Below are 72,089 nucleotides of genomic sequence, written 5' to 3'. Positions count from 1 at the left end.
TTAGACAAGTCATATGCGATATTCTTTAAAATGAAATAAAAAAAGCATGTTAGACTTAACTGTTTTTGAAGAGTTGTACTCAAGGTGTCCATTGCACGTCTCTGTAACGTATTTGGTATTCGTGTATGAACATTATTTGAATTGGCATAATAAAACATCAAAATGACATTAAACTTGGATTGTTACATGCCTCTTGAAGCATCATGTCTGTTTATATTTCATTCCTAGCAACTGGTGTAGTAACAATGATACAAAAAACTTCATTAAAGGCCCACTACCTTTCTGAAACAAAAATATATCTATAAAAAATCATAATTACACGAAAAACATAACAAAATATATACCGATGGCCGAAGAAAATTAGATTACAACACCAAACAAATGCAAGGAGTAATCATTGTTAACATTGAAGATTTATTTCGCTGTTTTGCCGTCTGGCGCAGTGATAATCAACTAACGCGCTGTAATCAGGACGACAGCAGTAAATATAAGACGACCCGCGTTATGAAAATTCACATTTGGTTTATCATACTTGAATTATAGCGAAGGCCGCGATAAGTGTATTATTAGCGGTAAGGTAATAACTTTTGCGACTCTACGAAAATATCCCATTTTAAAAATTAAAAGCCGTTTCGGAAAGGTAATGATCTTTTAAACGGATTCATTTGACTAATTTTGTATTGTCAGTATCTGACATTTTTGATATATGAAAATCTTTGATGTTATTATCTGATCTTATCTGAGATACACTATAAATACTATCTATGATGACATTGTTTTCATTAGGATAAAGTAATACCAGGTATATCTGTATTTGTAAGATATCATAACTTTACGTCCATCCCACCTGTGTAGTCAGTTACAGATATACCGCAGCTTTAGGTCAAAAAGTTATATGGATGATGTTTAAATAACGCGTATGACGATTCTAACCAATAAACAGCATGACATAGCAAAAACTTAATGTAAATCTACGTCCTCGGAGAAATAGTATATCTGATGAAGCATGGATCATACTGTATACAGCGGTATCACGATACTCGTGGACAAATACACGATTGAAGAGCACCAGATTCAAGGATCGTGAAACAGTCTTAGATATCAGTTTTTGATTAGCCAATCAAATATGACATAACGAATTGCAACGTCACTTGTGGTTAGCTGAGTCTAAACTTAAGACTGGTTTATATCCATCAACTTGGGGCTAGTCTTCAACAGCCCCAAGTCTAAAACAGTTTTAGTCATAGATTGAAAAATAAAAATAACATTACAAATTGATACGTCGTATTTGGCTGGCTGAGTCTAAACTTATGTCTAAGATTGGAACCATGTCCATGGACCATCATACAACTTTTTTTTTGCTTAACCATCATAAATAACTTTTTGTAACGTCATATGTGATTGGTTATGTCTAGAGATGAGAAAGTTTTAGACTTGAGATTCCCATGATCTTTGCGCCAGGATGTACCGAATAACTTTTTACGTCTTCTTTTCTTCTAGCAATACTCAAAAGATACTGTAAACGCAATCATTTTGGCGGAATTTAATTTTTGCGCAAACATTGTCTTCAACATGTTAGACATGCAGATATTCTGAATCACTATCTAAGAAAAAATCATGAATGGTCATCTACATGTACGTGGTTAGTTAAATTCAATTTTGCAAAAACTGAAACTCTAATAATATCTAAAATAAGCCATTTCATCCTCAATTAAGTATGAATAATACCTTAAATACTGCTTTTACCTCACATAAACACCTTGGTTTATTTTTTTTTCTTTCGGAAAATGGTTGGTAGACTGTTCATATCGATTTTCTCAAATCTAAAATTTCACCTAAATTAAAGGTAGGTTTCGCCCAACCAAATAAATATTTTTTTGTGAAATGCGATAAACGGAAGAAAAGATGAAAAAACGTATTAAAATACCTCAATTTAATTTCTTTATGCGTTTGAGATTGAACAAATGTGTCTTGAATGCAAAATTGAAGGAAATCCTTGATTTCTTACGGTGTCCGTCAGACAAAATAGTATGCAAATGAAGCTACGATGGATTGTGTTGTCGAAGTTTCGCGCATGCGCATTGTCACGCACTAAAAGTAAACAAAATGGCTGAACGAAAGCGTGTGAGATAAAGAAAAAATATATCTGAATCGGCAACAATGTGGAGGAAATTATAATGGATTCGGTAGCACCCTAGGATATCTATAGGGAATTGAATTCAGAGATGGCATGTAGCAATAGAAGAAACAGAAGCCACATCTGAAGTGGAACTTGCCCGGATCAGTTGGGACTCGTGTAACGGCATTGCACGTGGCGAGTTAACTTTCAACACATATGCCAGCGCACAAACAGCCGCAGACTAACTACATGCATATTTGGTGTACAAAGCTAGCGAGCGTATGTAAGTAACATGAAGTGTTTTAGATTATATGATATGTATAAACAGTCCATCGCACTTCGATTTGTTGTTGTTGTTTTTTTAACTAAACATGCCGTGTCAAGACTGTCACTTCTATCTGACATTTTGTTGCACGCTTCCGTTTGTTGATGCGGCCTCGTTTTGGAAAAAAAATACGTCATGTTCTATGTAAAGCTTGACTTCACTCTATTTTTAGAGGAGTATTTTCCTGGTCAAGCTAGGCAACTGACCACCCATATTGTTCGCTGTATGCATTGAAAATGATCTGAAGATTATATCTATGTACAGGATAAATTTCAATTTCGTAGTCTTTATATTTCACTGGGCGAAACCTACCTTTAAACATTTTACGTAGATTTAAGATTACTTTAGATCGTGCAACACTTCAAACTCTGTATCTTTCTTTGATTCGGCCAATTTTTGAATATACCGACATAAAATTGGACCACAGCTCAATCAGATAAGTTAGAAGATCTCCAATTAGAAACCACACGAATAGTCACAGGTGGAACTAGACTTACTTGCAGGATAAAACTTTAACTCGAGACAGGCTGGCTTCCCCTAGAACAAAGACGTAAACATCACAAGATAAACCATTTTCATAAAATAGTTCATGGTCTCCTTCCCCAGTATCGCCAAGGGACACTTCGTCAGCGCAACAACAATATTCATGATCATAATACTAGATTAGGTAATAACTTCTGTCCAACTTCTTGTCGCACAAGCCTTTTCAAAAATCCTTTCTGCCATCTGTAATAAATCTTTGGAATGTACTTCCTGATGAAATCAAATTGCTGTTTTAGCGCAGTATTTTCGGTACAAAAAAGGGAAAAAAGAAAAACCGAAAAAAAGAAAGTCTCGAAAATCTAATTCAATTTTTATTGAACCTCAGGCACATTAAGGAGGATTTGATAGTCTCAAATTGGACCGCAGAGAGGATTACATATTTCCTAGCGAATTCATAATGATGAAGTTACGATGTTTCAATAAAACTGCGCTTAAAAATCATTTATTAAAAATTTTGTGCATAAAGCAAAATAATTGAACGCTTCGTCAGATCTCCTGGTGTAATTGATTTGATTACCTAATCACAATTATCTCCGTGTAAACAAAGCGACTAATATATTTGTATTTGACCTGTCAGGACCTAGATGCACTGACTGAGTAAATGTTATCACCGAACACATTAACGTGACGACATAACCTACATCCAAACAGGTGATTCACAGTTCAGATGACATGATTGGTAAGATATACATTAGATAATATATTTTCACAACACTACTCCCACAAAGATCCAAACAAATAGGTAACAGATAGTGCTGTGGTTTACGCGTTTTAAATGGAGATGATAAGCACACGAATCAAAATTACATTTAAAAAGGTAGATTTCAGTAATGGCGAAACATAGTATACCATCTTTTTGTGACGCTTGTTTTCGTTCAAGGGAGGAAACTCAGGTGAAAGGCATTTAAGCCAACAGCTGCTGTTGTATTTAAAAAATAGAACATAATTATAGGAAACCTGACAACTTAGCAGTCGCCAAATACCACCTTGTTACTACTATAAAACATCACAGGGTTCCGGAAGAGTAAGCGTTCACTGAATCATCGACGAGATACGTTGTGCAAGGTCAAATCCATCAGATAATCTTCTATGAGATTATAATATTGACACAAAAAATAAAAGTAAACAAAGGCATTGATAACAAATGTGATCTATTCGCACTGAGACCAGGCGTTTTTCATCTAAATGGTATAAGTGGTCCGATGTAAACAAAGATGTCATAACGCAAAATCTGATACTGTTCAGGGAGTTCTCTGCGTTAGAACCTAGATGTAAATCTGATACTGTACTTGCTGGTCGAAATCATCTATGAGAGATAATTTCCATTCTTTTCACTCAACAGCTTGAAAGCGACAGAGACAATTTCTTTAGCATCCCCCCGATGTGGTCAATCACATTCACGTAACTTTATCTGAAGAACACCTGAACAACGCAACCACGTGCATTACGCTAGTAATCTTCAACATCCCTTCCGTATTTGGAGACAAAAACAGTAAAATTCGTAAGCGTTCATTTCGTTTTGTTTCTACATTAAATAAATTGGTCTTTGGGTCGGTATATGAACTACATACCACTTATGTTTCTGATTTTGTATTTGACAAACAATGACGCATGAAGTGAACTAGGTAACTATGTCTGTGTATTTCTGCTAACATACATATAATCAATGTTTTGTTTTACAACAAGAAAAAAAAAGTTTAATATTACTTCTAATTTTGAAGCAGTTTCTGGTTAAATTATCAGTTAACAAATTCATCTGCTAGCATTATTTACTTATTTGCTGAATCAACAGTACACTGACTAATGAGTGACTAATAAAACATTGATGATACATGCTGATGTTAATTTTTGTTTTCGCCTCAATGTCCCTAGAAAATGTTGTTTTGGCGCATTGTCTGATCAAATGTCCCATCGAAATTTTATTTCAAGGGGACATAGTCGCATAGTAACAAATCTCCTTCCCTATCACTGAAGTGAACTGTGTTTAATTATGTTTATTCAAAAATACTTGAATAAAATAACATAGCATAACATAAAAAACATTATTTTTATTTTACTCTTTAGTGATACATGTCCATCTGAACGTATGCTTTTTGATATGTTTTTACATACCGTAAATCTGTTCAATTGCAAATTTACTTGAAACCTGCAGTCCGCTAATTATGTCATGTTCATCATTAGATGTTTTGCAACACTACGGTCAATTAGACAGAATTGTAACCCTAGATCTGACGACAAAGTTGTCTAGAGCTTTATATATCTGCCATTGCAGCTAGTAAATATATGCCCGGTATTATTTCACTGCTTCTTGATAATCTCAATTCTTCAACATTTTGAGTCTGCTGTGGATGACTAGCAAATATTGGGTCCTGTTATTTTAGAATTTAACAAAATATGCAATAATTTCAATAAAAGTTATAAAGTCCTCTAACATAAACTTAAAGAAATTTGTTAAGTTCAAGTCAGTTGTGGAGTCTTGTTTACAAGTAATTTGAGTTAATATATTAGCATCATTTTTAATCTTTTTATTTTTAATTTTTATCAATATTTTAAGCTCATGTTTCCAGTTTTTAAATCAGAGATAATAATTGTCTTAATAAAATCTAGCCTTATTAGTGATTACACTTGTCTCTTAAACTTCATATACACACATGTATATTATGTACAAATGTATTGTGTATGCATGATTGTGTAACAGGAGAGGAGAAAATGTGGCGGCCAGACCAGGATTCAAACCCAGGACCCTCAGAACACTAGCCGAGTGCTCTACCGACTGAGCTACCTGGTCTCCGATGATTGACCCAGTCCAATCCTGCTACACTCCTCCCTCCTTTCTCGAAGTCTTCACCCTCGAAGACATACGAGAATCTTCCAAATACCACCAACGTGGGTTATTTAGTTGGGCGCCAATTTTGTAACAGGAGAGGAGAAAATGTAGCGGCCAGACCGGGATTCAAATCCGGGACCCTCAGAACACTAGCCGAGTGCTCTACCGACTGAGCTACCTGGTCACCGATGATCGACCCAGTCCAATCCCGCTACAATTGTATCTCTATATTGATTAGCTACTGTTGTAGCAGAGTCAGTCAGAAGGTGATATCTTTTCCTCTACAAAAGTAGCTATATATTAATTGATTACATCAATATGCTAATTCATTGTCATGTATGTTACACACAATACAAAATCCTACATACTGTTATGTTTTGTGATGTGACACTCCATTACCACGGTATCAATATGGACAATTTGGCAAATTAAATCGGTTACACCTACTGAATTAAATGCATTAAATTGTATGTCATAAAATTAGAAAATAATGCTAGCAGTTAATTTTTGTCAACTTCGAATTTGAAAAGGAAACTGCTCCAAAATGTAAAGTAATGTTCTTGTTCTTGTAATAAAATAAAACATCTATATCACATACGTTAGCAGAAATACACAGAGACACGTAAGTTCACTTCATGTGTAATTTATTTACTGTAGACAGGTATAAGCAAAACGAAATGAACACTTACGATTTTTGCTGTTTCTGTGTCCAAATACGAATGGAATGTTGTAGGCCTTGATTATTGCCACACGGGTCGTGTTGGGGAAGTACACGGGTACCCGTCAAAATACACGTAGGAACCATGTGTAGGCTTCCCGGCCGGGCATCCGTCAAAATACTGACGAAACATACTGATACTGAGTGTTAGATGTCTGTGTAAACGTAAAATTCAGTAACAAGAAGTACAAAATAGCACTCTTTTGTTCTATTTTACTCACAAAGGATGACACTTCTTCTGCTAACGACATGTTCACAAGCAACATTGTTGCAATTCTTATTTCCCATGATCGGAGAAGTGATCATGAATGGCGCACATGTTTACTTTCACTATCGGTATGCTGTATATGACAACAGCAGAGGCTATCCGAATGAAGACTACGTCACTCTTTTGTACTTCCTGTTGCGCATGTGCGGTAAACAACATATGTCACGGACATTCTGGGCTCTGTCAGCTTGTTACATTACGATTGTATGATGTTACCGATTGATATTAAATTGATATACCAATGCCATTTGCAGTATTGGAGAATAAATCTCTCACATTTCATTATGATTACATTGAAATTTGCTCCATCTGCAGATCGCCCCAAACAACATCGGTAAATTGTACCACTAAGCTAACTCACGAAGTTGATACGTTCACATTGGAATACGTTCACATACTGTAGGAATACATGTCGAGTATCTAGGTACGGATCGGGTACTTAAATTCGGGTACACGAGGACAAAATTTAGTACCCATACCAACCCTACTTATACATAGTTAAATCCTGTCGATTCCTTTATTTAGTGTTATCTTAACTAGAAGTTCATCCTATATGCAAATGATTGGCGAGAATTTAGGTCATCGATCGCTATCATTCATGCAAATTATTCTCACTATTTTCCATTAATATACAATGATATTATAGCTTTGGACACATTTTTGAAACTATAACACTTAAGGAAATACTACAGATTTTTTTCATGCAATCATAATTACACCATGACAGCATATTTGCTTTAGAAAGCGGATTTTTTGGACCTGAGGTGTAGTACTTTTTCACGCTAGGTGGTGTCGTAGTCGAAAAGGCATTTCCAGTATTTCCGGTATCGCAGGCAATGACAATACGCTGTAAGGCTATATAGCCTTAAGCGTAAAAATGCATGTTTATCATCTTCATTTGAAATGCTTTAATTAATTGATCTCTGCTTATAATTTATAATAATGATGATGACATTTGTACATTAATTTGATTTAAATATGCAGTAATATTTTGTTACTGCTCTATCATGTGTATGTGTGTGGTCAATAACAATGTTTCTTGAAGTATCCAAAACATAAAAGCTATGCCTGTGGTCTTTGATGTTCGTACATAGAGTTCAGATATCAGTTAAATATGCAAAATGAAATCAAACATCTAAACGTATGTTCAAGACAATAAGGATAGATTGCTCGCGTATCAGTTAAGTGTTGATGTACAGATACATATTGCGACGTCATGTATAAAATAAGATTGAAATATGTGATTTTATGGCGCTAAAATGTCAATAAATTTCTGAAAATAGTATAAATACTGTCATATAAATCAGCTTGAAATGTGCATCTGTTGCGATAAGGACGCTTAAACGTGCAATAAAAAGCAAGCAGCGACGCGTGGAATTAGAGCATCGCCCTTAATGTCTTTCAAAGTACACATAAAGCTTCATATGATTATATTGTGAAACTATAATATTGGTGCAGCTATAGATTATTACGACAAAAGGAGAAGTTCCGATGTTTTATGGTATGGAAGATGTCGAGCATAAAAATCCTATCATCGCCATACCGCCGGAGTCAAATAAAAAGAAATCTTTATCAAAGGAGTGTAAGTACTAGAGCTTAAAGCATTTAGACTACAAGACAGAAAAGGTCCTATGCGAACCACTCAAAACATGTGCCTTTATGGTGTAAATCTACTCAAAGGTTTCAATTCTTTCACTGCAGTCCCACTATTTCTACCTTGTTCTTTCCTACTTCAACAGAATGAAGATTGTGCAAGTTGGGTGTGGCAAGGCTTGTGTGTGAAAGATTAATTATATTTGTATTTTAAAAGTCCAGTCTTGAAGGAGGAGAGGGTAGCACTTGTTGCTAATTCGGGAGGGAGAGAATTCCAGTTGGATATGGTGCGTGGAAAAAATTCTTTACGTGTGGAGGTTTTACAGGAGAGAGTTTGGAAAGAAAGTGGATGAGAGTGTCTGTACAGTCGATTGAGTGGTTTTCGGTCTGATGTGCGGATGACTGTCTGTTAATGAACTATTTTAAACATGGTTGTCAGACGAGAATCGCAGCGTCGGTCCGCCAGGCTGCGCCATTGCAAATGGTCAAGCATGTTGCCAACACTGGATGTATTCCTGTGGCGACTAGTTACAAATCTGGCGGCCCGGCGCTGCACCATCTCAATCTGATCTATGTCCTTTTTCAGAAGTGGGTCCCATACTGAACTGGCATATTCCAGCTTCGAGCGGACCAGGGCTAAGTAGGCCTTTTCCTTGATCTTGGTGAAGGAGATTTTCAAGTTACGCCTCAGAAAACCGAGGGAACTGTTCGCACAGTTAGTAATATAACCAGCATGTGCCCCCCACTTCAGGTCGGAGGTAATCGTAACGCCCAAGTACTTAGCCTGGTCTACATGCTTAAGCACCTGGCCATGAAGCTGGTAATGATGCAGTATGGGATTGCGGGATTTATGTATGGACAGAACTTGGCACTTATCAGGATGAAACGCCATTCTCCATCTGCTTTTCCAACTAGCGAGAATGTCTAGGTCTTTTTGTAGAGCGATGGCATCAACAGTGGATGTAACTGCTAAATACACTATCGTATCGTCTGCAAATAGCCTGACAGAGGAGGAGATACCATCAATATCATTTATGTAGAATAAAAATAGGCTGGGTCCTAGGACTGACCCTTGATGTACACCAGACTTAACAGGTACAGTGTCAGATGATTCACCATCTAGTACAACAGTTTGTGATCTGCCAATAAGGAAGTTTTTTATCCATGTATTGGTCTGACCTTGGATACCATACTGATGTAGCTTATGGACCAGGAGATGGTGACTAACCTTATCATAGGCTTTATTGAAATCCATGATAAGTACATCAGTTTGTTTACCGAAAATTAAATTTTTAGAAATATCATCAACAAATTCTAAAAGTAAAACTATGTTGCCTTACCAAGCGCAGTTGGTATTCATAAGTCTATGATCTTCAATCGCTTAGTATGACGTCATTATCATTGTGACGTCAGAATTGTCGTGCTATAGCAATCATGGAAAACGGTTGTTCAAATGGCTGTACAATCCTTGACGGTAACGAATGATTTATTCATTAATATTACAAAATCCCTCGGGATTTTATTATAAAAGTGTAACCAAATGTATATATAAGCATTGGACGTCTTTCGGGTGGCAATCACAGCCATTACGAATGCCAACTGGACAGAGGCAAATTCAACATCTAGCGGTAGCACGCTTCATTGAATTTGCCTCTGTCCAGTTGGCATTTATTGCAAAATTTCAGCAATACAAAGACCGTGACACGTTGATGGAGCGAGTTCTAGAAAAGTTGCAAGATAAGCGTCAGTTCTCTGTATTCCAGCAATTTTCACTGAAAGGCACAACAGTTTGTTACCAAAAATGAGGAAACTGAAACAACGTGGGGAACGGGTACGACTATTGTATACGATACTTTGTACGTGAAAAGTGTGCCCTATAGGCCCCATCACGAAAATGACGCATCTCCTCCTTCATGTAGCCAAGAGAGAAAAACATGGACAGAGGACGCAGGCACGAGACCAAGGGAATGGAGTACAGTCGCACGACAACACTAGACGTAAATAGGACAGATCCTCGGATAGATTGTCTGAACAACTACTTATAAGCAATATTGTCCACAGACCTTTTTAGGGGTCTTAGTGGTCTAGATAAAACATCGGTAAAACTCATATTCTATACATGGTAATAGGAGTTTTACCTATTTCTTATCTACATCCTTCAGACCTCTGACAACGGTCTATAAACTGTAACGCATTATCATATCGCTGTGGTTTCGGTACAAAACATAAAATATAAATAGATCTCATATCCATGTGACTGGAATTATAATTGAGTAGGTTACATAAGACTGTTTTTATTTTTCATTTATTTATCTTTTTTTTTAATTTTAAACAAGATCAATACTAAAATGTCTATAACATCCGTTCTTGTTGAATAACACAAGGAGTAAATTGTCTAGACAAATACATCGGCTGATGCATTGTATTGTAAATAATTACAAGTATATTGTACAAATGTACCTTGCCTTTTCGCACTGATAAAGCAGCCTAACGCGGTAATTTAAACTTTGTAAATCTTAAATAAATCTGGTAGAGAAATTAGACTGTAATCCAGGAAAAGTAGTGTTGAGTATCTTTTTTTTTTAAGTTTTGTGCAGTTGGCGGTTATTAAAGTTCAATTAGAAATCTTTATTTTATTGACATTCGATTTAACATATCTTATTGCAAATATATACAAAAGGATTGGGTACAAGTTTTATGCAACTTATATTGCCACCCTTTCCAAAATACAGAACGAATACAAACATGATATGCAAAGTAATGAAATATATAAATATGATTAAATAGTAAATAAGAACACTTTGGGGAGAGAGAAAGAGAGAGAGAGAGAGAGAGAGAGAGAGAGAGAGAGAGAGAGAGAGAGAGAGAGAGAGAGAGAGAGAGAGAGAGAGAGAGAGAGAGAGAGAGAGAGAGAGAGAGAGAGAGAGAGAGAGAGAGAGAGAGAGAGAGAGAGAGAGAGAGAGAGGGGGGGGGAGTAAGGAGAAGGAGAAAATACAATGTCTTAAAACTGTAATACTAAATCGACTTAATTAATAAGTAATAATTTGCGGCAATAGTTGGACTAATTTTCTCGTTCTTTGCCTTCCCTCTAAAAGAATGTCCATCACACTCCTAAAATCTTTCTCCTAGCTGTTCAGGTCTTCCATCAAATCCATAAGCAATCGTCGCCTTAGTACCAACTAGCCATAATATCTAAAATAACGTGATTTAAGTCGATTTCTAGATAAACACAAAAATACACAAGAGATATCGAAAAGAACTGATAGGTGTATAACAATAAAGGTATTCGTCTAATATTAAAATCTTTTGCTAAATTTAATAAAGTTTTGAACATATAAAAATATTCCTGTGTTCGTTTCCAGAGACAGATCCTCATTTCCAAACAAGATTAAATTTAAATCAATAGGAACATTTAAATTCATATTATTTAGGTTTTCTAATAGTATATTCCTTTCAACATTATAATTTTTACATTCGAAAAAAAAGTGATGTACACTCTCACAAATATGTCCACAGTTACAGCATGTAGTTTCCACAAGGTTTATCCTGAACAAATCGTAATTTAGGGAACTACATTGATGTCTAAGTTTTGTATGCAATATATTTAACTTCCGGTCACCAAAGCCAAAGTAAGAAGGAGAAGATTCAAAAACCGGTTTTAGTGAATTTCTAAAAAGGCTCAATGATGTTGCTGACTTAACAGAGTTTTCTAAGTTATTCCAAGAGCGAAGAGTAGAGGGTAGAAAAGAAGTGTTTGTAGATGAAAGTCTGAAATACGGAATTCTATAGTCATCTCTATTTCTTAATGGATAGGCAGATTGATCTTGAACGGTAGAAGGAAGTAGAGAAGTAAGAAAATCAGGAGTTTGATTTGTGCGCATTTTATAGAGAAGATGAAGTTTTTTCCTTTTCCTTCTAGAAGATAGAGATTCTAAACCAGTTTCAAAATATAGAGAATCGATACTTACATAGGAGGGAAGACCGGTTATTATTTTAGCAGCTTCCTTTTGAACTTTTTCTTATTTTTCCGAGTCTGAGTTTGAAAAACCATCCCATAATTCACATGCGTATTCTAATACAGGTAAAATAAAAGCGCGATAAATTCTGAGCAAAGCGTCACGTTTTATTAAAAAATTCAATTTTCTCAGCACATTTAACTTTTTCATTACTGAAGAATATATTTCTTCCATGTGATCTCCCCATTTGGCACTGGAATTGAATACCACACCCAAATGCCTATGACGGTCGGTAAAGTCTAAAATATTACCATTAAATTCTAATTCTAATAATTCATTTATTTCATTACTGTTAGAAATAAAAAGAACATCGGTTTTATCTGGATTAAAAGACACTAGCCGTGTTTTTGCCCAGGTGTTTAATGATTCAAGGTCTTTGTTTAAAGTTGTTTGAATTTCGAGACAAGAAAAGGAAGAACATTGAAGAGAGGTATCATCTGCAAAAAGGCGCGACGCGGAGTCAAAAACATCTGCAATATCATTTATGTATATCAAAAATAATAGAGGGCCTAGGATGAAACCTTGTGGAACCCCAGCATCAATATTTCCCAACCTTGAAAAGGTATCATTAACACATACCTTTTGCTTTCTTTGACTTAGGTAGTCCTTTAACCAAACTAGTAATTCGCCTCCAATTCCATAGGCCTTTAACTTTACATATAACCCATAATGCCACACCCTGTCAAAAGCCTTTGAAATGTCACAAAAAATAATACATGTATGTTTTCTTTCTTCGAGGGATAAACAAATGTTATGGTACATTCCAACTAATTGATAAACAGTGGAATGTCCTGGGAGGAAACCAGATTGGTATTTATAAAATAATGAATTTTCCATGAAATAATTAAATATATGTTTAAAAATAGCACGTTCAAAAACTTTACCAACAGTGGACAAAAGAGATATTGGACGATAATTTGTTACGGAATGTCTATCACCTTTTTTAAATAAAGGCATAACAATTGCCATTTTCCAAATTTTCGGATAAATGCCAGATGACAAAGACATATTGAAAAGTATCTCGAGTGGTTTACTAATAGTATTACAAACATGTTTTAACATATGGTGACTGATACCATCATGACCCGAAGCCTTGCCGAGCTTTAATATTTGCAGTACATCTTTGATTTCAGAGTGATTTAACTGTATAGAATTTAAACTTTTATTTGTATTCAGTGTAATATTTGGGATCTGAGCGTCTTGTTCATTTATACGAGTAAAGCTGCAAAAGTACTCATGTAATAAATCTGATTTCTCATCATCACACGTAACTATATTATCCGTAACAGGATCTGCAAGAGTTGGTATAATTTGTGAAGTTCCATTAGAGTTTAGTAAACGTTTGATTAACTTCCAATAAGCTTTTGGGTCAGAAGTAAAATATTTATCAATTATACCATGCACATTTTCATAAAAGTTTAAACGACAATACTTTTTCATATTGTTTACTTTGTTTCGTTGTCTTTTAAAATTGAGAATATCCTGAAAACGCTTAGATTTTCTAGCTATTTTATGTAACCTGTCCCGGATTCTTAGATTTGTTCTGAGCTCAGAAGTCATCCAGGGTTTATCGGACGGCCTAATTGTAACTTCTTTAGAGGGTATACATTCTTTAATGAAATTTAAAAATACATTAGAAAAAGTTTCACTCGCATTTTCTACAGACCCACTACCCAGCAAAGATTCACGCCAGTCGTATTGCGATATAAGATTATTTAACTTGACATAATCGGCTCTTTTATAAAACCAAATTTTTCTCTTATAAGCAGATTTTAAGTTACACTGACAATACAACCTTCGTGATCGCTTATCGATCTGTCAATATTTATTACAGAAGAATCAATACAAGATATAGACTGACTTAAAAGAATTGGATCAAGCAAACTTGATCTAGTCTGACCTATCCGTGTAGGTTCATTGATTACATTTGTTAAGCTGAAAGTACTCATAATATCCAAAAGAATATGGTTTGGTGCAACATTAAGCAAATCAACATTAACATCACCAGTAATAATAATGTTAGGTGAAATATCTAGAGCATTTTCTATAGAGGTTCGTAAATTTTCCCAAAAAGCCGCAACTGAAAATCTATAAATAATACATAAAATAAATTTGGTATGTTGCAAGATAACTCGTATCCAAATAACTTCATCAACCGGGTGTTCAAGATGATCTAGACGGTCAACTTTCAATAGACTATTAACGTAAACAATAACTCCACCCCCCCCCCCCCCCACCCCCCCACACCCCCCACCGCCCTGTTTCTATCCAGTCTAAATGGTGCATGGAAACCCGATAAAAGAATATCATCGGTACAGACGTTTTCATCAAGATGGCTTTCAGTAAAGCACAAGATATGATATTCCCCAGCTACATCTTCAATATAATCTAATTTGTTTCGAATACTTCTAACATTCAGATGGAAAACGGAGAGCTCGCCATTGCCAGGGGCAGGATAAGACTCAACGTCCATATGTGTAAATATAAGTAGAATAAGAATAGATAAAATATCAGAATTAAGAACCAGAGATAGAACAAAATTAATTAAAAAACATATCGAGTTTTTCAAGTAACGATAATTTATCAAAATTCCTGCTGAAAGATGTTCGCGTTTGCATACATCTATGTCTATACCGGATTTACCATGTTAATCATATATGTAAAACAATAAAAACTTTATTACTAAGAAAATGGCAATGTTATCTTTTCGAAGTAATGCTTGCAAACAAGTTAAATAGGCGGAAAATACACTGGAATACAGAGCAGTTTTGAACATTACATAAAAGGAATCTGTCTCGTCATTATCGCTTAAAACATGTAACCTTTTGTATACACAAGAAGAATGCGTTCTTAAGTAAAATACACCAATGGCACACCTCCAGGTATTAATGCAACTACCCATTATGGGGGATAAAAATGGAAAAACATACATATTTGGAGGTTGCCAGAAGTAATTCTATATTTCACAGAGTACATGTATAGGTATTTCGATATCTCATTGTCAAAGTGGGAAGGGGGGGAGACGGACTGACAGGTGATAGATTTAGAGAAAAGTGATAGAAGCAGAGAGGGAAAAATAAGGACAGATACAAAAGAAAACAACAGAAAACAAATTTTAAGACAGGTTTAGCTAACTATGAGAACTTCAGCACATCTTAAGACGGATGAAACACTGTATATTTACATACATATAGAGGATTAAGGATAAACCAGCTCTGTTGTAAGGTACATGGTATGCAAGTTTGAAATATCAATCATATGTGGCGAAAGTTGGCCTCACCTTTGCGTCGCATGTGTAATGTATGTGTTTCCCCGTACGAGTGTTTTGGTGATCGATGTCGATCAGGTGCTTCATTAAGAACGGTATCAGTAAAGCGTTTTAGTGACTCGTTTTCCTGATTAACAATAGATGGCGTTGTTTCCCTCGCAGAGTATAAATACAGCCGGCACAGGAGAGTGATTTCATTCTGGGAACTGGTCGTTCGTTTGGTAAGATCCCTTGCATATAATCTATTGGTTAACGGCACTGAAAGACAGAAGTTGCTGAATAAGCATTGCCTTGATCGGTGTCGTGGCCAGGGACTTCCATTAATATAAGTAGCTATCGTGTTCTGAGCATTGTGGTTCATATATTGTAACCTCAGTAAGTGCGTTGAGGCACATAGGTCGTGAGTTACTCGCAACATCGTCTCACGACTACTGTAGATAGTCGTGAACACTCACGACTCACGACATAGGTAGGTCGTGAGTAGGACCGTCAACACTGGTGTTAGCGACACGCTCGCAGTCAGCAGACTCCGAGTTGTAGTGACCACATTTTGGGTCGGTGTGTAGTGTTAGTACTGTCCGGTACTCTTAGGGTCGTAGCATCAGTCTTGTTTGTCCCGTATGTGTGTTATAGAGGGCCGTGATCAGCACTAGGTGTGTTGCGCCCTGTGTACCTATAGTGGTTGTATAAGCATACAGGGGTTGTCTCCCTTCACATAGTGTACTTTAGTTCAGAGAGGTACTCTGTCGTATTGTGCTTATTGATAACGTGTATTGTACATAGAACATTGACTAGTGTTGCTGGTTGTAACCTAACTTATCTGTATATATTGGCTGCTGTAGTATAGTTGGTAATTCATAATAGGGACCCAAGCATATCTTGGTAACAACCCCCGCTGGTACGTTACACATATTAGTTTTATATATACAAATGTAAGACTGGATAAGTACATAATACAGTAAAACAAAACAAAAACAAAATAAAAACAAACAAATAACAAAAGCACTAAATAGAACGCGCGGATATATATAGTTGTATCCCAACATGTATATATACATATATTATTATCATTGTTATATCGTCGATATTAACAATAGTCAAAATTTCTACTCATGTGTTTATATTCACACAACTAGATTACGTCAGTATTTTTTATTCTTAGTTTCAATACTGTATATAGTAAAGGTTTAATACACGAAAAATTGACCACCATTAGATTTACTCCTAATACAAAAATTGACACTCGATTTAAACCTTTATTTACAAATCAATCTGAGCAGAAATGTATTACCTCACAGGGAGGCAACTACAATAACCGGAACGATATGAAGCGAACGAAGGGAAGCAACTCTGACAGATTTCAGACGTAACATTGGCTTTGATTTGAATTTACTACTATATATTTTGTATAATTATTGTATAGGATACACAAAGTAATAATTTCGATATCACCAAAACATAATGCAATAGGTCAACTAAATGTGTGCTATATTAATTTATGTTAGTATCATTTTGTAAATCTAAGTTTCAACACTAATGTCTATAGCAAAAAATTATCAACTCTGACAAACCAAAAATAACCTCAAAAATTTAGTACAACATTGAGACGTTGATTTCAGACTAGGATTCATGGTAACATTTCATACAAACAAATTTGTATTGTATTCCATTCTGGTTTTAATTTGATGCACAATAGCACTAGTTATATGATAGCATCAGAACTCGTAATACAATAGCACAGCTGCAGCAACTTCAAAACAATAATTATGACCACAAATAGTTCATTTTTTAATGGAAATTTGAATAATACTGATTTTCAATTTAGAAAACAAAATGGTCGTAATTGCCATAATTAGTAACATTTGTTTCTTTGTAATACAAGGTAGTTTATAGCATTGCTTATTCTGATACTAGTTACGAGTATATTGGAAAGTATTTTTCTCAGATAAATTTCAGTTCTTTATACTTCGTAAGAAAAGTACCAACAACATGAAAACTCCAAAACAAACAGACAATCTCCGGTTTAACCGGAATACCAGGATAGCGTGCATGTTAAGATAACAGCAAATATAATATTTCGACTCCATAACTAATATACATGTTTATTTTGAGGAGAATGTTGGTGATCTCTGCCCACAACCAGCTGAGGAGAGATCCGCTTCACTCCGTATAAGGATTTTCCGGCTCGCTGGAGATTTTTTTTGCGAAGATTTGAATCGTCCCTGGTCCAAAACGAATCTATTTTCTTCAGGTGGCGATTTCGGTTCAGCACATTTACGAGACGTTGGCGATATTTTGTTAAAGCCTCAACAATAAGAATTTTATCTGGGTTACCCTTTAATTTGGACTTCGCTTCAAAAACTCTTTGACGGTCACTGTATCGGACAAAACGCAAGATAGCCGTGACCTTGCGTTCACTGGAAATCGTTCCTAGGATATGACAACGCGATATTTGACTGTCATCAATAGTAATATCCAGCTTATCCCTACATATTTTCTGGATGGCTGATAGGGGATTGAAAGTTTCGGTTGTTTCATACTGCGGAACAGGTAAATTGATGAACTTAAGGCAGGTCCTACGGGAATATTGCTCCTGTTCCTCTAGTGACGCGTCGTGTTTCTGATAACCGGATTCTAACTCGGCGACTTTCGTCATTAACAGATATATTTGGGAGTTCTGACTCTGTATATGCCCTTGTAGGGATTCAAGTTTTTTTTTAACAGCTGAGCTTACTCTTGAGTCAATGTCCTTTGCTACAGAGTTTCTTATTTCCGAGTGTACAATATCATGGATTTTGGAATTATTTGCAACTATTCCCGACACTTTACTTTCAAAAACATGATTGAATTTCTGTATAAGCATATCTTTCAACAAATCAGCAATAGTCTCCGCAACTGGGTTTACAAGTGCTTTAACTATTTGATCCATAAAAGCAGGACTCTTGAGTGAGGCCCGAAATTCATCCTTTGCTTCATAAGCTTTATTTAATAGTTCTGTAGTTTCTGGTGTTTTCTCCATCTGTTTTTTTTTTTTTTTTTTTTTTTGTGCGGAGTTTCAGAATCGTTTAACGGAGATGTTAGCAAACGCTTACTAAGATTAGTGCCGACCACAGATGCGCTAAATGTACGGGCCTGATCAGGTGTTATATAACATGTCTGACCACTGAAATCCGTCATCGAGTAAACCTGATTTCTGTTTACACCACGGGAGCACTCATCCGTGACTTCACCGGGCACCTGTTGAGCCATAATAGTCAAACAATGTCTGTATTAAACGACACTTTTGGAACATGCAACAGCTAAAATGCTTATCTGAAGTTCATCAAAAATACCTCATAGATGCTCCAACTCAAAACATATCCAGTCAGTTCGCTAAAGAGGTCACAAAAGTAGAAAATTATCAGAGCTGGTCTTCCTTCGTCCCACACACACACCATCACGTGACGTATCTGACATTGATGCATGCTCCACATAAAACTAACTCAGATTTGTGAATTATAATGGCTATCTTATTAAGATGATAACATCTTATATAAGATGAGGGTTTATGAAAACTAAAAACAAATATATAACTTCTCATAAGTTTTCCAAAGGGAACCGGAAACATAATTTACATTATACATATATAAACTGTCTCTCTTCCAAATTTTCGGCTACGGAGCCTTCGTCTAGGAAATGAATCGCAGTCTACTGATCACAGGGACCTGGCACGAAAATTTTCAACCAATAATATACATATATATATTATAGTATCAAAGGTATGAACTCGGCGGTCGAGAAAAACGGACCTATTTTTTTAAAACCGTGATTATTTTAATAAATGGGTTCTATACAACATTGACGGATATCTTACCTTAAAGAGAAATAATTTATCTTTCCATTGAGTGCTTGATGAACAAAATTAGCCAAGTATTGACGAAGTTATGGCAGGATGAATCGGGAAATTTACGAAAAATATGCTAGGTAGACATTTCCCTGTCCGGTCGAAATGTCGTCTCGGCTCTAATGGGTACCTCAAAAACCAAGCCAAAATCACAAAATCTACGCTTGTGGTGGTAAACAGTACCCATAACTATGTTCATCCACAATCTCCTCTGGGGGTGTCATGACCCGTACTTTGTAAAAACTTCATTTAAACATCGTGTAGCTCACTTACTTTAACCGTCACCGCCATGTTCGTTTTTCTCTCGGAGCGCTTCTCGACTTAACATATCGTGACTACATTATGCAAATTATGTAATGTTGTGCTTGTGGGTAAACTCGAGAAGCGTTCCGAAGAACAAATGAACATGGCGGTGACGGTTAAAGTAAGTGAGCTACACGATGTTTAAATGGAGTTTCTAAATAGTACGGGTCATGACACCTCCAAAGGAGATTGTGGATGAACACAGTTATGGGTACTGTTTACCACCACCAGCGTAGATTTTGTGATTTTGGCTTGGTTTTTGAGGTACCCATTAGAGCCGAGACGACATTTCGACCGGACAGGGAAATGTCTACCTAGCATATTTTTCGTAAATTTCCCGATTCATCCTACCATAACTTCGTCAATACTTGGCCAATTTTGTTCATCAAGCACTCAATGGAAAGATGAATTATTTCTCTTTAAGGTAAGATATCCGTCAATGTTGTATAGAACCCATTTATTAAAATAATCACGGTTTTAAGAAAATAGGTCCGTTTTTCTCGACCGCCGAGTTCATACCCTTGATACTATAATATATATATGTATACTGTTAGTTTAAAAAAATCGTGCCAGGTCCCTGTGCTACTGATCAAGTCACCATCTTGCTACCATCTTGATTTTAAAACCAAAAAAATAGCCAAAACATAGTGGAAAATAGTGGAACAGAGACAGTTTATATTATGTATAATGTAAAAACAGTTACATGAACGTCGTCTGCCCTGCAGGTAGGGCGTTAGAATTGTACCTGCTGCCCCTATTGCATGATCGTAAAAGGCGACTAAATTTAGGATCTTATCTTTTCTCTTCTTCCTAACTGACTTTATCTTTCCTAATGCCTCCCTTGGCACCGCCTCACTTTTGGCCTTGAGTTGAGCGTTCGCCCCTGTGAGGAAGGCTCTGGGTTCTGTCCCCTGGCCGAGACACACCAAAGTCTATAAAAGTGGTAGTTTCTGCTTCTGCTTAGCGTTCAGCATACAGGGAGTGGGACGACTGGTTCGCCCGTTGTCAGTATAATGTGACCGGGTGGGGTGTGTTGCTTGGTGTCTTCGGCGGCATGTTTCACTGATATAGCACTATAAAAAGGGCAACAGTTCCACTATACAAGAAGACACAACACGAACATACCGCAGTCTCCCAGTACACTCACCTCGCACAACATACACGCAACACACCGCATACATGGGAGGCCGTCCTTACATGACCATAGCTGTTAATAGGACGTTAATAAATCAAACAAACAAACAAACAAAATCATCCATTGATTACGTACAAAATAATGGAATGGTCACATCATAATAATTGGTGTAGCATTAACGGTATGTGAGCTAATAACTTTTGCGACTCTACAAAATTATCAGGTTCGTTTTTAATTCCGATTTTAAAAGCAGTTTTGGTTTGAGTATATATACACCTGTAACAGATCTCGGTCGCGCTGAACTATTTTACATATATCTCTGCCAGTAAGGCTGTCATAAATAAAGGTTTGTATAATTTGTCTCGTCATTATTACAATCTAAATAAATCTTTAAAAAAAATGCATGTTTATCATCTTCATATAATTAATTTTCTCTTTGTTTCTGGCTTTCTGATTGGTCTATTCATTTTTTCATTCGACGATGAAAAAAAAATATCCGAGAATGGCGCGAAAACCAGACGTTATCGTGACGTCACAATAGAAACATTGACGTTGCGTATTGATTTGGAAAAAATAATCCCTTGGAAAAAAATCAATGGAATCGTACGTGTAAACATATTTCGTTTTATAAAGTAGCCTGGAAAATTAACTATAAGCATTGAAGTCACAACTTTTTAATTTCATCGGGATATGAAATAAATTTTGTTTGCAAACTTTTGTGAAAATCCGCTACGCGGATTCACACAGTTTGCAAACAAAATTTCTTTCATACCCCGATGAAATTAAAAAAATAGTGACTTCAATGCTTAATTAAAATGCTTTAATTAATTGATCTCTGCTTATAATTTATAATAATGATGATGACATTTGTACATTAATTTGATTTAAATATGCAGTAATATTTTGTAGCTGCTCAATCATGTGTATGTGTGTGGTCAATAACAATGTTTCTTGAAGTATCCAAAACATAAAAGCTATGCCTGTGGTCTTTGATGCTCGTACATAGAGTTCAGATATCAGTTAAATATGCAAAATGAAATCAAACATCTAAACGTATGTTCAAGACAATAAGGATAGATTGCTCGCGTATCAGTTAAGTGCTGATGTACAGATACATATTGCGACGTCATGTATAAAATAAGATTAAAATATGTGATTTTATGGCGCTAAAATGTCAATAAATTTCTGAAAATAGTATAAATACCGTCATATAAATCAGCTTGAAATGTGCATCTGTTGAGATAAGGACGCTCAAACGTGCAATAAAAAGCAAGCAGCGACGCGTGAAATTAGAGCATCGCCCTTAATGTCTTTCAAAGTACACATAAAGCTTCATATAATTATGTTGTGAAACTATAATATTGGTGCAGCTATAGATTATTACGACAAAAAGAGAAGTTCCGATGTTTTATGGTATGGAAGATGACGAGCCTAAAAATCCTATCACCGCCATACCGCCGGAGTCAAATAAAAAGAAATCTTTATCAAAGGAGTGTAAGTACTAGAGCTTAAAGCATTCAGACTACAAGACAGAAAAGGTCCTATGCGAACCAGCTGACCATACATCTTCAAAAATGTGCCTTTATCTTGTAAATCTATTCAGAGGTTTCAATTCTTTCACTGCCTTACCAAGCGCAGCTGGCATTCATCGGTCTATGACCTTCAATTGCATGTTTTAGTATGACGTCATTATCATTGTGACGTCACAATTATCTTGCTAGCGATCACAGAAAACAGCTGTTCAAATGGCCGTTCAATCCTTGACGATAACGAATGATTTATTCATTAAAGATACAAAATCCCTCGGGATTTTATTATAAAAGTGTAACCAAATGTATATATAAGTATTTGACGTCTTTTGGTGGCATTCAATTCAAAATGTACCGGTAGCGCGCTCTATTGAATTTGCCTCAAAATTTCAGCAATATAAAGACCGTGACGCGTTGATAGAGCTGTCACGCGGTTTATGACAGGTTCCTATTCGGACATTTGTGATGTTATTAATTTGTTTTAATCTACTTGTACATACTTAATATTCTATGTTAAGAAGTAAAATACAAAGCTTCATTTTGAAAATAATAGCCGTTTCTTTATAGTGATGTATTGCTTTAACGTATTTAACTGTGTTTCTTTTAGCTAATCCTTCTTAGCAGTTCTCAATACCGGTAACACTTGCGTCAGTTAATTAGCGACTATTGTATATCACGTCTAGACTAAGTGCTGTTTACATGTTTGTTCCTGTATATTTTGTATATTATCATTTTGTATTACTTGTATATGTAGAGTTGGATATTTCTCCGCTCCGCACCCGACTGTAATAAATCAGAATATAGAAAATTTCATCTTTGGATTATCCTTTTTCACAGACTACATTAGAGCTATTACCCCAATACACTAGCTGTAGCGCTGTGAAAGAGCGAGTTATAGAAATGTTGCAAGATAAGCGTCAATTCTCTGTATTCCAGCAATTTCCATAGGAAATAATTGATAGGCGCAACAGTTTGTTAAGGGTACAGTAGTTCGGTATCGAAGACTACTGTACCCTTGGTTAGGGTACTACTAGTAATATACGATATTTTGTACGTGAACGGTGTGCCCTATAGGCCCCAACACGAAAATGACGCACCTCCTCCTTCAAGTAATCAAGAGAGAGAAACATGGACAGAGCACGCAGGTACGAGACCATTGGATATGATTTTCATTTAAATAATAGAGCAAAATTCAAACATAGATCTAAAGGAATCGCTATAATATACAAATCTGTCTTAAAGAAATCCCACAAATTCATTCACTCTAATTCAGAATTTGCAGAGTGGCTAAACTAGAAATAGTCAACTTCAATGCCTTGATTGGGTGTATTTATGTCCCCCCAGATGGGTCTGTATATTCTTCAGAAGATTCGTTTGTTGATATAAAACGAACTAGCTGGTTTTTCAACCGATGTACCTAACATTTGTTTTATTTGGGGACTTTAATGCCCGTGCTAGTACGTTATCCGATTACAATATACCGGAAGAAAACCTCCTCAACAATGTTGATATAGATACGTCCAAGGTAGATGGTATTTATGCCTATCAACAACTTTTATCTAGTAAATTTCCACCCTACATAGTTAACAAAGAGGTTGGTCGTACTAACAGGTATAGTTTTAAATTAATTGAAATGTGTAAGAAATGTTCTTTTGTAGTATAAAATATATAAATGATAAGAATTTTAGACTTTGAAATTTGGACTAATATATAATTATCTACATATATCTTTCAAGAATATTACATTGTGTAGGTCAAGCACATGTGTTTCATATTTGCAATAGGAAACCAACTTCTGATAGGGGCAGTGTATTGCTACTAATTACATAGCCATGTTATTAATTATGTTACATGATAACTGCTAATGAGTAAACATGTTTCCCTATGTAATACAGCATCTACGTTGGGTCAACTGTTCCAGGTATTGGCTTTCATACCCAAATATTGACATATGTTATCCCGATGTACTGCTATATTAACTCGCCAATAATCTCTGTACAGAGTCGATTCCTAAGACTCCAATAAACGTATCGTACCATTCACTGAATCTGCGTTGGAGTTCTACATCTATACACACCACAACAACCTACGAAACTACACACGAAGTTAAAATCATCATATTGGCGCCGTGCTGAAAAGAACCTGGGTTTGGACACTTTGCGTCGACTACCACTATCGATCATTGGTTTCACAGGTACGTAGATTTGGCCTATTAGCTCTTTTACAAGTAAATATTTGTACCACTTATTTTATTTTTCTCGCACAAATAATATTACTGTTTTATCATGGCTTTATCATCACTGAGAACCGGTCTTATTCTTAGTGAGAATTATCGTTTGACTTTATACACATATACATTTTATGAACTAAAATAGACTACCAGTATGTAGTTTCACTTTGAAGTACACTCATAAAACTTACACTAAAACACAGACATGCACCACAAGGAGTCGACCACATCAATACACATAACGCACGCATATAGACATAAAAATAAACAATTTATAAGTTAAAAGAATTTCGTTATGGAGATATTTGAGGGAATATTTTTATTCAATAACCTTGCTAATTATTTTTAACTACAATAAGCTACAATATTTCAAATCACTGGTTAAAAAATGTTCATTTATTTTATGATTCCTCTCCTGTGACATGTTCATGAATTTAGTTGATTGTTTGTATCATAAATCTTAGAAGTTCCTTAGTGTTTATTTACATATAATATTTACTATTCCACAAAAAACATTTTTACATCTGATATACTTTTGACAAGTTTCTATCACGTGATAATGCACGGAGGTAAATATGTACATGGAAACTCGTCTATTTTTATGTTAGAGGCAGAGTAGTGATGTGATTAAACACACACGTTTATTTTTAGTTGCTCTAATTTTCATATAACATATTCCGCACATTATACCTTTATATACATAAACATTCCCATACAACATAACACACATTATGATTATATTATTTATTTCATTATTGGAGGAAATTACTACCTGATGCATTTGAATGCAAGGTTAACACTTCTTAATTTTCTCCTACATTACATATTTTGCACATACAATTTACAAACTTACGGAACTTTCTTTCACTTATCATCTAGTTTCATTTAAGTCTCAATCTAATTAGAGACGAAGCATCATGTCGGAGTTTAAGACGGAAGTACGTACGTCGATCAGACTCTCTCATTGATTGTCATTCACTCTATGGCAACAGCATATCGTGAACATGTCCTCGAGGTCGGAATTAGTGCAAATTAGCTTATATATTATTTTGTAGTTTTTTTTCTCTCAAGTATTTCAGTCAAATTTTCTACAAGTTTAAGCTATTTGTATCAATCTAGTTACATTAAATTACACATCTTCATCAAATGATCAAGCATTATTAATGTCTTACTCATACACCACACATAGACATTTTATTTCACACAATTCACTTCGTTACCGGAAAAAAACTATAAATGCAAATAAAAAAAAGAAAAACACACAATGTTAAAAAAAATGAAACATACTACATTGTACATAAATTACGCATGTATGCTAGAAGTTGTGTTGTATTTCTCTTCTAGTTTTCACAGATGCAATGTCTGTTCTATCTCAAAATAGATATATAATAAAAACTGATAAATTGCTAACATGCATATATGCCATCAGTTTTTTTTCACTTAGTATCACGTTTATATGGTTTTTAGATTTATTCTTCTTATCAAATAGTTAAGTATCAAAAGTTTTACTCGTAGATAATGAGACGACCATACATCAATACTTTACTTACGGTTATATTATCGCTTTGAAGCACGATTTACAACTTAAGTTTTACATTGTACAAAAATTAATAGTAGTTAATACATTCAACACCACAAGCTCATGATAGTTTTTTTTATGCATTTGTTGGCTGCTTACTACATTATAATATATATATCCCTTTGGTTTTTCCCCACAAGCTCTAAATAACAACAGCTTGATAGTTATAGATATATTAAATAAAATATCTCCAACTATCCCCTAGGCAAATCTACAGATATTACAACTATTGATTGATACGTACAATGTTATTGAGCGATTATTTTATTATCTTTCATTTTTCTATAAAGTTTTTCTACATTTCTGGTGATGCCATGATATTCTTAGTAATGTATTTGTGATTGGTACAATTATTTATAAGGAAAAGAGTGAACAGTCTAATCTTTAAAACTTGTCGCCTTTGATACGCAAAAGACTTCGGCCATAATCCAATCGAAATATGATCTGGACCCCATGCGACGGAAGTGTTAATGTATCCACGCCTGTCAACTATAATTCCGCCTCCAGTTATAGAAGTGGATCAGTAGCCCATCATAATTCTGACTTTATTTTGTCTTCGTTTATATTTGACTTGTTTGTGTATGCCGTCTTCATTCATTCATCGGAGTTCCTGTTAATGTATATATCTCCACAAAAGACACTTACATCTATTATTTCAACATACGTATATTTTCTGGATAGTCCCCTGAAGTGATTAAACACCAGGTGAAAATTGTTATAAGGACTATGCCAGGCTATGTCAGAGTCAGAGATAGTGACGTGTTATTTCACGCAAATTTTCAATTATATCTCTGTGCTTGAAGACATAAACATTCACACACAAAAAAACACCTACATATTCAACGGATAGGGAGGAGCCGATGCAGTCTAATGCCGGGAAAATTGTATGAATCTCCTTTTCCGATGAAGTCAACACAACACCTTCCACGTCAACATATTTCTTCGAAGTGCTCAACAGATTTGGAAATACCTGATGCAGTCTAATGCCAGGGAAAACGTGTTTTATATTTTCATCTCCGGAGAGGACTCATTACACTTAGTTTAACTTATATTCTACAATTTTTACACGGAACTCTCATCTTAAATAATTCTTAGCCTTATTGTGCAAGAAATCACCGTTGGATTCAAGATGGTTGTACATCGTTTTCAGCACTCATTAACTTTTCATCACGCGACGGCATATTTATAAACATTTCTATATCTACGTTGGACATTTTAAAGTTATCTTTTGAATACTGTGTTTTTAATAATCTATTCGGAACTCTACGTTTTACATACTATACTTATTATGCTTTATATATATTCTTTTCAAGCAACATTCATATCAATAATTTCACTTTCTATCTATATATTTCATTTTCAATCAAAATATTGAAAATGTGTCTTACTTTCATTTTTAACTTAACTGTACATTTTCATTGTATGTATGTACATGCAGTTCGTACTACAGTTCTAGATTCAGTAATATAGAATATAATGGTCATAATGATAATAGAATAATGATCAATGATAAGATTTTTAGAAATTTTATAATTTATTATATCAAATTATATCTAATTTGATATAATGTATAACATGGCGACGAATGTAGTATAAAATATATAAATGATAAGAATTTTAGACTTTGAAATTTGGACTAATATATAATTATCTACATATATCTTTCAAGAATATTACATTGTGTAGGTCAAGCACATGTGTTTCATATTTGCAATAGGAAACCAACTTCTGATAGGGGCAGTGTATTGCTACTAATTACATAGCCATGTTATTAATTATGTTACATGATAACTGCTAATGAGTAAACATGTTTCCCTATGTAATACAGCATCTACGTTGGGTCAACTGTTCCAGGTATTGGCTTTCATACCCAAATATTGACATATGTTATCCTGATGTACTGCTATATTAACTCGCCAATAATCTCTGTACAGGTCGATTCCTAAGACTCCAATAAACGTATCGTACCATTCACTGAATCAGCGTTGGAGTTCTACATCTATACACACCACAACAACCTACGAAACTATACACGAAGATAAAAATCATTTTATTATACTGGCGCTGTGACGTGCGATGGGACCTGGGTTTAGCAGAAGGACACCACTTTATTAATACCAGACCATTGGACACCTCGCGGAGCTACTCCACTATATGATCACCAGCTACAAACAACACATCAACAACAAGTTTTTGACCAACAGCTACATTTCACTCCATTCTATGATCATCAGTGCCACAAGAACACAGAACACACTTGCAATAAGAATCTTCAAGGAACCAACGCTAATGACCACGACCACCATACACCAACCAGTAAGAAGACAGAAGAAAGAAGAAAGAAAATGAACTCTGTATAATAATTGTGATTTTCTAATATTTTGGACATTTATCAGTGTTTTGAGATATTGGAATTTAATGTTCGGTAATGTATTGTGTTTATTTACATATATTTACATCTTTTTTTTAATTCTTAATTTCTTCTTCATCTATTTTTTTATAAGATCTTAATTTAATGTTACTTTTTACTACAAATTTTAAAAACAATGTAAAACTAAGTTTATTATTTGTACACACACGCAAAAGGATGATAGTTGTTCTAAGCAAATATTTATCTAATAATGTAGTGTAATACATACTATTCTAAATTCTGTATGTTTACTATACACTCCTTTATTTTACTTCACCAAGTTGTTATTACAATAATTCTGTAATTTATGATTTTTGTAATATCATTTTTTTTTCCTGAACTTAGATTTTTGCTAAAGTTATATTATGTTAAACTAATTATATTGATATGTTCATGACTTGTGCTATTCGTTTTCATCATTCTCAGAGAAGGTTCCTTAACATCCTTTTTGTTTTAAACTATTTTTTATTTACACAAATACAATTTCATAATATAAAACATATATTTAAACGTCTGGAAATGTTCTGCTGACATGGTCTAACATGCAGTTTTAAAAGTAATTGGAACTTCCAGTATGTCTGAGAACAATAGGGTGGTGAGCTAATTCATTAAGGCCCATTTTCTCGATTTTAATGACATATTTACGTTTATGTATATTATTTCACGTTGGGAGGAATACCCGATGCAGTTTAATGCCGGGCACAAACAAGTTTTTTATGTTTCTCTCAACGTTTACATGCACACACAAATACACAACATGGAACTTTCTTTGTAAGATGATTTTCATTTCATTTTATTGATTATAAGATCTTAGCCTGATTGGAGTGCAAGATTTCACGGCTTGATTGTTAAGACGGCATGACGTCAGCACAAGCATTTTTTTTCTTTTCATTAACTCCATTTTTATATAGCACAAGTTTGAACAGTACTAGTTCAGGTTAATTTTTTTTATCCTTTTTGGATTTATGAACTAAATGAAATTTCTATGCTAATGAACTCTATCATCCTTTATTTAAAAAAATATGATATTTAAACATTCTTAAAAATTACTATTAGTCTAAGATATTTGAAATACAATACAACAAAATTCTGTTTTACATATGTTGTTACTCTGAGCAAATGTACAATTACTTTTTTATAGCATTTTCATTTTTACTGGTTGGTTAATACTTAAATATCATTCACAATACATTTGTAACCATGCACTTGGTAATTTCTATATATTGGTCATTTTATAATTGATTTATCAACTAACGTTTAACAGATATACAAAACACTGTGCCCAGGTCAAATTATTCAATTAATTATATTGCATCATGTACATTTATAACTGATAACTAACAAGAAACATATTATGTTCTAATGTAGCTACACACTGTAATATAAATACCAATGATTAATTAGAGAATATTTTTCCACTTTATTAATAGTACAGATTTTCTTAAAGCAATGTAACAATTTATTGCTAAATTTTTATATACTCTGTGACTTATCCATGGTTATGCTGTTGTACTATAATTTTTCATATGGAAGTTCTTTTAACATTTTATATTGTGACATTAATACACATGATATTCATATTCACTTAAACATAATGTAAGATATACAAACACATTAACTTAGAATAATTTGGGGAATGCCCAATGCAGTTTTATGCTGGGTTCACATAAGTTGAAATATGTTCCTCTTGCGTTATTTACACAACTTTGCTACATTTATTACTTGCACAACAACAAAGAACTTCCTGTGAATTGTATCATTACATTAATTGTTTACCAGTCTTAGTCTAATTAAAGACGAGGCATCATGCTAATGTTTTAAAACGATATGACGTTGACCTAGCGCTATTCATTTGCTTTCATTTTCATTTTTATTTTAATAACAGCATAATTATCATGAATATGTCGAAGTCCTGTAATTATTTTCGTATTTTGCTTACACAAACTCTAGCTACAAATATAGAATCAGTTCTTGTACGTTCTTCAAGTTGATTTACATTGTACATCATTTATAATTATTAAGTACATAATCTATAATTATCAAGCTTTATATAAATTCTTCATATGATAATGTTTAAGTCTTGTATCAATTTAGATTGTATTTCGGAAACATAGCGGAATATAATAAGTTTTATTTTAAATTTATTATTATTATTTCAAATTATAACTAATTTTAAATAATTACTAACAAGGGGACGTAATATAACATAATAAGTTTTATTTCATAAGATACTGATATAGACTTACAGCTATTCGTGTGTGTCCCAGGTCTAAACGTATATATACTGTCAGTGTCATGCGACAACTGGCCAGGCCTGTACATAATAGTCTGGGTTATAGCTATAAGTTTCTCGTTGTTGTGTAATGGTATGTGGTGCCTGAACATCTTATATGTAATGCTAATTATGAAACTGGTCAGTATTAATTGGTTCAGCGTGTTACTTATGTTATGCAGTAGCTATCCATGTATCAGATGTTTCAGGTGTTGGATATCATGGCCAAATACTGATCCCCATGCTCTCGTTGTTATGTATAAATAGAGCTGACCACTTATTGGAGAGAGAGGGAGAAACACAGAGGAACACACACCTTGTGTGTGGCCCCATTTTGGGCCACATATATCAACAATGACTCTATGTAACGTATGAAGTACTAAAGAATAAAATGTCGACAAAAACATCAGAGTCAATCATCATTTCAACGACAATTCTCAACGCACAAGAAGTTATACGGACCCAACAAACGAAGACTACATATACCTGATGACCACCTATACAACAGCTAAATAATACAACTTTACAAAACAAGATTCAAAAACCATTTTATTATACTTTATTTATCGGAAACGGTCGACTCTACAAAGATCTTGGTATTGGAAAGAGGTTAGTACTGTAGATTATCTATTGTGCAATGTTGAAGCTATTAATTTCATTATTGATTTTGAAATATGTGATTTCTCAAATACGAATATGTATTGGTTGTAAGTCATTACAAGCTGACAGGGTTCATGATGATCCTTTGATGGTCAATTATTTGAAATGGGATCATTACAAGAAAGGGGAATTCACAGAAACGATCGATGTCGAAAAAAATCAAGGTTTTAGGAGAACGAGTAAGGCAGTCTAAAGAATGGGTTATAAAACATACGTAAACAGCGAATCGAAAGTGAAAACAAAAACTAAAAATAAACCTTGGTTTGATAAGGCATACAGTATACTGCTCGAGTAAATTTAACAAGAGCAAGTCGAAATACAATAACACCAAAAGTAATGAAAATAAAGATGAAATGAATTAAAGTGCACAATGCTATATGAATACATATCAAAATGTGCTCAAGATCTACAACTAAATGCAAAACACAACTAACCCAAAAGAATTTTGGAAAATCATTCAAAATAATTCGAAGTGCAAAAACAAGGACTACGACATTGATTTGGACACATTACTTACCCTTTTTTTACAAAAAATAATTGATGATGATGATGATGATGATGATGATATGATGATGATGGTGATGATGATGATGATGACGGTGGTGATGATGATGATGATGATATGATGATGATGATGATGATATGATGGTGGTGATAATGATGATGATGGTGATGACGGTGGTGATGATGATGACGGTTGTGATGATGATGATGATGATACGATGATGATGATGATATGATGATGATGGTGATGATGATGATGATGATGATGACGGTGGTGATGATGATGATGATATGATGATGATGATGATATGATGGTGGTGATAATGATGATGATGGTGATGACGGTGGTGATGATGATGACGGTGGTGATGATGATGACGGTGGTGATGATGATGATGATGATGATACGATGATGATACGATGATGATGATGATGATGATGATGATGATGATGATGATGATGATGATGATATGATGATGATATGATGATGATGGTGATGATGACGGTGGTGATGATGATGACGGTGGTGGTGATGATGATGACGGTGGTGGTGATGATGATGATGATGATGATATGATGACGGTGGTGATGATGATGATGACGGTGGTGATGATGATGATGATGATATGATGACGGTGGTGATGATGATGACGGTGGTGGTGATGATGATGACGGTGGTGGTGATGATGATGATGATGATATGATGATATGATGATGATGGTGATGATGACGGTGGTGATGATGATGATGATGATGATATGATGACGGTGGTGATGATGATGATGATGATGATGATGATATGATGACGGTGGTGATGATGAGATTGAGAATGATGAGAATCGGGAAATTACTCTAGATGAATTAAAAAATGTATAACAGAACTAGCTGTTGTTTGTAAATTATTCAATTAAGTAGTTGATTCTGGAGTAATTCCAGAGTCTTGGGCAATCAAATTATTATACCAATCTATAAAAATATAGCTATATATATGGGCGGGATCCTGCTCATCCAGATGCTCAAATATCAAACTCCCAATAGAAACTGTTGTAATTGGATGCATCTTTCCTATCTCACTTTTTTGTTTGTATTTGATTTAATTTGGAATTGTAATTTAATACCTCATGTTGTACATTTTCATGTATCTGAGGAAACCAAATAAACTGTTGAAACATATTGGCTATGAATGCCAAATGAAAGACGTTCAATGCTTAAAATAAACTGCCATCAGCTTATTATGACGTCACTATCATTTTGACATCACAAATTGCCATGCGAGCAATTACCGAACATGGCTGTTCCGTTTTTGACGATATAGAGGATTGTACTTGTTTCTTAATGAATACCAGTTATAGTTCATCGAGTGAGGTGGAAACTTTGATATTTTTCTAGTGCGGAGTCATTTTCCGCTATTTTGAAATTAATTCTCCATACATGAAAAATGCCTATAGTTTAAAAAAAACTAGTTTAAACGGGGGTCTTCAACCATAATCAGATTGCATTACTCTTATATTAAATATTACTTTTCTTCAAAAATGAATTGCCAGCTTCTGTGCAACGAAGTCTGTTAAATTCAATTAATACTAATAAATATAATGCTCTATGGTATCTTCTTGGTTTTTTGGAAAGCTTATACTTGTGTTTGTATAATGCACAGATTCTACATACAGTGTTTCAGTGTGTAATACACAGAACGGTCAGTAGGAACTGGGTATTCTATACATAGTGTAATACACAGAACGGTCAGTAGGAACTGGATATTCTATACATAGTGTAATACACAGAACGGTCAGTAAGAACTGGGTATTCTATACATAGTGTAATACACAGAACGGTCAGTAGGAACTGGATATTCTATACATAGTGTAATACACAGAACGGTCAGTAGGAACTGGATATTCTATACATAGTGTAATACACAGAACGGTCAGTAAGAACTGGGTATTCTATACATAGTGTAATACACAGAACGGTCAGTAGGAACTGGGTATTATATACATAGTGTAATTCACAGAACGGTCAGTAGGAACTGGATATTCTATACATAGTGTAATACACAGAACGGTCAGTAGGAACTGGGTATTCTATACATAGTGTAATACACAGAACGGTCAGTAGGAACAGGATATTCTATACATAGTGTAATACACAGAACGGTCAGTAGGAACTGTGTATTCTATACATAGTGTAATACACAGAACGGTCAGTAGGAACTGGATATTCTATACATAGTGTAATACACAGAACGGTCAGTAGGAACTGGGTATTCTATACATAGTGTAATACACAGAACGGTCAGTAGGAACTGGATATTCTATACATAGTGTAATACACAGAACGGTCAGTAGGAACTGGATATTCTATACATAGTGTAATACACAGAACGGTCAGTAGGAACTGGGTATTCTATACATAGTGTAATACACAGAACGGTCAGTAGGAACTGGGTATTCTATACATAGTGTAATACACAGAACGGTCAGTAGGAACTGGATATTCTATACATAGTGTAATACACAGAACGGTCAGTAGGAACTGGATATTCTATACATAGTGTAATACACAGAACGGTCAGTAGGAACTGGATATTCTATACATAGTGTAATACACAGAACGGTCAGTAGGAACTGGGTATTCTATACATAGTGTAATACACAGAACGGTCAGTAGGAACTGGATATTCTATACATAGTGTAATACACAGAACGGTCAGTAGGAACTGGATATTCTATACATAGTGTAATACACAGAACGGTCAGTAGGAACTGGGTATTCTATACATAGTGTAATACACAGAACGGTCAGTAGGAACTGGGTATTCTATACATAGTGTAATACACAGAACGGTCAGTAGGAACTGGATATTCTATACATAGTGTAATACACAGAACGGTCAGTAGGAACTGGATATTCTATACATAGTGTAATACACAGAACGGTCAGTAGGAACTGGGTATTCTATACATAGTGTAATACACAGAACGGTCAGTAAGAACTGTATATTCTATACATAGTGTAATACACAGAACGGTCAGTAGGAACTGGATATTCTATACATAGTGTAATACACAGAACGGTCAGTAGGAACTGTATATTCTATACATAGTGTAATACACAGAACGGTCAGTAGGAACTGGATATTCTATACATAGTGTAATACACAGAACGGTCAGTAGGAACTGGGTATTCTATACATAGTGTTATACACAGAACGGTCAGTAGGAACTGGGTATTCTATACATAGTGTAATACACAGAACGGTCAGTAGGAACTGGGTACTCTGTACATAGTGTAATACACAGAACGGTCAGTAGGAACTGGGTATTCTATACATAGTGTAATACACAGAACGGTCAGTAGGAACTGGGTATTCTATACATAGTGTAATACACAGAACGGTCAGTAGGAACTGGGTATTCTATACATAGTGTAATACACAGAACGGTCAGTAGGAACTGGGTATTCTATACATAGTGTAATACACAGAACGGTCAGTAGGAACTGTGTATTCTATACATAGTGTAATGCACAGAACGGTCAGTAGGAACTGGGTTTTCTATACAAAGTGTAATACACAGAACGGTCAGTAGGAACTGGGTATTCTATACAAAGTGTATACACAGAACGGTCAGTAAGAACTGTATATTCTATACATAGTGTAATGCACAGAACGGTCAGTAGGAACTGGGTATTCTATACAAAGTGTAATACACAGAACGGTCAGTAGGAACTGGGTATTCTATACATAGTGTAATGCACAGAACGGTCAGTAAGAAGTATATATTCTATACATAGTGTAATACACAGAACGGTCAGTAGGAACTGGGTATTCTATACATAGTGTAATACACAGAACGGTCAGTAGGAACTGGGTATTCTGTACATAGTGTAATACACAGAACGGTCAGTAGGAACTGGGTATTCTATACATAGTGTAATACACAGAACGGTCAGTAGGAACTGGGTATTCTATACATAGTGTAATACACAGAACGGTCAGTAGGAACTGGGTATTCTATACATAGTGTAATACACAGAACGGTCAGTAGGAACTGGATATTCTATACATAGTGTAATACACAGAACGGTCAGTAGGAACTGGATATTCTATACATAGTGTAATACACAGAACGGTCAGTAGGAACTGTATATTCTATACATAGTGTAATACACAGAACGGTCAGTAGGAACTGGATATTCGATACATAGTGTAATACACAGAACGGTCAGTAGGAACTGGATATTCTATACATAGTGTAATACACAGAACGGTCAGTAAGAACTGTATATTCTATACATAGTGTAATACACAGAACGGTCAGTAAGAACTGTATATTCTATACAAAGTGTATACACAGAACGGTCAGTATGAACTGGATATTCTATACATAGTGTAATACACAGAACGGTCAGTAAGAACTGTATATTCTATACATAGTGTAATACACAGAACGGTCAGTAAGAACTGTATATTCTATACAAAGTGTATACACAGAACGGTCAGTAGGAACTGGATATTCTATACATAGTGTAATACACAGAACGGTCAGTAGGAACTGGGTATTCTATACATAGTGTAATACACAGAACGGTCAGTAGGAACTGGGTATTATGTACATAGTGTAATACACAGAACGGTCAGTAGGAAATGGGTATTCTATACATAGTGTAATACACAGAACGGTCAGTAGGAACTGGATATTCTATACATAGTGTAATACACAGAACGGTCAGTAAGAACTGTATATTCTATACATAGTGTAATACACAGAACGGTCAGTAGGAACTGGATATTCTATACATAGTGTAATACACAGAACGGTCAGTAGGAACTGGGTATTCTATACATAGTGTAATACACAGAACGGTCAGTAGGAACTGGGTATTCTATACATAGTGTAATACACAGAACGGTCAGTAGGAACTGGATATTCTATACATAGTGTAATACACAGAACGGTCAGTAGGAACTGGATATTCTATACATAGTGTAATACACAGAACGGTCAGTAGGACTGGGTATTCTATACATAGTGTAATACACAGAACGGTCAGTAGGAACTGGATATTCTATACATAGTGTAATACACAGAACGGTCAGTAGGAACTGGATATTCTATACATAGTGTAATACACAGAACGGTCAGTAGGAACTGGATATTCTATACATAGTGTAATACACAGAATGGTCAGTAGGAACTGGATATTCTATACATAGTGTAATACACAGAACGGTCAGTAGGAACTGGATATTCTATACATAGTGTAATACACAGAACGGTCAGTAGGAACTGGGTATTCTATACATAGTGTAATACACAGAACGGTCAGTAGGAACAGGATATTCTATACATAGTGTTATACACAGAACGGTCAGTAGGAACTGGGTATTCTATACATAGTGTAATACACAGAACGGTCAGTAGGAACTGGGTATTCTATACGTAGTGTAATACACAGAACGGTCAGTAGGAACTGGGTATTCTATACAAAGTGTATACACAGAACGGTCAGTAGGAACTGTATATTCTATACATAGTGTAATACACAGAACGGTCAGTAGGAACTGGATATTCTATACATAGTGTAATACACAGAACGGTCAGTAGGAACTGTATATTCTATACATAGTGTAATACACAGAACGGTCAGTAGGAACTGTATATTCTATACAAAATGTATACACAGAACGGTCAGTAGGAACTGGGTATTTTATACATAGTGTAATACACAGAACGGTCAGTAAGAACTGTATATTCTATACATAGTGTAATACACAGAATGGTCAGTAGGAACTGTGTATTCGATACATAATGTATTCCACAGAACGGTCAGTAGGAACTGTTTATTCTATTTATAAGAGCGAATGCGCAGCTCTCTGCGCGGCTGAAGGCCGCGTAGAGCGAAGCTCTACTTACTATAACACGTGTGTGAGCATATAGATTACAATGCATTCCAGTACCCCTTGGACTTTGAAATCGTGTCCCGCGGGAAAAGTCTCGCGTCTCCATGCAGGCAGCCATGTTTTAATTCTCGTTATCAGCACGACGAGATTTGAAATTTTCTCTATAGACAAAACGTGCCATCAGGATACACTTTGAAATTACTGTAAGTAGTTTTAGATAACTACACAAAGACAAGAACGACACAATAAATGTACTGGTCAAAATGGTATACTGCCTGTGCGCACGGCACCTTCAACCGTGACGTCAGGAAGCTTGGTACCAAAGATGACGGCACATATTCCCGCGTATTTTTGATACATGGCACGTTGCCAAGTTTTCCGCCCTTGAGAGATTACAGTGGAATATTTCTTTCTGAACTGTAGTGTAAATGGCGACTATCAATATATAGGCCTATTGATAGACAAAACATCCATCATTGGTGGTGAAGAATAGCATTTGATAAAAATCAATGATAGGACTACAAGTTTAAACAGTTTTAATGTCGTTCTGAGGTTATTATCTTAAATATATTCACATTTTTACACGTAGCTGCGCTCTTCTGAGGCTTTGCCTTTAATTCATATTAGTTTGTGAGTTTATGCACAGTCAGGAAGTAGGTGGCGCTGTAGTAAGAATGGCGCATTGTTGTTGAGTTCAGAGGCAACTTTCAGGATTAAGCCTAAAACGGGAAAGATACAATAGGCAGAATCAAATCACATTGTACAAAAGTTATCATTGAAGTGTTAATTTACAACCTGGTTTCAAGATATATTCACAAAAGGTTGTGATAATATACATAATAGAGAGCGCAGCGAACGGACCGAAGGCCCCTTCGCGAAGCGAACTCTTGTGATAGAGTTGTCTCGGTAACGTTATTCTATGTAATTCATCCATATATGTAGAGTTGGAAAACTTTCTGATAACCGGAAACAGGAAGTCAACACAAGATCCAGCATCGCGCAAGACAGTATCCAAAGTCACACTCTCGCGTGATTACAAAATCACACTCTCGCGTAATTACAAACAAGTAACGTTTTCAAAAATTCAAAGTGAAAACAAGTGAAAGATAAACCTTCCAATTTATTCTTACCTGAATCTAACAATTACATTTTGTCCTGAATCTTAACTTAAAAGCCGTGTTACGTGAGCAGTTGCTTCGGAATTTTCCGTCTGGCAACGGAGAATGACGTTGAGATATAATATGTAGCCGCAGTCACGTATTTTTGCAGAAAGTGAAAGAAGAAGTATCCTATGTTCAATATTGTTTTTCTTGTCATAAACTCAATGCCAGTAATTCAGCAAAGCTATGATTAATGATTGATAATTCTATATATGGTTTCTAGCAGTACAGTTAGTCAACGCACACAATAAGCAATAAAAACAAAACACATGTCAATATCGATAAAACTGACGGGTCAGGGGAGATTACTCTTTCGCCGTTGGAAATCCTTTATTTAGATCTACCTGATATATTTCTATTTAGTTACACATTTAAAAAAAAACAAAAACGAAAGAATGGATCAACTGCTGCGCTCTCAGATAGGCTTTGCCTAAAATCATATTATACATAATTTATAAAATTCAGTTAAAAGAGTATTGTAAAAAATGGTGACTTGATGCTGTCCACCTTTTTGCGAAACAACTTTTAATTTTTTCTTGTGATAGAGGTATCTCGGTAACGTTATTCTATGTAATTCATCCATATATGTAGAGTTGGAAAACTTTCTCAAAAACCGGAAACAGGAAGTCAACGCAAGATCCAGCATCGCGCAAGACAGTATCCAAAGTCACACTCTCGCGTGATTACAAAATCACACTCTCGCGTAATTACAAAAAAGTAACGCTTGGAAAAAATCAAAATGAAAATATTAGTCAAAGATAAACCTTCCAATTTATTCTTACCTTAATCTAACAATTACATTTTGTCCTGAATCTTAACTTAAAAGCTGTTTTACGTGAGCAGTTGCTTCGGAATTTTCCGCCCGGCAACGGAGAATGACGTTGAGATATAATTTGTAGCCACATTCACGTACTTTTGCAGAAAGTGAAAGCAATTTCTCCCATGGTTCATTGCAGTCCCCACATTCACTTCTGTCAACGGCTCACGGACTGGCCGTCTGTCGACCTCGGGTCACAGAGTATTACGTCATGACGATTGTTTAATACATGGCGCCTCTTTTACATATGACGTCACAGTGATTGTTTTTGAAACGGCAGACGTCGTATGCAAATCATGACTATTTAAGGATTAACTTGAATAGATTTTTTATGTTATGGAGATATAACACAAAATCTGAGTGTACTCTAAATAAACCGCGAAGCGGTTTATTTAAGGATTAACTTGAATAGATTTTTTATGTTATGGAGATATAACAAAAAAATCTGAGTGTACTCTAAATAAACCGCGAAGCGGTTTATGATGAGAGTACACTCAGATTTTTTGTGTTATATCTCCATAACATAAAAAATCTATTCAAATTAATCCTTATAATTCAATTTACTAAAGATAATCTCTTCAACATTTAAAATTCATTTTGGGACTCTTTTGTCTATGAAATCAGTACGCCGTCATCTCAGCCAATCAGAAGCAACGTTATAAACGGCGACGCCATTTTTTCCTTTATGGGCTGATAAAGTAAATTTTTAAGCCAATGAAAATGCTCGTAACAAGCAAAATTGAATTATGATGAGAGTACACTCAGATTTTTGTGTTATATCTCCATAACATAAAAAATATATTCAAATTAATCCTTATAATTCAATTTACTAAAGATAATCTATTCAATATTCAAAATTCATTATGGGACTCTTTTGTCTATGAAATCATTACGCCGTCATCTCAGCCAATCTGAAGCAACGTTATAAACGGCGACGCCATTTTTTCCTTTATGGGCTGATAAAGTAAATTTTTAAGCCAATGAAAATGCTCGTAACAAGCAAAATTGAATTATTTACCTACAAGTAAATCTAGTGTTTCCGCAAAAGAATCCATTATTGTTTGGTTTGATGTTGAACGATCAAATTATATTATGTCAGAACTCACAGTCGTTTACAGGAAAATGATACATATGGCACCTTACAATATGTATTTGAGAATTTAGTATGTGTCCGAAATACGTTTTTCAAGAATCTTGAAATTTCGTTAGGCCGTTTACTGAGGTGAGATTGAAAGTGAAAGTAGAAGTATCCTGCGTTCAACATTGTTTTTCTTGTTATAAACTCAATACCAGTAATTCAGCAAAGCTATGATTCTAATAATTAATAATTCTATATATGGTTTCTAGCAGTACAGTTATTCAGCGCACACAATAAGCTATAAAAACAAAACACATGTCAATATCGATAAGACTGATGGGTCTGGGGAGATTACTTACCTGGAATATTTCTATTTAGTTACACATTTAAAAAAACAACAAACGAAAGAATGGATTAGCTGCTGCGCTCTCAGATAGGCTTTGCCTAAAATTATATTATTGTAATGCTCTTTGTAGATCCAGTCTGTTGAAGTCGACCACATGTTTTGTTTGCGAAAAAATTTTGACAATTTTTCTTGGTTTCACAACTCTCCAATCGGATCACCTCGTCATTTTCTCCTATGTCCGAAGAAGTGGGCGAGGTGTTCCGATTGACATCTCTCGTGTTACTTCGAGATTGTCGCGACGATGTTCGGAAGAGTTCGGAATGATTAGGCATCGTTCGAGCCTATTTTTCACGTATACACTTTAAAAAGATTTTTTTTAATTTTATAATTACAAATACTTCCAGTGGTGCAACTTTATAAAAGGGGTAAAGATAGAAAGTTTAAAACTCAGAGAGACGGAGAAAATATGTACAACACTTCAACTTTAACAGATTTTTTTGTAAAATGCCATCTAAGTCATAAGAAATATTCATTCCGGATTTTTTCACCATCAATGAACGGACTTATATAGTTGCATCCTTACTTCCGGTTACAAGTTTTAAGGTAAGTTTATTTGAAAAGTGATACTTGTTTGCCCAATATGGGCGTCGGTTATAATGCAATAGGCTACTATTCCTGTGCCCAGTTTCATGAACATTTCTTAACTTTAAATTCTCCATAGGAAAGCATTACGTAATGATTTACTAGACCAATTTTAAAGTGAAGGGATTCCTTAAATTTAAGGATTGTTAATGAAATTGGGCCCTGTTTAACTTTAATTCTATAATTTACAATGTAAACATTTGATGCTTGTTCAAAAAGAGTAGTCCATGTTGCATCCGCAAAATAAGAACACAAATTAACGTAGACCGTCCCTTCTGTGACGTCATACGTTTGTAACGTCGCTATCTGGATCCCGGCAAACGTATTTTATTTCTCCTTACCCATCTATTATAACTCGCTTCTGACATCGGCTTTCGATTTGAATGTGGAAATAGCGCTCGTATTATCATGTGCGAACTTCTGGAGGACAATCACAGGACTTTCATTCCATATCTCATTATTAGGAACTTAATTAATTGTATAAATTAAAATTATGAAAAGTTTCTTTAGGTATCCAGGATTCATTTTGGACTCCTGACAATATTGTGATAGACTTTTAGACAGATAAATGTCATAATGTGGGGTCCATTAAATAAATGTTATAAATTTCATTTTTTTTTGTAAGGACCAAAGTAAACTGCATATTACAGGTCCCAAATAGTATTTATTTGTTTAGTATACATTGTGCATCATTGCAAAAGAGAACAGTGGCCATTCAAGTGATTTAATGGCATTTTATTATGTGTATTATGTAATAACAATCGTTTTAAATCTCAACCAGAATTAGAAAAATAAGACAGCCTCCGAACGATTACATAAAAGTGTTTTGGCCTGACTAAAATATAAAGATCTCTGTTCTTTTTTTGCGTCTACATTAGCCGTGGACGTGAAATTTGGTATGCTTTACTTTAAACATTTTTTATTTACCAAATGGAAAAAAGGATCTGGCACAAGTTATTTTTTTATAAGGACCAAAGTAAACTACGGATTTCAGGTCCCAAATAGTATTTATCTGTTTAGTACTATACATTGTGCATCATTGCAAAAGAGAACAGTGGCCATTCAAGTGATTTAATGGCATTTTATTATGTGTATTATGTAATAACAATCGTTTTAAATCTCAACCAGAATAAGAAAAATAAGACAGTCTCCGAACGATTACATAAAAGTGTTTTGGCCTGACTAAAATATAAAGTTCTCTGTACTTTTTTTGCGTCTACATTAGCCGTGGACGTGAAATTTGGTATGCTTTACTTTAAACATTTTTTATTTACCAAAAGGAAAAAAGGATCTGGCACAAGTTATGACAACTTATGAAGCCATCTCCTTACAAAGTTACATAGACAACAGATGACAGCATAGACTGGTAATATACATTAACATAAAAAATGATGACTTACATTAACATACAGATATATATCCATTTATGAAGTTAACATGTTTAAAAAATCTTCCGCTGGATCTTATGAAAATATGCACTTCACTAAAAAAACATCACAATTTACTTCCAAAGACATATGTTCATTTCCAAATAATAATAAATTAAGAGATAATGGTACATGTAAATCTAAATTATTTAAAGAATTAATTAGATCTGTGCGAGCAGCTTAAAAAGCTGACAATGCAAGTTAAAAAATATACATTTGAGAATTAAAAAAAATTCAATATTTTTTTTCTTCAAAATTCGGTTCTGAGACAACCTCTTGCGTTTCTAGGGACGGGCAGTCGCCATTTTGTTTTAACTCTGCTTGGATACAACACCGGGTACCGACCCCTATATAAAGCGTGTGAAACACACACACATGCAATCAGTCGAACGCTTGCTGTTCAAGGTGTAACATTACTAACACTTGACCGGCTTTAGATCTACTGCACTATATACCCAAGACGTAATGATAATAAAATGGTTAGTACTTTCAATGTTTTCTCAAATAAAGTTTCTAAGAACCATATAAAGATATATACAGTTAAATTAAAAGTAATGCATGAATTCGTACTTTCTTTCCACGTGCGAGATCCATTTTGATTATAACGTAAACAGACACGGAAATTCTAATAGGAGATAACATTGTCAAACTTAATATAAATACTGCACTCACCTGACAAGGTTTCATTGAAGAAATAATGTCAGCTAGATCCCAAAATATGTCAAATACGAGCAAATAAAACACTTCAACATATTAAATATTACACGCACATGTACACGTGTGTGCCTTTGGTAGTTTATACATGTATATGGAAGCGTCACTTGTTCGGGGCAGGTGGTCACGTGCAAGTGGCCAGTCGAGTACATCGGGTACGATAGCATACATGGAGATATGTGGACGGATTATTATCAGGATTTTTATTCATTTGTGTGGAAAGTTAAATTTGTGAAACCTTTAAATACAGCTTAGAAGAGTTGACATGTTTGCTTGCTAAAACCTGCCCTACACATATTTACAGGTAAGGTGTTTTGTTTATGTATCAGTTAGGTGATACACAGTGGACAACTGCTAGGTGTATATGTACATGACTGAGCGCACGTGCGTCGATTCACGCGCTTTATATAGGAGTCGGCAGGCGTCTCGTATCCAAGCTGAGTTCAAACAAAATGGCGTCTGCCCGTCCTTAGAAACGCAATGGGCTGTCTCAGAAACAAATTTTGAAAAAAGAAATTTCATTATTTTTATTCAAATCTCAAATGTACATTTTTTAACTTGCATTGTCAGCTTTGTAGGCATTCTCACAATAGTTACTGCAACTTAAACAAATTGAGTCTGGGGACAGGGTAGCGTGGTAAAGGTCGTTCTTAAGAGATAAGAACCTGAAAATTACTCAACCTGTATGTATATATACCAGCTAGAAAACTCAGGACCTACATTTGTTTATGAATTCAAATGTCTATGTAATATATAAAAAATCAGTCTGACTGTGAGTCAAGATTAATTTCGGTGCTGAGAGAAATGGAACGAAGGGAAATAGCTCTGGGGCGATAAATCAATTGCTTTAAAGGTAGGTGTCGCCCAATGAAATATAAAGACTACGAAATTGAAATTTATCCTATACATAGATATAATCTTCAGATCATTTTCAATGCATACAGCGAACAATATGGGTGGTCAGTTGCCTAGCTTGACCAGGAAAATACTCCTCTAAAAATAGAGCGAAGTCAAGCTTTACATAGAACATCGCGTATTTTTTTCCAAAACGAGGCCGCAGAAACAAACGGAAGCGTGCAACAAAATGTCTGATAGAAGTGACAGTCTTGCCACGGCATGTTTAGTTAAAAAACAACAACAAATCGAAGTGCGAGGGACTGTTTATACATACCATATCATACGCTCGCTAACTTTGTACACCAAATATACACGTAGTTAGCCTGCGGCTGTTTGTGCGCTGGCATATGTGTTGAAATTTAACTCACCACGTGCAATGCCTTTACACGAGTCCCAACAGATCCCGGCAAGTTCCGCTTGAGATGTGGCTTCTGTTTCTTCTATTGCTACATGCCATCTCTGAATTTAATTCCCTATATATATCCTAGGGTGCTACCTAATCCATTATAATTTCCTCCACTTTGTTGCCGATTCAGATATATTTTTTTCATCGCACACACTTTCGTTCAGCCATTTTGTTTACTTTTAGTGCGTGACAATGCGCATGCGCCAAACTTCGACAACACAATCCATCGCAGCTTCATTTGCATATTATTTTGTCTGACGGACACCGTAATAAATCAAGGATTTCCTTCAATTTTGTATTCAAGACACATTTGTTCAATCTCAAACACATAAAGAAATTAAATTGAGATATTATCGCATTTCACAAAAAATATTTATTTGGTTGGGCGAAACCTACCTTTAAGTGGGTAAAATTGCAATACAATTAATCCAATCGATTGCTAGCCTACTACAGTTACGCCCACACATAATTCCTCCTTAACGGTCTAAAATACTGAAAAATAACAAATATTCAAATGGGGCAAAAAAGTAAGCACACGGACACCCATCCCCCTCATTTTTATGCCTGACACCACACGTGTATAAACTCTGTACTCATTCTGATTGACTGACACGGTGAACGTTGACCGAACTAATTATTTCTAAGTGCCAAGTAATCATTTGTCAACGTCATAGATAATCGAGTGACGTCATGGTATGTTGCTATCGCCGCTTGACGTCAAAACTGCTGTAGGAAAGCGTACATTATGTGACGTGGACGTTGTGTCAAAACATGACGTTTTATGTGTAGTATAATAATCTGTGTAACTCGTTTTGACGCAAAACGTGTCTGAATCAGACTTGAACTTGATTGTAATGCCTTGATGATTATTTGGCGGGAAGTAAACGGCATGGCTCTGCCGTGCGCATGTTTTTATATACATGTAGTCCGATAATGAGTGTTATATTGTTGAAGTAGCTTTGAAAAAAACAACTTAATAATACGTAAAGTGTGAAATATTTCATCCTTAAGTTGTTCCCAATAAGAAGACTTATATTAATGGATTCTTTATCAAAACTTGACTTTTGAATATTCATTAGTGCCTTTTTGTTGATGAAAATATCACTGCAGCTCATTTGCATAGCTCGAAAAAACCCGTTAGCCTACATTATCCTCGTCGTATTTCTATCGGCTAAAAGCGGATACAATATATTGTGGTAGGTCACACGACTCGTGGTTGTTTGATATGATATTTATTCCACTCTCGTAAGTTATTTTTTAATAAGTTACAAGACACTCGCTAAAGCTCGTGTCATTTGTAACTTTTAAAAAACAAAACTCACTCGCGTGGGTGGAAATTCCATATCCAATAACCACTCGTTGTATAACCTCTATGTGACTAATTCTCAATCTCTGGATCGCCTGCGCTAACAAATGCTTATACCAATGTGGTAATGATGGTGGCAATCATATATCAATATTTATTATTATATACATTTAACTACATAAAGAGCGACAAACCAAACCTACAGCACAAAGTATGTTATATAAATAGTAATAGTTAACATTTATCTGAGTAACGGTGTCGTTAAGGGTAATGGAAAACAGATGTTATAAAATCCAGTGTGTGCTTGTGAAAATCGACTGGTATATTAGTATCCATACCTGTATATGGTGGAGTAAAAAAGTAAAAAGTAAGGGATGTAACTCTAAATAAATGATACATAAATAACCATTTAAACATTTTCTGTTTATTTCCATGCGCTTAGACTTGTCAAGTGTGTTGATATGTCTTGAAGTTTCTCGAGAAAATTTACTTCTTTGTTCGAAAATTAGTTTACAAAGCAGACCGACAGCTTTAAAGGGACAATTAAGCGAGATTTTCTTCGTACTGCAACATTGACCAAGCTGATATTGCGAGCGGCTTACAGTGCTAACAACTTTTAAATACATACAAATACCATGAAAATGCGTGTCTGCTGCCACGCCCACCGCCTGCTTTTAAGTCTACTTCTCTGCATGACAGCGATTTTACGTAATCTATGGAAATCGATCGCGAGTGACGTCACGTTACTGTTCACGTCTGACACTTTACGTTAGCTGTTAATAGGACGTTAATTAATCAAACAAACAAACAAACAAACCTGACACTTTATAAATCTGGCTTGACTTAATGCTGCTTATCCACACGACAAAGGAAATAGTGTAATTCTTCTTAATTGGTTTATCACAATCTTAGTTGTAACAAGGGTGTCAATTAAAAAGTTTTTTCCATTGAAAACATATAAAGCTCATAATTATACGAGATAAGAAAGTTTTATCGTCAAAAATCTATGTAATGTACAACGGAGGATTGAAATAAAATGATATACAGAGAATATTACATTAGAAAAGAAAAGAAATAACTTGTATAATTAATAATTTTCAGAAGGGGACAGATAGGTAATTTCCAATTATTAATTATTTTTGTGATATCAAAAGAAAGATGTGGTAAGTTAACTATCGTAAACATTGTTAAAATCCATGTCAATAATTCATTACAGTTACATTGTTCTGATGTGTTGGTGATAATAAGAAATAAATAAATATATAGGTTTTCCCCTTTAACGAGCCTTACATTGTTCTATCCAAGGTATAGCATAAAACCCATTTGTCACACCCGGCCCAGTCCCCCGCCACTCAATTGGTCCCGATCATTTTCAGCTTGGATTTCTGTGACCGAAAGTGATTATGGATAGTAATGCAGAAAATAGCCATTTAATTTTGACCATTAGATTAACTCGAGAATAGAAAGCGGCCATAGAAGCGTTTTTCACTCATTCAGAATGGGATCTAGATATAATTAGTGAACCCACAGAGACTGGATCAGCAAATTAGTGAGATAACACATGATGCAGAGTCAGGACACCAGCAATGTGTTGAAACAAACGTATGTGGTAGTGACAATAATGACCGTGGTACTGCTGAAGATAACAACCTGAATAGGCATCTAGAGGAATGTCCCCATTGTCTGTGTTACCCATGTGTAACACAAACTAATCAGTCATGGCTAGGCAGGGGTCAGTGTGCCAGGGAGGGACAATTTAGTAAGAAAGTCTAAATACAAGAAAATTTGGAAAATGTTATAAGATCGTGGTGTGTGGAGAGACCCTCGTTGTTTGGAGAGAAAAACACTAGCATTACGTAGATCAACAGAAAATAATGAGGAAATTGTTTGGGTTGGATCAGTGAGAGAATCGATGCCATCTTGTGTGATAGCTAAAGTCAGATATTTATATCCAAATTTACAAGGTGTACCATATTTAGGTCATAAATGGTACAAAATAAAATACAGCATTTTGCCAACTACATTAATTAATGTACAATGTTTTTGATACATAGTTTCAACATCATCTAGAATTGTTCCCCACAAAGGTAAGTCTCCATGCTTTGACTTCCCGCTTTCTTGCATGTAAACATTACCTTTGACCCTGTCAATCAAAAGCTGCTGGATTATTTCTCTATATTATGCATGAAATACGATAGACATGGTTTTAATTTTCATTTTGTATGTAACTACCACTTAGATGAATGTATGTGACAAATTTCATGACCAACTGATTAGTAAGTCTTCTATCATTCAGCAATTTTCAAGCTGAAGCAGGAGGCTGCTTTATTTTGAATTTGCCACGTTCATTATGGAAATCTCGTGAGATCTTGAGCTATTTATAGGGCAGCTCCCCCTTTAAGACACGACGAAAGCGGTCAAGAAATTGAAAGTGTCGAGTTTTTTTTATTTTACATACATCTTTCCATCTGTAAGGATCATTCTAGATTTATTATTATACACACACACACACCCATACACACACATATAAATAGTTAAAACGATGTTAGATGCGCAAGATCTTATCTACATGTATTTTTGTTTCAGTGTATTGCACATGTATACACATGCATATGCATATAGTATTTGCAAATATGCACATCTTCAAAAGACGTCCATGCGCTACATGCATGTAGCCTTACATTAGAATCGCGGTTGTGAAATTAAGCCGATTTTAAACTTTGGCCAGCAACGCCCTATTGTGGCGAAACTCATTTGTCATGACTCGGTCAGCTGGAAAACGATTGGTCAAGGGATCTCCCTCCCTTTACAATGTTGTTGGTGTGTGTTTAAATAGCGCGTTTGATGTGTGTGTGTGTGTATACATGTATATCGCGTTTGTGTGGCAGATGGAGTCCAGGTTTTACCGCAATGCAGCATTCCTCATAACTAAATTAATGCTCACAAGGAGTTCCTAACGGATGCTAGTCTGTGACATGCAATAATATATTTACAGTTCCCAAGACGAAAGGTAAGTCTCGCAACATTTAGTATTAAAGGGACAATTCATTCTACGAGAACATTAAAATTTGTATATATATCGGAAAACCCCCAGTTCTAATGGAAATTAGATCAGTCAGTTTGACTGTGATATGTCAGAAAATCCCATGGTAGTGAAATGCATGTGAAATGTTCAAACTCACTCGATGTCCGCCATTACACATTGTGGTCGAATATCTTGTATGCCGAACCCAGTCCCTTGCTCGTAGAGTAATGCTACTTTTGTCTAGAACAGCTCAAATCGCTCTGACAGAAGTGTGTTTACCTTATTAGGTGAATTGTCTTGCCTAAAAAATCATTATATCACCTCCACAGTGGTTATGTAGTTCATTTGTTTAACGTGCGTGACTTTGGCTCGGATATTGGTACAGCGTACATATTGTACCTGCTTAATCGTATTGATCAACGATTTGTAATTACAACGGTATCAATTAAAATACTAAACAATGACGTGGAATTTGTCAATATCTTATGTTATATGTTTCATAAGAAATGTAGAACAATACATTTATATGCCATATTTTGCTTCTTGGTTATGTACAAGAATTAGCGTGAGTGAATTGTCCCTTTAAGGAGATACGTCAACGGTGTCGTCTGCGCCTTCGCGCGCGCGTGTACACTTTTCACTTTTTGTCAACAGACACAGATAAGATTTTGTCGCCATGTTGAATTCAGTGGCGTCATTATTTGACAGTTTACTTCTGGTGATAAATTCTGTGTATTCTTTTCTGCCGAGGGATTTAATACTATATGATTGATAGCATAAGACTCTTGACCACATATTTATGTTGATAGTCACAGTGCAGAGAGTTCATGGATACCGGGCAACCTCACAATAGCCGACGACACCGCGCTCTGCGTGCTTTCATCAATTCTCATGCACGCATATGATTTTGTGATTGTGCATTTCATACGAGGCGCTTTGCAAATCGATGATCAAATTGCTTCGTATATTCTGTGTATCAAAGACAACTCGTAAATCATTCTAAATATGATTTTATTCTTTTCATTTTTTAATTACTTTTTCGACAACATATGTATATTATATATGCATATATTGATGCATTTTATTCATTTTTGCATCGACATATTGTGCCGTACATTTTCATCGCCCACGCCTTTTATTGACACTTTCACACATGTATTTTCTAATTTGCTCTAGATTTATAATCGATTTGTACTTGCATTCACAAAGAGCACTTCGTTACTTGCTAGATATGTAATTTTATTCATCCATGCCCTTACATTCGCACATAGTACTTTCTTAGAAACATTGTATGCATTTGGTTTTAACCCGGGCACCTATTATATGCAGACACAATGCCTATGACAAATTGTTTTAATTTAATGCGTAATCAGGCCGTACAGAAAATATAATTACTTTTGCACAGATATACTACCAAAGACAAAAGAATCCTTATTTTACATCACAATGGTAGTCCGTAGGTATCAAACTCGTCTGACAATATATTTCATATTGTCAGACGAGTTTAATTAATAACTATGTGGTAGATCACATAGTGCCAAAAATTTGGTCGTAGATTTTTCCTTGGTACTTTTCCACTTTCTTAAAAAAAAACCTTTACCTGATGACCCGATGAACAAAATAAAAAAACAAACAGCAGATCGTTGTGAGCTGAATGGAAGTACCCGAAAAAATGATAGGTTATCATAAACATTTACTGTTAAGTTATGTCATCTTGGTATACATTACATGTTTTGTGTCTCAAATATGTGGTGATCGGAAATTACTCCAAGAAATAAGGTTTTTGAGGGAATTTTCTGTGGAAGTTACTTGTTAACAAAATAAGTCGATTAGACATGTAATGTGGTGAATAAACGATACGAGATGTGATAGCACATGTCGATAACTGACCATTGTGTATTTGTTTGGGGAGATTTAGCCTGCCTTATACATTTACACTTGTGAATTTCACAGCTGTGGCGTAGGAGCGGGAATCGTGTATACAGTAACGTATACCTCTTGTACGTTCAGACACTACAAAAATGTTGACTCGAGGTCAAGACTGCGTGGTCATGGTCAGTCTGAAACCCAAGGCCACACAATGCACACACACAGGTGCTGCTATCGATTGTGGTTAATCTGCCCGCTTACACAAAACTATGAACTTGACCACTAAGGTCAGTGGCCGTATACTTTGTCCGTTGGTCACTTAGTGTATTGACCTCTACAAATGTAAACACTGGGATAGTTAGCTTGATAGCCATATTTCAAATAAAAGCATTTCCGTTTTTTGAGACTTTAAGACCAACATGCTACATTATTGACAGGGGTCCTGGCATTACAGCAAAGATTATAACGGAGAAAGGGGCAATATTAGTAAATTTTATACATAAGTACAAATACCGCTTACATTAAGGCAGCAGTGTCACTATCTACATGTAAATGTTAGGTCCTATTTCGATCCATACACAGGTAATTTCTTCATGCTAACCTGACGCGAGCATTGATACAAATCTACGATTAAAGTAAACGAACAGCCTATCAGATAAAATGTTCAAAACAAAATCTTTAAAGCTTTTATTGACGGTTCTGTCTGAGAATACCTTTCACTGAAGGGACATATTTCAGCTAGGAGTTATTACATGAAAAGTGGACCATGTAGGGACATATTCGGCTAAGCGTTATTACATGTAAGCGTGGACCATGTAGGGACATATGTCAGCTAAGCGTTATTACATGTATAAGAGTGGACCATGTAGGGACATATGTCAGCTAAGCGTTATCACAAGTCAGCGTGGACCATGTAGGGACATATTCGGCTAAGCGTTATCACATGTAAGAGTGGACCATGTAGGGACATATTCAGCTAGGTGGTATAACATGTTAGCGTGGACCATGTAGGGACATTTTTCAGCTTAGCGTTATTAAGCGTGGACCATGTAAGGACATATTCGGCTAAGCGTTATTACATGTAAGCGTGGACCATGTAGGGACATATTCGGCTAAGCGTTATTACATGTATAAGAGTAGACCATGTTGGGACATATTCGGCTAAGCGTTATTACATGTAAGCGTGGACCATGTAGGGACATATTCGGCTAAGCGTTATTACATGTAAGCGTGGACCATGTAGGGTCATATTCGGCTAAGCGTTATTACATGTATAAGCGTGGACCATGTTGGGACATATTCGGCTAAGCGTTATTACATGTAAGCGTGGACCATGTAGGGACATATTCAGCTAAGCGTTATTACATGTAAGCGTGAACCATGAAGGGACATATTTCAGCTAAGCGTTATTACATGTATAAGAGTGGACCATGTAGGGATATATTCGGCTAAGCGTTATTACATGTATAAGAGTGGACCACGTAGGGATATATTCGGCTAAGCGTTATTACATGTATAAGAGTGGACCATGTAGGGACATATTCGGCTAAGCGTTATAACATGTAAGCGTGGACCATGTAGGGACTTATTTCAGCTAAGCGTTATTACATGTATAAGAGTGGACCATGTAGGGACATATGTCAGCTAAGCGTTATTACATGTAAGCGTGGACCATATAGGGACATATTTGGCTAAGCGTTATTACATGTATAAGAGTGGACCATGTAGGGACATATGTCAGCTAAGCGTTATTACATGTATAAGAGTGGGCCATGTAGGGACATATGTCAGCTAAGCGTTATTACATGTATAAGCGTGGACCATGTAGGGACATATTTCGGCTAAGCGTTATTACATGTATAAGAGTGGACCATGTAGGGACATATTTCGGCTAAGCGTTATTACATGTATAAGAGTGGACCATGTAGGGACATATTCGGCTGAGCGTTATTACATGTAAGCGTGGACCATGTAGGGACATATTTGGCTAAGCGTTATTACATGTATAAGAGTGGACCATGTAGGGACATATGTCAGCTAAGCGTTATTACATGTATAAGAGTGGACCATGTAGGGACATATTTCGGCTAAGCGTTATTACATGTAAGCGTGGACCATGCAGGGACATATGTCAGCTAAGCGTTATTACATGTATAAGAGTGGACCATGTAGGGACATATTCGGCTAAGCGTTATTACATGTATAAGAGTGGACCATGTAGGGACATATGTCAGCTAAGCGTTATTACATGTATAAGAGTGGACCATGTAGGGACATATTTCGGCTAAGCGTTATTACATGTAAGCGTGGACCATGCAGGGACATATGTCAGCTAAGCGTTATTACATGTAAGCGTGGACCATGTAGGGACATATTCGGCTAAGCGTTATTACATGTATAAGCGTGGACCATGTAGGGACATATTCAGCTAAGCGTTATTACATGTATACGAGGACCATGTAGGGACATATTCGGCTAATCGTTATTACATGTATAAGCGTGGACCATGTAGGGACATATTCGGCTAATCGTTATTACATGTATAAGCGTGGACCATGTAGGGACATATTCAGCTAAGCGTTATTACATGTATACGAGGACCATGTAGGGACATATTCGGCTAATCGTTATTACATGTATAAGCGTGGACCATGTAGGGACATATTCAGCTAAGCGTTATTACATGTAAGCGTGGACCATGAAGGGACATATTTGGCTAAGCGTTATTACATGTAAACTTGGACCATGCAGGGACATATTCAGCTAAGCGTTATTAAGCGCGGACCATGTAGGGACATATTTCAGCTAAGTGTTATTATATGTATAAGCGTGGACCATGTAGGGACATATTTCGCCTAAGCTTTATTACATGTAAGCGTGGACCATGTAGGGACATATTCAGCTAAGCGTTATTACATGTAAGCGTGGACCATGTAGGGACATATTCGGCTAAACGTTATTACATGTAAGTGCGGACCATACAGGGACATATTCGGCTAAGCGTTATTACATGTATGCGTGGACCATGTAGGGACATATTCGGCTAAGCGTTATTACTTGTAAATGCGGACCATGAAGGGACATATTCGGCTCAGCGTTATTAAGCGTGGACCATGTAGGGATATATTCGGCTAAACGTTATAACATGTATAAGAGTGGACCATGTAGGGACATATTCGGCTAAGCGTTATTACATGTGTAAGAGTGGACCACGTAGGGACATATTTCAGCTAAGCGTTATAACATCTATAAGAGTGGACCATGTAGGGACATATCTGGCTAAACCTTATTACATGTAAACTTGGACCATGCAGGAACATATTCAGCTAAGCGTTATTAAGCGTGGACCATGTAAGGACATATTCGGCTAAGCGTTATTACATGTAAGCATGGACCATGCAGGGACATATTTCAGCTAAGCGTTATCAAGCGTGGACCATGTAAGGACATATTCGGCTAAGCTTTATTACATGTAAGCGTGGACCATGTAGGGACATATTCAGCTAAGTGTTATTACATGTAAGCACTGACCATGTAGGGACATATTCGGCTAATCGTTATTACAACTATAAGCGTGGACCATGTAGGGACATATTCAGCTAAGCGTTATTACATGTAAGCGTGGACCATGCAGGGACATATTCGGCTAAGCGTTATTACATGTATAAGAGTGGACCACGTAGGGACATATTTCAGCTAAGCGTTATAACATGTATCAGAGTGGACCATGTAGGGACATATTTGGCTAATCCTTATTACATGTATAAGCGTGGACCATGTAGGGTTATATTCGGCTAAGCGTTATAACATGTATAAGCGTGGACCATGTAGGGACATATTCGGCTAAGCGTTATTACATGTAAGCGTGGACCATGTAGGGACATATTCGGCTAAGCGTTATAACATGTAAGCGTGGACCATGTTGGGACATATTCGGCTAAGCGTTATTACATGTAAGCGTGGACCATGTAGGGACATATTCAGCTAAGCGTTATTACATGTAAGCGTGGACCATGAAGGGACATATTCGGCTAAGCGTTATTACATGTAAGCGTGGACCATGTAGGGACATATTCGGCTAAGCGTTATTACATGTAAGAGTGGACCATGTAGGGATATATTCAGCTAAGCGTTATTACATGTATAAGAGTGGACCACGTAATGAAATATTTCAGCTAAGCGTTATAACATGTATAAGAGTGGACCATGTAGGGACATATTTGGCTAAGCATTATCACAAGTCAGCGTGGACCATGTAGGGACATATTTGGCTAAGCGTTATTACATGTATAAGAGTGGACCATGTAGGGACATATGTCAGCTAAGCGTTATTACATGTATAAGAGTGGACCATGTAGGGACATTTTCGGCTAAGCGTTATTACATGTAAGCGTGGACCATGCAGGGACATATGTCAGCTAAGCGTTATTACATGTATAAGAGTGGACCATGTAGGGACATATTCGGCTAAGCGTTATTACATGTATAAGAGTGGACCATGTAGGGACATATGTCAGCTAAGCGTTATTACATGTATAAGAGTGGACCATGTAGGGACATATTTCGGCTAAGCGTTATTACATGTAAGCGTGGACCATGCAGGGACATATGTCAGCTAAGCGTTATTACATGTAATCGTGGACCATGTAGGGACATATTCCGCTAGGCGTTATTACATGTAAGCGTAGACCATGTAGGGACATATTCGGCTAATCGTTATTACATGTATAAGCGTGGACCATGTAGGGACATATTCAGCTAAGCGTTATTACATGTATACGAGGACCATGTAGGGACATATTCGGCTAATCGTTATTACATGTATAAGCGTGGACCATGTAGGGACATATTCAGCTAAGCGTTATTACATGTAAGCGTGGACCATGAAGGGACATATTCGGCTAAGCGTTATTACATGTAAACTTGGACCATGCAGGGACATATTCAGCTAAGCGTTATTAAGCGCGGACCATGTAGGGACATATTTCAGCTAAGTGTTATTATATGTATAAGCGTGGACCATGTAGGGACATATTTCGCCTAAGCTTTATTACATGTAAGCGTGGACCATGTAGGGACATATTCAGCTAAGCGTTATTACATGTAAGCGTGGACCATGTAGGGACATATTCGGCTAAACGTTATTACATGTAAGTGCGGACCATACAGGGACATATTCGGCTAAGCGTTATTACATGTATGCGTGGACCATGTAGGGACATATTCGGCTAAGCGTTATTACTTGTAAATGCGGACCATGAAGGGACATATTCGGCTCAGCGTTATTAAGCGTGGACCATGTAGGGATATATTCGGCTAAACGTTATAACATGTATAAGAGTGGACCATGTAGGGACATATTCGGCTAAGCGTTATTACATGTGTAAGAGTGGACCACGTAGGGACATATTTCAGCTAAGCGTTATAACATCTATAAGAGTGGACCATGTAGGGACATATCTGGCTAAACCTTATTACATGTAAACTTGGACCATGCAGGAACATATTCAGCTAAGCGTTATTAAGCGTGGACCATGTAAGGACATATTCGGCTAAGCGTTATTACATGTAAGCATGGACCATGCAGGGACATATTTCAGCTAAGCGTTATCAAGCGTGGACCATGTAAGGACATATTCGGCTAAGCTTTATTACATGTAAGCGTGGACCATGTAGGGACATATTCAGCTAAGTGTTATTACATGTAAGCACTGACCATGTAGGGACATATTCGGCTAATCGTTATTACAACTATAAGCGTGGACCATGTAGGGACATATTCAGCTAAGCGTTATTACATGTAAGCGTGGACCATGCAGGGACATATTCGGCTAAGCGTTATTACATGTATAAGAGTGGACCACGTAGGGACATATTTCAGCTAAGCGTTATAACATGTATCAGAGTGGACCATGTAGGGACATATTTGGCTAATCCTTATTACATGTATAAGCGTGGACCATGTAGGGTTATATTCGGCTAAGCGTTATAACATGTATAAGCGTGGACCATGTAGGGACATATTCGGCTAAGCGTTATTACATGTAAGCGTGGACCATGTAGGGACATATTCGGCTAAGCGTTATTACATGTAAGCGTGGACCATGTTGGGACATATTCGGCTAAGCGTTATTACATGTAAGCGTGGACCATGTAGGGACATATTCAGCTAAGCGTTATTACATGTAAGCGTGGACCATGAAGGGACATATTCGGCTAAACGTTATTACATGTAAGCGTGGACCATGTAGGGACATATTCGGCTAAGCGTTATTACATGTAAGAGTGGACCATGTAGGGATATATTCAGCTAAGCGTTATTACATGTATAAGAGTGGACCACGTAATGAAATATTTCAGCTAAGCGTTATAACATGTATAAGAGTGGACCATGTAGGGACATATTTGGCTAAGCGTTATCACAAGTCAGCGTGGACCATGAAGGGACATATTCGGCTAAGCGTTATCACATGTAAGAGTGGACCATGTAGGGACATATTCAGCTAGGTGGTATAACATGTAAGCGTGGACCATGTAGGGACATTTTTCAGCTTAGCGTTATTAAGCGTGGACCATGTAAGGACATATTCGGCTAAGCGTTATTACATGTAAGCGTGGACCATGTAGGGACATATTCGGCTAAGCGTTATTACATGTATAAGAGTAGACCATGTTGGGACATATTCGGCTAAGCGTTATTACATGTAAGCGTGGACCATGTAGGGACATATTCGGCTAAGCGTTATTACATGTAAGCGTGGACCATGTAGGGTCATATTCGGCTAAGCGTTATTACATGTATAAGCGTGGACCATGTTGGGACATATTCGGCTAAGCGTTATTACATGTAAGCGTGGACCATGTAGGGACATTTTTCAGCTTAGCGTTATTAAGCGTGGACCATGTAAGGACATATTCGGCTAAACATTATTACATGTAAGCGTGGACCATGTAGGGTCATATTCGGCTAAGCGTTATTACATGTATAAGCGTGGACCATGTTGGGACATATTCGGCTAAGCGTTATTACATGTAAGCGTGGACCATGTAGGGACATATTTCAGCTAAGCGTTATTACATGTAAGCGTGGACCATGTAGGGACATATTCGGCTAAGCGCTATTACATGTAAGCGTGGACCATGTAGGGACATATTCGGCTAAGCGTTATTACATGTATAAGCGTGGACCATGTAGGGATATATTCGGCTAAGCGTTATTACATGTAAGCGTGGACCATGTAGGGACATATTCGGCTAAGCGCTATTACATGTATAAGCGTGGACCATGTAGGGACATATTCGGCTAAGCGTTATTATATGTAAGCGTGGACCATGAAGGGACATATTCGGCTAAGCGTTATTACATGTAAGCGTGTAGGCTTAGCGCTATTACATGTTAACGCTTAGCCAAATATGTCCCTACATGGTCCACTCTTATACATGTTATAACGCTTAGCTGAAATATTTCATTACGTGGTCCACTCTTATACATGTAATAACGCTTAGCTGAATATATCCCTACATGGTTATTACATGTAAGCGTGGACCATGTAGGGACATATTCGGCTAAGCGTTATTACATGTAAGCGTGGACCATGTAGGGACATATTCGGCTAAGCGCTATTACATGTAAGCGTGGACCATGTAGGGACATATTCGGCTAAGCGTTATTACATGTAAGCGTGGACCATGTAGGGACATATTCGGCTAAGCGTTATTACATGTATAAGCATGGACCATGTAGGGACATATTCGGCTAAGCATTAATACATGTATAAGCGTGGACCATGTAGGGACATATTCGGCTAAGCGTTATTACATGTATAAGCGTGGACCATGTAGGGAGATATTCGGCTAAGCGTTATTACATGTATAAGCGTGGACCATGTAGGGACATATTCGGCTAAGCGTTATTACATGTATAAGCGTGGACCATGTAGGGACATATTCGGCTAAGCGTTATTACATGTATAAGCGTGGACCATGTAGGGACATATTCGGCTAAGCGTTATTACATGTATAAGCGTGGACCATGTAGGGACATATTCGGCTAAGCGTTATTATATGTAAGCGTGGACCATGTAGGGACATATTCGGCTAAGCGTTATTATGCGTTGACCATGCTTCAATATTGCACATAAATCCCACCTGACACGTTGCTTTTTATTATTAATTCTAAAAAAGCTATTTTGAAAACAACTTTTACACTTTTTCACTATAATTTTTACATGCTAGCAAGTTGAACAAGCTAAAACACTTCTCCTAATCTAATAACAGCCGGTAACTGCGATTTCAAGTCTGAATAGCCATCCCTATATTATTTTATCTTGAACTAATCTCTACTGATGGATTAGATACCAGCTTGATTTTGAACGTTAATTGTATTTTTGTACTACTAGCAGATGTAGTGCATTTGGCCGAGAACATTTTGATTGGCCGATATAAATAGATCATGCACAATCTTGTGTATGTGTATTTCACAGGCACGCACAGATCACGGCTGATATTAAACTTTCAGCTTGAGGATGCGTGGTTGTGGATGTGGTGTATAGGTAACGGTTCAAACTGAATTATTGATTTTTTATATGGATAAGAAAATACTTCATATAGAACGTGTGATCTGATAAGCAGGTTTGTAACATATCATTTTTATTAGTGGAAAAAAGTAACTTCACTTGAAATATTTTTAATCGAAATTATGAAAATAATGTTAAAAAACAACACTGAGATTGTGATCCAGTTATTGTTTGTGCTCAAAATCCTTCATTAATCTCATAATTAAAAAAATAGACTTTTGGAAACCTTTGACTTCATGATCTATTTTCAAAATTTCGTTTAACAAAAATAAAATAAAAAAAATCCAAAAACAACCAAAAACTTCTCTCATTCTATTCAATTATCAAAATTATCAAATTATGTTCTCTTTGAAACAGTTTTACAAGTTGTAGAAAGTGTCAATATAATTTGTACATGAAAAACCTTTTTCAACTGATATTTGGCAAAAAGAGTTAATACGGCTTACTGCAAAAGTATATTGGAAAAATAAAAAAAAATAAAAAATAATGCATGGAAATCGTTGTGATTACTAAACACTGATACATGTACACAAACTGTATATGTTTGTACGTTGTATATACATTATTTACGAAGAAATTAAGATTAATTGATATATTCTAGCAAAAACTAGTCGACACTTCCAGATATAGTAAAAAGGATAGAGAAATAGAGAAATACTTAAACAAAACCGATTAAAAAATCTAACAGAAAAAAAACCAACAAAAATACTGAGGACATATTTAAAAAGAAGACAAGGGAACTTTTCTGTTCAAATCTTTTATGAATAAATGTATTGCACAAACATGATACATCATGAATTATAATAATTGCATATGCAGAGACATGCGCAACGACGCTCGATTGTCACATCAGTGGCAATTTGTTTACACTTATCAGATGCATCTTCGTTGTTTTTCTTTATTTGCTATTTTGTGAATTATGTCTGAAAAATTATTGTGGAATTTACAATCTACTTATACCTTATCATGAAGGCATGATGTCGCTTGGATTTTCAGATCTAGGTTTATCATCAATCATATATATGTATGCCTGCTTTAATGTTTTATTAGCTATGAGAAGCAGTACTCTTATTTGATATAAATTATCATATAAATCAGTCCATTGCTGTATCTTCAGAATCATCACCTATCGCATTAATAGCGCGCATTATGAAGGTTGTCGCAAAGCTCTGGCATCTATATCGACCATAGATGCTACAGGAAGACAGTTTAATACTTAAATATCAGTAAAAAAATCGTTGACTTGAACACTCGAAGAACGTTTTAACCTTTGATTATGTTTTATTAAACTACTTTGATATCATGATCAGTTTTCAGATAGCATATTTCAATTTATCTTTTTTTCGAAATGAATAATTCTTTTTTTTATGTTTCAGGCGCAACTATCACAGAAACCAACATTTTGCTAACTAAGACGACAAAGGGATCTAGTCATCGATGCACTTGAGAAAACTACATTAAAACACCTCTACTATTTTTGACTTTTCGATTCTTCCCAGAACTGATTTGCGTCAATATGTAGTCCTTAATCTCATACTAATTCATTGAGTGTCGATCTTTAACACAATTTTAACCATTTGGAATCTGAAAAATGTCGCTGCGAAATTTGATTGTTACCATGGTTATTCCTCTTATCCTTTGCTGTCTCTGTGAACTGATTGCTGCATCACCGTCAGATAATTATGATCCTGGCTTCGAAGACTTGTTTATGACGAACAACAAACCATATGAGAACATTCCCATTAAGTTTCACCATCCTTTACCAAAGTGGCTTCGTGGGGTTTTGGTAAGTTTCATTGTTATTGATAGTAGGTATAAAATCTGTCAGTGATTTCTATGTATGTTACTGAACACGTCCTACCCAGAATGATTACCTCCAAAATATACAATGTTTATCTATCAACATAAAACTATGTACGTTTAATTGGTGCGTACCGCTGATTCTTTGAAATATGCAGTCGCTTTAGCTATCATATATATTTGTTTAAAGTTATGTGTGCCATATAAATGATTAATTATGAAATTCAGTTACAATGTAGGGAGGAAATACAGACCGTTGTTACAATTGACAACTTTTTGATGGAAAGAATGATTACGTAAGCAATGCAATATTACCATATTGATATATTTACAGGTCAGAAATGGACCCGGGCAGATGGAGATGGGAACTAGGAAATTCTTGAGCTATTTGGACGGATATGCAAAATTACATAGCTGGAATTTTCCCGGGGACGGGTCTGCGTTTTATTCTTCCAAAATGATAAAATCAAAATCCTATATCTCGTCTCTCGAAAAGAAAGAAATGGAAGCCTGTATAATGTTTGAGGGCCCTAGCCCTCCCTTCAGCGCTATAGAAAGGATGAAGTGTATGATGAGAAATATGGATAACATGAATGTTAATGTATTTAACTATCGCAACAGAACAGTAGCTATAAATGACCTTTGGTTCGCCTACGAATTCGAGCTACAGACTTTAAATACAATAGGATCTTTAACTCCACCGGTTCCAAAATCTAAATTTCCCAGCTTTGGTACAATACACTCAATGTCTTCTGCACATCCAGTTCCGGAATATGGAACATCTGCTAGGTTTGAAATTATTACAGCATTGAGTTTAATTCCGGGAATGAAGCATCGGTTAGGCGTGGTCCGGATCACGTCTCTGGAAGCCACGGAAATGATCGCCGAATGGGAAATAGATGAAATTCGTTACATGCACTCATTCTCTGTCACTAGAAACTATGTTGTTCTACTTGCAGCGCCATGCAGAATGAATTCGCAGCATTTAATGATGACATGTACTGTTGGCAGTGGGATGGTCTGGGACGATGACGGCCGTACCATTATTTACGTGGTAGAAATCAAAACAGGAATAGTACACATACTGTTTACAAAGTCCGTATTCGTCGTTCACCATATAAACGCCTTTGAACTACCAAACGGCAAAATCGTTATGGATCTTCCAACACAAAAAAGTTCGGCTGGTTTTGCTCTCTTTGAGATGTCTTTTCTTCTGAATGACACAGCACGCATGGATGTTGGCTCGATGCCCACTCTCAAGCGTTACACCCTTGATCTGCCGACAAAATCAGTATCGATAACTACCTTTGAGAGTGGGCCTAAAGCCCCATGTGCCGGTGAACTCGAATTTCCAGTTATCAACGAAAACTATCGTCACTCTAATTACTGCTTTATATATGGCCTGGTTTATAATTACAATCGGAAGGGTTTTAGTCACTTTGCTCTGGTAAAAAAGGATGTGTGCAATAACGAAGGGGACCTTATGTATGCGCAGCCTCATCACTACTTCACAGAACCATGGTTCGTCCCCAAACCTGGGGGTAATGACGAGGACGATGGAGTGTTGATGACGTCAGCTTTCGACGGGAACACAAAACAAAGCTATCTTCTTATGATTGATCCAAAGACAATGACTGTGTCAAATCGTGCCAACATGCCGACAACCGTTCCGTTTAATTTCCACGGTCGTTTCTTTGACATGTCTTGATATACATTTTTCTTAGTATTTAAGTCATCGTCTTGCCTTGACACGTTCACGTGGCTGATAGTCTAGTGAATTAGGACATTTTTTATTATTTTGTTTAGACATTCTCTTTTAGAAGGATTTTTAAGGCATTAGGACATTTTTAGCCCACCATCATTAGATGGTGGGCTATTCAAATCGCTTTTTGTTCGTGGTCCGTCGTCCTCCGTCCGTCCGTCCGTCCGTCCGTCCGTTAACATTTCTTGTTACCGCTATTTCTCGGAAAGGGCTGAAGGGGTCTTTCTCAAATTTCATATGTAGGTTCCCCTAGGGCCCTAGTTGTGCATATTGCATTTTAGGTCCGATCGGTTAGCAAAATGGCCGCCAGGCCGCCATCTTGGATTTTGATAGTGAAAGTTTGTTACCGCTATTTCTCAGAAAGTACTGAAGGGATCTCTCTCAAATTTCACATGTAGGTTCCCCTAGGGCCCTAGTAGTGCATATTGCATTTTAGGACGGATCGGTTAACAAGATGGCCGCCATCTTGGATTTTGGTAGTTAAAGTTTGTTACCGCTATTTCTCAGAAAGTACTGAAGGGATCTCTCTCAAATTTCACATGTAGGTTCCCCTAGGGCCTTAGGTGTGCATATTGCATTTTGGAACGGATCGGTTAACAAGATGGCCGCCTAGCCGCCATCTTGGATTTTGGTAGTTAAAGTGTGTTATCGCTATTTCTCAGAAAGTACTGAAGGGATCTCTCTTAAATTTCACATGTAGGTTCCCCTAGGGCCCTAGTAGTGCATATTGCATTTTAGGACGGATCGGTTAACAAGATGGCCGCCATCTTGGATTTTGGTAGTTAAAGTTTGTTACCGCTATTTCTCAGAAAGTACTGAAGGGATCTCTCTCAAATTTCACATGTAGGTTCCCCTAGGGCCCTAGGTGTGCATATTGCATTTTGGAACGGATCGGTTAACAAGATGGCCGCCAGGCCGCCATCTTGGATTTTCGTAGTTAAAGTGTGTTATCGCTATTTCTCAGAAAGTACTGAAGGGATCTCTCTCAAATTTCACATGTAGGTTGCCCTAGGGCCCTAGTTGTGCATATTTCATTTTGGAACCAATCGGTCAACAAGATGGCCACCAGGCCGCCATCTTGGATTTTGATAGTTAAAGTTTGTTACTGCTATTTCTCAGAAAGTACTCAAGGGATCTCTCTCAAATTTCACATGTAGGTTTCCCTAGGGCCCTAGTTGTGCATATTTCATTTTGGGACCGAACGATCAACAAGATGTCTGCCAGGCCGCCATCTTGGATTTTGATATTTAAAGTTTGTTACCGCTATTTCTCAGAAAGTACTGAAGGGATCTCTCTTAAATTTTACATGTAGATTCCCCTAGGGCCCTAGTTGTGCATATTGCATTTTGGGACGGATCGGTCAACAAGATGGCCACCAGGCCGCCATCTTGGATTTTGATAGTGTAAGTTTGTTACCGCTATTTCTCAGAAAATACTGAAGGGATATGTTTCAAATTTCATGTGCAAGTTCCCTTTGGTCCCTTATTATGCATGTTACATTTTGGGACCGATCGGTCAACAAGATGGCCGACAGGCCACCATTTTTAATTTTGATAATTGAAGTTTGTTAACGCTATTTCTCAGAAAGTACTAAAGTGATCTGTCTCAAATTTTATATGTAGGTTCTCCTAGGACCTGCATATTGCATTTTGGGAGCGATCGGTCAACAAGATGGCCAACAGGTTTTTGACAATTGAAGTTTGTTAGTGTTATATATCTCAGAAAGTACTGAAAAGATCTTTCTCAAATTTCTTATGTAGTAATATGTAGTAAAAATTTGAAAGCAGAGAAAAGATCCCTCTTTCTATTGTCAGACGTAGATCATTCTTTGGTGGGCGCCAAGATCCCTCTGGGATCTCTTGTGGAAGAGTACTAGCAAAATTGTCTAAACTTAGCCCCAATCTCGGTGATTGTGTACTGAATGTGATACAGATGATATATATTTTGATAAATATAGGGTTTTTTAAAAGTGAACCAAGTTCTGACAATGGCGAGTCTTTGAGAGTATATGTGTGTTTAATTTGTTAAACTGATAAACGCGCCTTTGTGAAGCCAACAATTTAACTTTCTTGAAAATGGTCTTTCATATTTGAAATTTTAATTTTAATTTATGCACTTGGTCTTTACCTTAATGTATTGAACGTAAGATTTTATTTGTTTTCGCTAAATGTCTTTAAGTCCTATCCTGTAACACACTGAAGTATTACACTGCAGGTGTTAATAAGCTTTAGATCACGTGGCATACAGCCAGGTGATGAGAGAGGGTAATGAATAGTTACCAATCTGTATTTTTTTGTATAATCTTATACTTTATAATGTACTTAACAATGCAATTCACTGACGTTACCATTTGGTATATGTAAATGCTTTCGGCAACACTGAACCGTTTAATGATATAAAATGTAATTATATTTACATGTATCATTCCTATAATTGATTTATATATCTATGCAATGTACATTCGACTGTCATTCCGTTTAACAACTATGCCCATAATTGTGTTCAAGTATTGATGAGATACAGAAAATATTTAAAACAGGTGATATATCAGTGAAGCTTTTGCCTGTATGTTACACCACGAATCTCCTAGAAGACTTAAAGGGCCACTACCTTTCCAAAACGGCTTTTAAATTTTAAAATGAAAATGTAAAACGACCAAACGGCAAAACAGCGAAATAACTCCACTGTTAATATATTTTAAGGAGGAAATCTTGCATATGTTTGGTGGTGTAACCTGTTCTTAGGCCATCGGTATATATTTTCTGATTATTAATGTTTTTAAGAGACCTTTATGTTTTGCTCCTGAAATGAAGTTGGCCTTTAAAAAAAAAGAATGGTGTTAAAATTGCACCTTGAAGCAGAAACATTTAATACGTTTGGTACCACATTTCCGTGGATTTCATAATTTAATGGTGTTTTGATACACGATTTGTTTGCTTTTGTTTGAGTTAGTTATAATTGATTGTCGTGTAGAAGACTTCCCGTTGTTATACAATATTGATCTCTTTTATATAATTTTATAGTTTTGGTATTAAGTAGTTGTTTTAATACTGAGTTTGAAAATCAAATGGTATGTCTGATCTTCAATGGAAAATGATTATTATTTTATTTCTGATAAACATGACCGTTTTAATTGTTGATTTTATGTTTTGTTATCTGTATACATGTTTTCCTGAGACGGAGTGACCTATTCTCATCTCCTTTTGTCACTTGCTCGTTTGTCGGTAAATAATATACATGCTCGACCTCCTCTCCAAACCTACCAGAGCGAATTCAATGAAATTTTGCTGTCACCTTTAAGGCCCTGTGACTTTAACACCCAGAGGGCTGTCAAAGAGACCGAAAAGAGTCTTATTAAATTGAATTTCAAAATAACTTCCAGATATGACAAAATCAAATATTTTTCACTGATTGAAAGTTCTTGAAGTCCTTTAAGGATCATAATTTAATGGTCCTGGATTCTCTGACCTTCTGGGAAGGGGACCAAGTTTTTAATACATAAACCCTCGTTCGTAACGGGAAAGCACGTGCTTAAGCATTATTTATTCAATTACTACAGAAATGATTTCAACTTTGTTAGTATTATCATTATTGGCAGCTTTGGCATTGTGGCGTCCATATTCGCGGAGATTAACCCATTCAACACCCCATCTCCCAATGAGGCCGATTTGTTTGCTCACTTTGTATTAAATTGTTATGAGATGCAAATGATTTTTTTGCTGAAAGTTAATATCAAGGTAAGCAGACGATCCTAAAGAGGTAGTGATGAGGATGACTGTAAGCTTCACAGAGACCCTCCGACCGGCATGACTCAATAGTATTGTTATTTAGACAAGCCATTTTATGACTGAAAATAGTATATCTGTGACTTTGAATGTTGATGATTTTCTGCTATGGTTAAATTTGTAACGAAACAATGTAGCGTCGCCCAATCTTCTTTGAAAGATTGTTGTATGATGTGAAAAAAGCAAACAAATGCCATCTAAACAAAACTACAAGATGTGATGCCCACGTCTGGCATCAAATTATTTAATGTTTACTATCGACTAAAGGTAAAAATTAGGTAATATAAAAACCAAACTTGTAGCATGCACTCCAGGCTTTCGCTGTCACCTGAAGTGTTAAGGAATTAATGGCCCTCCCTAAACCATTAATACTTGGGTAAACTTACGAAACCACCTGGTCAGTGAGATAATTTTCTACTTACTAAAATTGTGTCTTTGTTTGTTCGGACCCCCACTATTTGATGAACAAACGCTATATTTAATATAGATAGCTGCAACTAGTTCGAAAACGTGAAAGGATACACCTGAATACGTTTTTGTAGCACCCATTTGGCCATTTGACGCCAGAGCACGAATAAAGTTAATCATGCAATACCAGTCTCTATTCTCATTCCAAAAACAACCCAACAACATCACTATAAAATATTTCACATCTTGTGTAATCAACCGAATTGATAGCATCGATTTTTAAAACAGCAAAAAGTTTATACTTTTGAAATAGATACAACATACAATAGTATCTTGATCAGAATAAGCTTTTACCAGTTGTTTTATAGTGCGTGTCAATGTTTACTTCAGTTCAGGTATTTATAACTTTAAACTATATACCTGTACACATTGAGCATCTCTTCTATGCACCATATGTATCGAGTCTAGTCATGTTCGAAAGAAAATGAGGTACATCGGGAAATGGCATTACAATGTACTACTGTGTAATTTTAATAAAAAATTTTGAGGATAATTTGAATGACATTAATTGATGGTCACATTGATGATAAGCGTGATAAGAAGTGATGATGAGTTGAATGTTATGTGTGTTGTATTCTGAATGAACTTTTGTTGTTTTAAAAGTCAATGCTATCAATATCGGTTAATTACACAAGATATGAAATATTTAAAAGTGTTGTAGTTGGGTTGTTTCTGAAATTAGAATGGAGACTGGTATTGCATGTGCAACTTTATTTGTGGTCTGTCATCAAGTGACCTTTTGGGGAAAAAACCACAAAAAAGCAAAAACAAAAACAAAAATCAAACAAAAAAACTTCTACATGTGTATCTTTTACATGTGTAAAAAAAACTCCAATTTATTATAGCGATTTGTATTCAATACAGCGTAGAACTGAGTTGATGAAAATATTTAGTAAGATGTCAGCGGCGCTGTGATTGACACCCTAGATACATGTACGTGTACCATAGTTATCATACATTTTATCGTTTTATCTGTTTACGAATTCTCAATTACACTATTTTATATTCAGGCAAAAATATAAGTTCTCACACAAAATGAATATTTTGTGTATTAATGTAATCAGTATTATATAAATGTAATCAGTATAAATTCTAAAATGAACAAGAAAATGATGTGGATGTACGAGAGGCTATGGTAGCTGCACGAATGGGTGTTTTCAATTGATAGTCAAGCAAATGTTTATCCTGTCTAATGTGTGACAAAAGTCGGAAAATATTTTTTTTTTTAAATCAAATGCAAATTTCATGTTTAACGATAAATATCAATTATATCATTATTTGTGAGTGGTAACATTCCATGAAAATAGATTTTATGCATAAATGCACCTGTTTAATACATCTACCAACAAATTCTTGTCATGTCTAAAAGAACCTAGATGCTTGTCATTTAATTGTATGTATGTAATTATAAGGATACATAAGAAGTTTACTACTGTTAATGATTCTTCCTTTCAGGGAGATAAGTCTGTGTTTAGGGTTCTCAACTTTGTCGTGTATAATCTGTGAATGTAGTCATAAAAATTAGCATAGTTATATTATTTACATATTCATATACACCATTTAGAATTATGTGTGTCATAATTGAAAATTTGTTTTGACAAGTTAATTTTTCTTCAGTGAGCTATTGAAAACCACAAAGTTTGTTGAACTAAGCTGTGCAAAGGAGTAGGTACAATAAGGGGCAATTATGGCCCCAGAATGTATAGAAATTCAAACAATGTCAAATCTCACAAACACAGCTTTCCAAAAGAGTTGAGTATCGATATTTTCGCAATCAAAGATGATTTTCCACTTACATTATTTGTAGATGGGTTAAAAGACGATATATTTAGGCCATTTCATGCATTTTTATACATTTTCTTGCAAAAATGGCTTCAAAAAGCGTAGTTTTCACATTGGCCGCAGTTTTGTCCAAACACCATTTTTTGTCAACAGAACCAACATAAAAATTTGAATCTTTATGCAAAATGTCGAATTTGGACACAAATGCGGCCAATCCGAAAAAAAGAAAATTCTATGAAATTAACGAACCAGAGATCGCAGCGGCGGTAATAATAACATAAAACGGTATCGGGCACGGCTATTATTTATCCGGAAAAAATAAATCGGAAACATATTCAGTGTGAATATATGAACTAAGAAATAATGATAATATTAGTGATTATTTTGATTAGTTTTATGACAATGTATAAAATTAACACTCCGTGCAGTAAGCGCCTTTCTCAATTTTCTGTAGCGAAAACGTTGCGATAACAATAGTGTCCGTATTCTTTTGCCCGGATTACGGTCCCGCCTTTATAATGTACTCGATGTTTTGACACGGCGTAACTGGCGATGTTTACGCTGATTTTCTATATACATTGTCTTCCCGGTCGTTTCAACATGGATCGTGATGTTCAATTGAAGAATCAAGTATACTTTTCTTGATATATATAGTCTGTATATTTACTACTGTATATCTCACGAGAGGTATTTTGATCATAGATGGGACCCCGTCAATGACCTGACATTTCGGTAGGCCTACGTCACTGAAAATTCGAAGCCATGTATCGTTGGTAGGCCAAGTACAGTAACGTTAACGTTCAGTTCAACATAGATCATTCCGTCATACAGTAAATCCTATTCATTGACACCATTTTCATGTATAAGCCTGTGTGTTTTAAGTGAAAAATGTTCATTTTTTAATTTTGAAAATCTGAACAGTTGGCGATTCTACAGTTAGGCCTACTAGCTAGCTAGGCTAGAGTAGTGCAATACGGTAGGACACTGGACATGGGTTTAACTACTGTAGTTATTTTATCTCTATATGTTATAGATGTAGTTATATCATAAAGTCGTTATATACCTTTATATAATAAAATCTAATCTAGCAAAAAATTGTTTACATTAGAGTGCTACAGATTATTAAGGATACATATCTTCATTTTTTCAACTACAGAGTGTAATTACGAAGCATGCGTGGCAGTCGTGACGTTCTGTCCCCTGTTCCGAAGGAAGTGAGTCCGAATCGACATTTATACATATATATTTTTTTTTAATTTCTGAACCCCAACTTTTAAGGAAATTATCAACTCATCCTTTCCTAAAAAATATATCTATTTATATATTAAAGACCAATTACCTTTCCGAAATAAAGAATTAATATTATTTCAATAACATTAACTGTGTAAGAAAATTATATTTATCGATGACCTTACACAAGGCTTCAACATTTAACAAATGCAAGCTTTCCTTCGTAATCTATTTTAACAGTGAAGTACACTTGGCTGTTTTGCTGTCTGGCGCAGTCAGGACGACGGCTAAAACATAATACGACCCGCGTCATGAAAATAGCATTAGGGTTATTTTGAATAAATTGGTCAGAATGTGTTGCCAATTGAAGTATTAACAGAACGCTAATAACTTTTGCAAATCTACAAACTTATCAATCTCGTTTTACTTTCCAATTTTAAGAATAAAGAGCCCTTTCGGAGAGGTAGCGGGCCTTTTAGTAATAATATGTTAGGCCTATACCTACATGTGTTATTTTAGTATGCCTATAGTTCCATTTACAATTTAAAATATTATATTTAGAAATATTGAACCAGGAACATTCTTAACCCATATATAACCGTATGTGAATATGTTGTTCAATCTATTTTTCTCCTTTATTCAAGTTGACATAATTAAACAAGAGGCCCAGAGGGCCTGTATCGCTCACATGGTTTGTAATGCCTAGGAATGTTCTGAATACAAGTTCATTGTTTCTTTTCTGAAGGAATTTGAATATTTACCTCTAATTCCCCTATTGGGCCCCACTCTTTCTGCTCAAGGGTGTCAAAGCCTAAAATTTATACAAATTCTGTTAACCCCAAGGATGTTTCTGGGCCAAATTTGGTTAAAATCCAAGCAGAACTATATGGCTATTAGCGATTTATAGGATTTACA

At 35.8% G+C, this 72,089-nt stretch overlaps 2 protein-coding genes across 3 annotated transcripts in view; both read left to right on the top strand.

The window, feature by feature from the left end:
* LOC138315276 (beta,beta-carotene 15,15'-dioxygenase-like) overlaps positions 1-191 on the top strand; it is a 9,554-nt gene extending 9,363 nt beyond the window's left edge. Inside the window, exon 2 of the mRNA XM_069256165.1 lies at positions 1-191. This exon is cut by the window's left edge and continues 2,009 nt beyond it. The gene's annotated coding sequence lies outside the window, so the exon portion shown is untranslated.
* A 49,417-nt stretch (positions 192-49,608) lies between these two features.
* LOC138315275 (beta,beta-carotene 15,15'-dioxygenase-like) lies at positions 49,609-67,047 on the top strand. Of its 2 annotated transcripts, XM_069256163.1 has the most exons (3): positions 49,609-49,887; positions 61,724-62,133; positions 62,482-67,047. In XM_069256163.1, the coding sequence occupies exons 2-3, from the start codon at positions 61,939-61,941 to the stop codon at positions 63,853-63,855; spliced, it is 1,569 nt and encodes a 522-aa protein (XP_069112264.1). In that variant the 5' UTR covers positions 49,609-49,887; positions 61,724-61,938; the 3' UTR covers positions 63,856-67,047. The 2 variants fall into 2 exon arrangements, with proteins under 2 accessions (XP_069112264.1, XP_069112265.1); XM_069256164.1 differs by lacking the exon at positions 49,609-49,887 and having other exon boundaries at positions 61,533-62,133.
* The last annotated feature ends 5,042 nt before the right edge of the window (positions 67,048-72,089 follow it).

This window comes from Argopecten irradians, chromosome 2 (assembly GCF_041381155.1).
Source record: "Argopecten irradians isolate NY chromosome 2, Ai_NY, whole genome shotgun sequence".
Classification (NCBI taxonomy): domain Eukaryota; kingdom Metazoa; phylum Mollusca; class Bivalvia; order Pectinida; family Pectinidae; genus Argopecten; species Argopecten irradians.
This window is presented reverse-complemented; position numbering and strand designations above follow the sequence as displayed.

Bases quoted from the DNA above. Each gene is read 5' to 3' on its own strand.
- LOC138315275 (XM_069256163.1), top strand. From the start codon at position 61,939: ATGTCGCTGCGAAATTTGATTGTTACCATGGTTATTCCTCTTATCCTT. The intron at 62,134-62,481 runs GTAAGTTTCATT...ATATATTTACAG, and splicing joins AGTGGCTTCGTGGGGTTTTG to GTCAGAAATGGACCCGGGCA.